This window comes from Pelobates fuscus, chromosome 6 (genome assembly GCF_036172605.1).
Source record: "Pelobates fuscus isolate aPelFus1 chromosome 6, aPelFus1.pri, whole genome shotgun sequence".
Classification (NCBI taxonomy): domain Eukaryota; kingdom Metazoa; phylum Chordata; class Amphibia; order Anura; family Pelobatidae; genus Pelobates; species Pelobates fuscus.
In genome coordinates, this window is record NC_086322.1 from 88,693,037 (window position 1) to 88,765,125 (window position 72,089).

Sequence of the window (72,089 nt, forward strand, 5' to 3'; positions counted from 1 at the left end):
ATACACACAGACATACAGACTGCTGAGTCCATACACACACACACACACAGACATACAGACTGCTGAGTACAGACACAGACTGCTGAGTCCATATACACACACAGACTGCTGAGTCCATACACAGACACACACACACAGACTGCTGAGTCCATACACAGACACACACACACACATACTGCTGATTCCATACACACACACACAGACTGCTGAGTCCATACACACACACACAGACATACAGACTGCTGAGTCCATACACACACACACAGACATACAGACTGCTGAGTACAGACACAGACTGCTGAGTCCATATACACACACAGACTGCTGAGTCCATACACAGACACACACACACAGACTGCTGAGTCCATACACAGACACACACACACACATACTGCTGATTCCATACACACACACAGACTGCTGAGTCCACACACACACACACACACACATACACAGACTGCTGAGTCCATACACCCACAGACTGCTGAGTCCATACACCCACAGACTGCTGAATCCATACACACGCACAGACTGCTGAGTCCATACACCCACAGACACACAGGCTGCTGAGTCCATACACAGGCAGAGACTGCTGAGTCCATAAACACACACACACACACACACACAGATTGTTGAGTCTTTACACACATACAGACTGCTGAGTTCATACACACACACAGACTGCTGAGTCCATATACACACACACAAACACACACACACAGACTGCTGAGTCCTTACACACACACAGACTGCTGAGTAGGACTGCCATCAGAAATTTTAGGGCCCCTGACACAGATCAAGATCTGGGCCCCCGGGGCCAGCACCAAGTCCGCCCACAAGGATGAAGTGTGTGTGTATAGTGGATGTAGAATGTGTGTCATGGATGCAGTGTGTATAGTGGATGTAGAATGTGTGTAGTGGATGCGGTATTTGTGTCATGGATGCAGTGTGTATAGTGGATGCAGTATGTGTGTCATGGATGCAGTGTGTATAGTGGATGCAGATTGTACATTTAGTGTAATGTATGTAATGTTTGTATGCATGCATTAGATGCAGAGTGTGTGTGTAGTGAATGTAGGTGTGTATAGTGAATGCAGAGTGTGTGTTTTTGTAGTGGATGTAGTGTGTATAGTGAATGTAGTGTGTATAGTGAATGTAGTGTGTTTGTAGTGAGTGCAAAGTGTGTTTAGTAAATGTAAAATGCAACTAGTGAGTGCAACGTGTGTATAGTGAATGCAGTGTGTGTGTGTTTGTGTGTAGTGCAAAGTGTGTTTAATGAATGTAGTGTGTGTGTGTGTGTGTAGTACCGAGCGTGTTTAGTAAATGTAGTGTGTAGTGAGTGAAATGTGTGTGTATAGTGAATGTAGTGTGTGTGTGTAGTGCAAAGTGTGCTTAGTGAATGTAGTGCAAAGTGTGTTTAGTGAATGTAGTGTGTGTGTAGGGCAGAGTGTGTTTAGTGAATGTAGTGTGAGTATGTGTAGTGCAGAATGTGTTTAGTGAATGTAGTGTGTGTAGTGCAAAATGTGTATAGTGAATGTAGTGTGTGTGTGTAGAGCAAAATGTGTATAGTGAATGTAGTGTGTAGCGCAAAGTGTGTTTAGTGAATGTAGTGTGTGTGTAGTGCACAGTGTGTTTAGTAAATGTAGTGTTTGTAGGGAGTGCAGAGTGTGTTTAGTGAATGTAGTGTATGTGTAGTGCAGAGTATGTTTAGTGAATGTAGTGTGTGTGTGTGTGTGTAGTGCAGAGTGTGTTTAGTGAATGTAGTGTGTGTGTAGTGCAGAGTGTGTTTAGTGAACCTAGTATGTGTGTGTGTGTAGTATTTTTTTTATTTGTGTGTGTATATTTCAATTTTATTCCCCCCTCCCTGGTTCTTACCATGCCAGGGAGGGGGGAGATCGCATTCCCTGTTGGTCCAGTGGCATGGTGGAGGGTGCCAGCCGCGGTACATTGAAGAGGGGGCCCAGCAACACACACTGTCTTCATTTCCAGCTCCCCTCTGACTAACTCTCGCGAGACAGGCCTGCGTGCTGTGCGCTCTGGCGGCCGCAGGAAAGTTAGACAGAGAGCAGCTGGAAAGGAGGACAGAGTGTGCTGCTTTGCCCCCCTCTGCAATGTACAGGTAGCAGGGCGCCCTCTGTGCACGTATATATAGCGAAAATCGCTAGATATATATATGTGCACATAATGAATGTGGGGCTCGGGCCCCCCAGGACCGCCGGGCCCATGACAACCGTTATGGTTGTCATGCCCTGATGGCGGCCCTGCTGCTGAGTCCAAACACACACACACACACACACACAGACTGCTGAGTCCAAACACACACACAGACTGCTGAGTCCATACACACATACACACACACACAGACTGATGAGTCCATACACATTCTGCTGAGTCCATACACACACACACACACACACAGACGGCTGAGTCCATACACACACACACACACAGACTGCTGAGTCCATACACACACACACACACACACACAGACTGCTGAGTCCATATACACACACACACGCACACACACAGACTGCTGAGTCCATATACACATACACACACACACACACACACAGACTGCTGAGTCCATACACACACACACACAGACTGCTGAGTCATACACACACACACACACACACACAGACTGCTGAGTCTATACACACACACACAGACTGCTGAGTCCATACACACACACACACACACACAGACTGCTGAGTCCATACACAGACACACACACACACACACACACACAGACGGCTGAGTCCATACACACACACACACAGACTGCTGAGTCCATACACACACACACACACACACAGACTGATGAGTCCATACACACACAGACTGCTGAGTCCATACACACACACACAGACTGATGAGTCCATACACACACAGACTGCTGAGTCCATACACACACACACACACACACACAGAGAGACTGCTGAGTCCATACACACACACACACGCACACACACAGACTGCTGAGTCCATATACACACGCACACACACAGACTGCTGAGTCCATACACACACACACACACACACAGACTGCTGAGCCCACACACACACACACACACAGACTGCTGAGTCCATACACACACACACAAGCTTCCTCACTAGCAGAGACACACACACACCTGAGCACATCAAGCCTACCTGTTGCTGGGGGTCAGACACTCAGACATCTTCTGGCCTTTGCAGAGCAGCAGCATGGGCTGCTGCTTAACGGCAGGGGCGGGGCTTATTTTCGGGAGGTGGGGCTTCATTTGGGGCGCGGCCTGTGCCGGGGAGCCTGTCAGTGCTCCCTCCGGCCACAGACAGCCCCCAGCACCGCTCCAGCTCCTCTCTCCTGCATACCCTCGGGCTGTCACACACTGTTACAGCCCGAGGGAATCGAATTTAAACACATGGACAGCAGGTTGCTGGCATTTGAGGGGGCCCAAGGGGGGGCACAGCATGATGTAGGGGGGGGGCATGCCCACCCCCAGCGACACCACTGTAGCCTGTTGCGGCTAAGGCTTTCTTCAGCGCGGCCAGTGACACACCTCCGAAACTCAAGAAGTATGAACGCAGTCACTGAGTGCTATATCCACATGATCCCACTTGCTTGCCCGCATGGCTTTCACGTTCCCCTGTGGGGGATCGCCCTACCTGCTCCTAAAGGAGCCATAATCACTAGCCGGGGAAGCTGGCCAGGCATGAGGCTCCTGGATCCTCCCTGGACAGTGATTATGGCTCCTTCAGGAGCAGGTAGGGCGTTCCCCTGCAGGGGAACCTGAAAACTATGCAGGCATTCAAGTGGTCACATGTGGGTATGGCGCCCTTTCTACCCATTTGCCGGCGAAACACCTCCCCTCCCTGAGTGCCAATTGGTGCAAATTGGTTCATGGCCTTTCTCCTGATTGGCCATCACGTGGTTGAGATGCAAAGTTTGAATCCACCGGACAAAATCAAGTGATTCTGTGGAGCTATTTTCGGGTATGTACAGAGTCTCAAGCCCAGACTTTGTACGATGATTTCTCGGGCTCTGCACATCCGATAGCTCCGCTATTTGCAGGGATCATAGCTGAGACCAGGCGCTATTGTATGGCATGTAGGGTTGTGTTACTGTACAGTGTGTATTTTTGTGGTTTTGGTGTGTTCGGCTTCCTGTGTCTTGAGATACCATTATCTCCGAGAGACAGCGACGCTTGGGCGGGCTTATGTTTTCATGTTGCTAGGGGTCTGTGCATAAAGACTGTGTATCTTGCCTGAAATAAACAGGGTTTTTTTCGCCCTTCACTAGGTCTCGAATAGTGTTTGGGTGATACCACGATTGCCCTTCTGCAAGCGGCTATAATCACTGGCTAGCAGCTCTAATCCCTCTAGGGCTGGGCACAACATGGAAGGAGCGACCACAGGCAGTAGTAACCCATCCTCAAGAGTATACCGCTACACCACTCTCAACAACATTCAGACGTCTATGAGGCAGGTGTTTGTTAATACCCCAAAAGAGGCGTTTTTTGACGGGGTTTGTCAGCAACGGGGCCGTGCCACCGGCTGCTTTTGGTCTTCAAGCTCCTGAAATATTGTGCAATCACCTTCGTTATTATTATTGTTAAGGGTTCCTAGGCTATTGTCGCCGTTCTGTACAATGGCATGGGCAGTTCCCTCTTTCTACTGACAATACCTCTCCCTATACAACCAAACATTCTGCAAGCACTCCCTGCTGCTCTATAGCATTGTCTTCCTACCTTTGAGTCATCAGAAATAATCTTATGTCCAAGATGCATTATCTTGCCCTTATCCACATTCAATGTCAGTTGCCACAACTTTGACCATTTTTCTAGTTTACCTATACCATTTGCCATTTTGCTTATCCCTCCTGGAACATTAACCCTGTTACATATCTTAGTAGTGTCAGCAAAAAGATATATCTTCTGCAATATCACTAATAAAAATATTAAAGAGAATGGGTCCAGGTACAGATCCCTGAGGTACCCAACTGGTGACAAGCCCATGCTCGAATATACTCCATTAACTACAACCCTCTGTTGCCTGTCACTCAGCCACTGCCTTGCCCATTCAACAATATTGGAATCCAAACTTCAAGATTTCAGTTTATGGACAAGCCTTCTATGTGCAACAGTGTCAAAATCCTTACTGAAATCTAGGTAAGCAATGTCTACTGCACCACCCTGATCTATTAATTTAGTAACCCAATACACGTTCTATTTCCTAGTTCCCTCTGTACGGCCTGACCACCTGGTTTCTGACGTGCTTACTCCACACTCCAGGTACGGTCTGCCTTACGTTGCTGCCTCATACCTCCCCTACGTTTTTGTTACATGTTTTCCCCAGGTACGTCCTGTCTCGCACTTCGCCCCCCACCTAGTCTAGATGTGGCTGGCTGTCAGAGTCTTAGGTGTCCAATAGAGGTTATCTCCCCCTGGCTTTCTTAGCCTTAGGTTAGTGGTCCCGCGACGCCAACACCCATCCTCATACTCGGAGGTACTACGCCCCTCGGGCCAAATCATATTTAGTTGCCTCGCATGTGGCATAGAGAGGGCCTACCCTGTCACTCCCATTCTGTCTTATGCTTTACTGGTCACCGAGAGGCTGACACCCCGCCACAACGTTCAGTGGCCACGAAATCCCCTAGCGTCAACGCATAGATAGAGTCTCTCAAGCCGCTTGGCATCTAGCAGGGCCTCACCTGTCACCAACTTAGTTTTAATTGTTTCGCCGCCTTGCGGCACTAGCAAGCTGGCCAGCTCACACTGGTCCTACACTTACTCTGGTCCTTTTTCTTGCTCTGATTTCTCGCTTCTTTCTTTTAGCATGGATCAAGTACCGGAAGGTGGCGAACACTTGTTACTGCCCGACACTCCGGCCAGGTCTGGTACTCCATCTCGCAGGGGAGATTCTGCCACGCCTGCCTCCTTCGGTTCCTGGTTGATTCTTCACCTCATGACAGATTTTCGGAAATGTCAGCTCCCGTTCCCTGCATACACTAGGAAGACCGAACTGTTCTCCATTTTAGATGCTGGACCTTTCTGATGTTTTCACTCCGACCATGTAAGTAAACTCCCATTTACCTGGCTTTCTACGGTCTTCTTAGACCCCGTGAACTTACCACTACTACCATAACCAACCTACAATAATGCCTCAGGAGGTCTCACCTAGTTAATTTGGGAGACTATTATGTACTTACACTTCCTCACACTCGAACTACACATACTCTGTTCATACCACAACCACTACAGAACCTAGACATATTTTTCATACTATGTCCATGTAAGTCATGCTCTTCCTGTTGTTGATTGTAATAAATTCTAGTCTGTATCTTTTTGGCCCTCTTTATTTACAGGCCTACTGCTACGTCGGTTCCGGCACACCTCAACCAACTTTTCCTCTTCTTACACATTGCTCTCCTTACACTCTTGCCTCTGCCTTTTTATGCCCCTACCACAAATGTGAAGGCTTGGCCTGCAGTTGTGGGATGGGCATGGTCCCCTATTTAAGCTCACTACTCACCTCCACCTGTCCCGTTCGTTTCTTAGTGTTGCTTGACCCCACCCTCCTCTCCCTTTTATACTTTTCTCTATTCATTACTGGGTAGGCCCTCTTTATTTACAGGTCTACTGCTACGTTCCCCGCACACCTCAACCGACTTTTCCTCTTCTTACACATTGCTACACAGTCATACTCTCCTTACACTCTTGCCTGGGCCTTTTTATGCCCCTACCACAAGTATAAAACGAACAAGGGAACGTTGGAAAGTATAATACTGAAACTTAAATAAAATAAATAAAAAAATTTAAAAAATATATACAAAATTAGGTTTCTAATAAACATGTTTTCCTGGTAGGATAATCAAAATCAAATACACATTCACCTTATCAGTGGCTGGAATGGCACACAGTAACATAGTATCAAATTGTAACAAGTATGCCATACCTTCAAAAACAAAAGAAACAAAGGATCTATTAAAGCATATGCCGACAAAGACAAATCTTTTAAAGATTTTCCCGTGTGGTTTTCAAAATGAACGTAGGAAGTTGGAAAGCAAAATACTGAAATTGACATTGAAAATAAAAAAATAAAAAGCGATTTAGGTTCTTATAAACTTGGTAAGATTCTTCGTTTTTTCCTGCTTTCATTATTTATACATTTTCTGATGCACATTTAAACAGCTACGAATCTCTCAAAAATGTTAGGATTCTGACTGAAACTGGGAATTGGGGTGGGTGGAGAGAGAAAATGATTATCTAGCTCCAAGGAGAAAAAAAAAAGCAATATACATATATAAATCATAGAAAATGGGATGAATGGTTCTGTTTTTAGGTATAATTATTTCCAAGTGCTTGTATTATTGTTAATGTACTTTATTATGCCTCACAGCAGGACCGGTTTGCTAATAAAGTGCAGGATATTAGCCAATAGAAATAAAGACCATAGTCCTGGATAATAAAGGGTGCGGGAGGAAGGGATTGACAAGCTCGTTTGGTTGAAGACATAGTGGCTCTGAAAAGAGCCTTTGGTTGGAGAAATGAAGAGATTGGTCAGGAGAATGGCATTAAGCGCGCTCTCCTCTAATCCTGCGAGCCAGCTGGATGTCTTTGGGCATGATGGTCACTCTCTTGGCGTGGATGGCACACAGGTTGGTATCCTCGAAGAGGCCAACCAGGTAAGCCTCGCTAGCCTCTTGCAAGGCCATGACAGCAGAGCTCTGGAAGCGCAGGTCGGTTTTGAAGTCCTGGGCGATCTCACGGACCAGGCGCTGGAAGGGCAGTTTGCGGATCAGCAGCTCAGTGGATTTCTGATAGCGACGGATTTCCCGAAGAGCTACCGTGCCAGGGCGGTAACGGTGAGGTTTCTTGACACCACCGGTAGCGGGAGCGCTTTTCCTGGCAGCCTTGGTGGCCAGCTGCTTCCTGGGAGCCTTCCCTCCGGTGGATTTACGGGCTGTCTGCTTAGTACGGGCCATTCTGTCAAACTGAGCGTCTCACCTACCACAAGGTTATCAGGAGCTATGGCTAGAGAGCCGCGAGCCCGAGTTCTTTATAGATGAAAGATGGATATGATTGGACACAATGTACCACGCCCCTAACTCTGATAGGAGAGAGACGCTGCCACTTGGAGACAAAAGTGTAGATTGAAATACTGAGCACAACGCATGCTCTTTCAATGTTACACTGCCATCTAGTGGCCATGTATAGGTACTGCGTTAATTGATTAATTACATAATTCGATCCAGAACTAAGAGATACTATGTGTAATACATACAATCAGTGTAAAAATTAAAAGATTATAATTATGTCTTTAGCTAAATAATTTATCGAGACATATTTACTTTTAATCTCTTTACCTGCATTCCGTGCTATTACAGGATTTGTCTATTATGTATGAAGCAAAGGGAAGGAAAATGAAACATTTTATCAGTAAATGCAGTCTGCACTGAATACTTGCCGGAGCTGCAAATTCGAATACGGTAGAAACCTTTCCCGCTGGCGTTTTTTTTTCTCTAGTTCAAAAATGACTATTCAGCAAATCACCGCAAAGCACAACCTCCTGCATCAGCCAATCAACGACAAGAGCCGCCCAGTGACGGTTTGATTTGTCTATCAGTTCCCCACTCGGTCGTCTCAAGAGACATATAAGAGAAGGCAGCCGTGTTGGGAGCATTCATTGTTCCACTTGTCTCAGCTCAGAATGTCTGGTCGCGGTAAAGGAGGGAAAGGGCTCGGTAAAGGTGGTGCCAAGCGGCACAGGAAGGTGCTCCGTGATAACATCCAGGGGATCACTAAACCGGCTATCCGCCGTTTGGCTCGCAGAGGAGGTGTCAAGCGAATCTCCGGCCTCATTTACGAGGAGACTCGAGGAGTGCTGAAAGTCTTCCTGGAGAACGTTATCCGCGATGCCGTCACATACACCGAGCACGCCAAGAGAAAGACGGTCACCGCCATGGACGTGGTGTACGCGCTGAAACGCCAGGGCCGCACTCTCTACGGTTTCGGAGGTTAAACGTTTCGGCTGATGTTCGATAATTCATTCAAACCAAAGGCTCTTTTCAGAGCCGCCCACTCCTTCCCTCATAAGGCTATAATTCCACCAGGATGGCTCGGCTGTCTCAATGCTCCCTACAACATATTGGAGAACGAGAAATTACAGAGTAGCCTTCCGGTAACACAAACTCCAATGTGTTTCCTATCCATATAATGTGGCCTTATGTTTCCCCGAATATCCTGCTTCGTTTTCTGTTTGAATGCAATGCTCTCATAAAACATGAAATAAGGGCATTGGAGGCTGAGAGGGTTAAAGTCTTCCTTGTTAGTAAGACTAGAATCCTCTCTGCACTAAACTGCAGTCAGTATGTGATCTAAAACGGCCGGAGAGAAAAGCTGCTGTGATCGAAGCAGCCATTCCCGCTTTTTATATGGAAAACATGCTGCATACTGACTTTATACACCTCGAAACAGACCTAAAACTAGACATTCTATACTGTGATAATTATAGATTGAGGAATCATTAGAATTCTCTAAGCATCACAGTCCATACAAATTATATGGCAGTCGTTTCCACCTGAGTATGAAAGGGTTAAACTATATGCATTTTATCATCACAAAATACTGCTTAATGAAACTGCAATCAGTATGTGGCCAGGAAATGGCGGGAGAGGAAAGTGGAAGAACAAAAAGCTGCTGTGACAGAGCCAGCAGGGGGACTATATCGTGCAGGATTTAAACTTCGCCATTTTGTAACCGACTTTCCCGCTTTAAAAACGCCATGCAGAGAACGCTGAATGTATAAATTTGGTAATAAATACATTATAAGAGGGAAACAGACCCACCAAACTCCTAATTTTAATTTATAAAGTATTCATTGAGATTGATATTGCTGGTTTGATCCATGATATGTATTAAACAAAAAGTAACCATTGCAATCTGTATACACGAGATGGCAGCATTGTATAATTTGTGAGAGAGGAGTGTGAATGGAAACACGTTTCATGTGTAAGCTAGATTGATACATTATAATAGTTTCAGGCTGTTGTATCTTTTAGTATACTTTATAACCAGCAGAATAAATGTTACACTAGGTTCTGCCATTGAGAGTGTTTTACAATTTATTTTAGCTTGAAGAAGATTTCAAAATTGAAATAGTGTAACGCGACAATCGATTACTTTTTACATTTCGCACATAGAGAATACTCTCGTAATATAGTCACAGCTCTCTCGTGGATTGTGTGGGTGGCTCTTAGAAGAGCCTTTGTGTTATTAGAGTTTGGGTGACGGGTCTTTACTTGGCGCTGGTGTACTTGGTCACTGCCTTGGTGCCCTCAGACACGGCGTGTTTGGCCAGCTCTCCGGGCAGTAAGAGCCGTACAGCGGTCTGGATCTCCCGGGAGGTGATGGTGGAGCGCTTGTTATAGTGAGCCAGACGGGAGGCTTCCCCTGCGATGCGCTCGAAGATATCATTGACAAAGGAGTTCATGATCCCCATGGCCTTGGAGGAGATACCGGTGTCGGGGTGGACCTGTTTCAGCACCTTGTACACGTAGATGGCATAGCTCTCCTTCCTGCTCTTTCTGCGCTTCTTCCCATCCTTCTTCTGGGTCTTGGTCACGGCTTTTTTAGAGCCCTTCTTGGGTGCGGGAGCGGACTTGGCTGGTTCAGGCATGATGATCAGAGAAATCTTACGAAATTTCCAACAGAATAAAGAACACGTTCCCCAGCTGCTCTATATATAGAAGCCCTGGCAGTAAAGCCTGACCTGTGTGCATTTTCTATTGGTTCGTTCAGTAAGAGCATTGAGCATGGAACGCGGTAACCTACAGCGATTGGTTACTTTCTGAGTCGGACGCTGATTGGTGGCTTTAAAATGCAACCAATTAGATTAGAGCTCGCGGTATCTGAGATGGTATAAATAGCCGTGCAGGGGGCGCCAAGGTCTAGACGATAATTCCCAGATTTTACTAGTAACATGACGTAAAGTCATGATTTTATTAAAGACACGGAGGCGAGTATTATGCATAACTCTTTCTTTATTTCCTCAGCAGCAAAGATAGAGGAATATAAATATTGTCAAAAATGAAAGAAAAACTGTATAGGCATAACGGGTAGCCAATCACATGGTAGAGGAAGTGGCTATATAAGTCCTGTGTCTCCCACAATCCCCCTCTTTCTTGCGAAAACCGAAGACCAGGTAAGAAGAAACGATGTCCTACTTGATCAGCACAGGAAACAGGAACAATGCGACAACATCAAGCTAAAAAAGACAGAGAAATATGGTAATTTCCAGACTCAAAACTGTAGACTTACCAAACAGCATCATAAGGAGTCACAAACAAGGAAACCGGATTCTGAAATACAAAGGATAAATAATTTAGTGAACATAAAAGATGTATCAAACCATCCAATCATATAAATAAACATACATAATCAATACCTAATCAATACATAATCAATACATACCTATTGAACAGGAAAAAATCCGTAGAGTCTCAAGCATCTCGTATCCCCATTCCACACCGGGAGGGCGGGAGGGAATAATACTCGCCTCCGTGTCTTTAATAAAATCATGACTTTACGTCATGTTACTAGTAAAATCTGGGAATTTTATTAAAGACACGGAGGCTCATATTATGCAAGTTCAAAGCTGTGCAACTATTCGAGATGCGATGTGTTCAATAGGTCTGAAATAGAAATCTCTAAAAGTCGATTCACTGGACCAATCTGCCGCCCGCATGATATCCTCCAGACGACATCCGACCGAGGAGGCTTTAGAAGCCATCGCTCCCCGTACAGAATGGGGCGTAAACACAGAGGTGTCTATACCCGCAGAGGATAATAATTCCCGTATCCAACGTGCCAGGGTAGGTGTAGAAACCGGTCGATAAGGCGACTTGAAAGATACGAACAAATCGTGTAGATCAGCAGAGCGAAGGGAACTCGTGACATCCAGATAAACTCTGAGGCAATCCACCGGGCAGAGCGCCGGACAGCCAGGAAACCTGGGATACGAAAAGGACTTGGATGCAGATTTAGTCCTCCTGGATATATCAAAAGTAACACCTTCAGGGGTGAATGCAATGGCGTCCCAATCCATGGCCCTGACGTCGGAGACCCTCTTGCAAGAGATCAAACAGAGTAACATCACCAACTTGGATGACAGGCGTTTCAAAGACAGCTCCTGATTAGGGTACCATGAGGAGAGGAACTGCAACATTATGTTAACGTCCCAAAAGGCAGAGAAGCGAGGCCGAGGAGGGCGCGCAAGGCGGATACCCTTGAGAAGACGACACACAAAAGGATGCCTGCCGACAGGGGAACCATCCAAACCCCTGTGTCCGGCCGAGATAGCCGAGCGGGAGAGGTTAATCGTGCGGTACGCCTTGCCCGAGTCAAACAGGGACGTGAGAAACTCGAGGATCAAAGGCAAAGGGGCAGATACGGGATCCACTGCCCGTTCCAAGCACCAACCAGACCACGATCTCCATGAAGTCCGATAGGCAGTTCGAGTGCCTGGGGCCCAAGCGTTATCGAGGAGTAGGAGAGTTGTCTGCGGAACGCCTGGGACAATCCAAGGTCCCCTGAAAGGAACCATGCTATCAGTGGTAGCTGGCGTTGCAATACTAGTTCGTGCGGGTTCCCATCCGGGTTCAGAAGGAGGTCCTGGAAGATTGGAATCAACCGAGGATAATCGATCGACAACTCCATCAAGCGGGGAAACCATGGTCGAGATCTCCAAAGCGGGGTGATTAACGCTACACAACAGTCGTGGCGAACCAATTTCGAGATCGTGCGAGCTATCATGTTGAATGGAGGGAATGCGTATAGCAGGCCCCCTGGCCAGTCTTGAAGGAAGGCATCGGTCGCCACCGCTGCCGGATCCGGCCTCCAGCTGAAGAACTTCGGCAGCTGAGTGTTCAGACGAGATGCGAACAGATCCATCTGGAACTTTCCCCACAACATGTCCAGGCTTCGGAACACCGAAGTGTGTAGACGCCAATCTCCAGAGTCTCTTAAGTGTCTGGAATTCCAATCCGCTCCCGAATTGTCTAGTCCCGGGATGTGTTCCGCTGTCACCGAGACGTTGTTGGAGAGGCAGTATTGCCAGAAGTCTTTCGCCAGAATTGCCAACATCTTGGACTTCGTACCCCCCAGGTGGTTTATGTAGCGGACCGCTGATACATTGTCCATCTTGAGGAGAACGCAGCAATTCGCCCGTCCTGGGGTAAGACTGCGGATCGCGAAAGCTCCAGCCAGGAGCTCTAGGCAGTTGATGTGCAATGATTTCTCCACGTCGGACCATCTGCCTCCTGTGGAAACGTCGCCACAACGAGCACCCCAGCCGTGTAAGCTGGCATCTGATTCGATCACCACGTCCGGGATGGAGCCGAAGATGGCTCTCCCATTCCACGCCTCCATGTGTGCTAACCACCACACCAACTCGTCTCTGGACTCTGCGTCCAAGCATATCCGAGACTCGTAGGAGTGACCTGACCGAAGGTGTGACCCTTTGAGTCGCTGGAGGGCCCGGTAGTGTAGTGGGCCCGGGAAGATTGCCTGAATAGAGGCCGCGAGAAGGCCAATTACTCTCGCCAGCTGTCTGATGGACAAGTCTGCGACGCGCAGAGCTCTTCGAATCTCCTTCTGAATGGTTTTCACTTTGGAACCTGGTAGGAACAGGAACTGTTGGACGGAGTCCACTCTGAACCCCAGGAACTCTATGGACTGGGCGGGATCTAGGACCGATTTGTCCCAGTTGATCAGGAAACCCAACTTCTGTAGCAGGGTGGTAGTCCATTCTAGGTGTAGAAGGAGATCCTCCTTCGATTGGGACAAAATCAGAATGTCGTCCAGGTAAACAATGAGGCGAACCCCTCGGGTACGGAGGAACGCCACCACAGGCTTCAGAAGCTTGGTGAAGCACCAAGGGGCCGAAGAGAGACCGAAAGGCAGGCAGGTGAAACGCCAACGCCGCCCGTGCCATGTGAAATGGAGATAATCTCTGAATTCTATAGCAATGGGGACCGTGAAGTAGGCGTCCTTCAGGTCTAGTTTGGCAAGCCAGTCCGACTGGCGCAGAAGGTCCCTGAGGCAGTGAATACCTTCCATCTGGAAGTGCTGGTAACGTAGGAAGGCGTTGAGGGGACGAAGGTTTATTACAGGGCGAACTCCGCCTCCTTTCTTGGGCACCAGGAACAGATTGCTCGTAAAGCCCTTGGCGGCGAACGGCAGTTCCTCTATAGCGCCCTTGGAGAGCATCTCTCCGACCTCCGCGGAGATCATCTCGTCTTGTTCCCGTGGAAGGGACAGTTCTCTGGGGGAGTAAAACTGGACAGGCATTGAAACAAAATCTAGGCGATACCCCTTTACACACTGCAGAACCCAAGCATCCGAGGTGAGCTGTGCCCACTCTCGGTAAAATAAGGCCAGTCTCCCTGCTACCTGAACGGGAGGGGAAGAAAGGGTACTCACCGTAAGGACGTCTGCTGGTGGCACCGCTGCGGGGGTATCTGGAGCCCCAAGCCCGACCTCTGGCTGGGAAGAAAGGAGGGGTTCTTTGGTCCTGAAATCCCCGGGAGGGAAAGAAGGAACCTCTGGTAGCGCGAAATGCGCCTCGGAAACCCCGGCCGGGTGGACGGTTCCTGCTACGCCCGGCCCCTCCAAAAACCTTAGGCGCGAACACACGCTTCATGCTCGCCTGTGCCTTGTCAATCGCCGTGAAGGTCTTGACATATGACCCCATGTCTTTAACGAAGGAGGTGCCAAACAGTAAACCCTCTTCAGTCGGGTCAGGCTCCGCCACAGTCATAGTGGCCAGTTTAGGGTCGATTTTTAGTAATATCGCCTTACGTCTCTCCGCAGATATCGCCGTATTGGCGTTTCCCAGCAAGCATATGGCCCGTTGGACCCAACCAATGGCCACGTCCACGTCCAAAACTGAATCCCCAGTTTTAGCAGTATCTAGAAGCTCATAGAGCTTCGAGAGGGGCCCTAGAGTGTCCAGGATCTTGTCCTGGCATCCCTTCAGGGAATTGTCGAGGCCCTTTTTGGGCTTCCAGCCCGACTTACCCAGGAACTGGGCAATCTGTGGGTCAATATCTGGTGTTTTACCCGCAGCGCCCGGGAGAGAAGGGCGAGGGCATTCGGCCCGCAGCTTATTGCGGCCTTCTTTGGAAAGGGGTGTGCGGATACGTTTGGCCACATACTGGGCAATATGATCCGGGGGAACCCATTCAGCGGACCGGGGGTGACGTAGGTCGTCTGGGTCGAACAGGGGGTTACCCTGAGGATCAAGAATAGTGTTGTCAACCCCGGAGGGGCCTAAGACTGGACCCCGGGTCTTGGCGGAGGGCTCTGAAGGGTTAGCGCCCGTAAGGGGCAAATCCTCGCCAGACACATCATCATCACCAAAGGAGTCATACTCCATATAGTCGGATTCCTCCTCCACACTCCGGTCGTTTCCATAATCTAGCCTTTTTAGCCCGGCCAGGGGCTCTTTTGCGCGTGGGGTGCGCGCCATCTGTGACCGCCTCAAGCGTGTCAGTCATGGCAGGTAAAACCTGCATCGAGGAGTGGGAGCCGACGTGTTTTGACTTGGCCTTCGCCTTACGGGCTCCAGGCACAGTCTGAGCAGGGGAGGGGGACCCCACGCCCGTAGGGGCGGGGGAGGCCAGAGTAGGCAAAACCAGGGAGTGCATCGATTGTGAAAATGAAGTAGTAACAGCTCCCATGGCCGAGGCAATAGCCTTCTGAATGGAGGAGGCCATAGTGGCTTCCAGCATGGCCTGAAATTCTTGGGAGGCCATAGCGCCCTCAGCGCTGTCTGAGCGGAAGTCCCCAGGGGGACCCGCAGGCCCATCCTCCCTATCCTGCATGCTGCAAAGTGGCAGTGGGCAATAAATACTGCTAAATGACACTAAGGTGGGTGAGAAGAGCAAAGGGTTGAGTAACCCACAGAAAACGAAACACACAGACCGTCTAGCGTTCCCAGGGGACCCGGCAAAGCAAAGGTGACCGCACGGCAGCACAGGGGAAGGATCGAGGTCCGCCCAAGATGGCCGCCGCACGTGAGGGAAGGCGCACGCGACTGGGCACCCGGCGGGGGAAGGGGCTCGTGCACCCGATCCGCCGAGCCCGCCCGCGAGCGGGGAGGGATGCGTGCGCAGCCGCGGTCGACAACAGAGCGGTTGCGGCAAAAGCACAGAGCCGGGAGTCGTGCGGGAGCACGAGGGGGATAGAAAAGGCAGGTTACAGAAATCCCCGGGTAGGGGGGGAAAAGCACCAAGGGGGTCCCAGGGGGAACGCTAGTGGTAACAGGTAATTAAACAATCATAAATAGTGTACAATGAAATATCATACAAATAAACGATCATCAAATTTGAGTCAGAGAGAAACAAAAAGTACTTATCTGTCTGAGGAAGCAGCAAAGAAAGAGGGGGATTGTGGGAGACACAGGACTTATAGAGCCACTTCCTCTACCATGTGATTGGCTACCCGTTATGCCTATACAGTTTTTCTTTCATTTTTGACAATATTTATATTCCTCTATCTTTGCTGCTGAGGAAATAAAGAAAGAGTTATGCATAATATGAGCCTCCGTGTCTTTAATAAAATTCGATTTCGTTTTGAAAATGTCAGGAAGAGGCAAACAGGGCGGCAAAGTCAGGGCTAAAGCCAAGACCCGATCATCCAGAGCAGGTCTGCAGTTCCCAGTCGGCCGTGTCCACAGGCTGCTCAGAAAGGGCAATTATGCCGAGCGGGTTGGAGCCGGAGCTCCGGTCTATCTGGCTGCAGTGCTGGAGTATCTGACCGCCGAGATCCTGGAACTGGCTGGGAATGCAGCCCGAGACAACAAGAAGACCCGCATCATCCCCCGCCATCTGCAGCTCGCTGTGCGCAACGACGAGGAGCTCAACAAACTGCTCGGAGGGGTCACCATAGCCCAGGGTGGGGTATTGCCCAATATCCAGGCTGTTTTACTGCCCAAGAAAACCGACAGCCACAAGCCAGCCAAGAGCAAGTAACTCCACTGTCCCTCAGCTCCCAAACTTACACAAAGGCTCTTTTAAGAGCCACCCACAATCCCCAGAAAGAGCTCACGCTGATATGACTGTATGGAGGTGATCACTGTCTTGCTACATTCTTATACGGTTATTCACTACAGTGACACGTCAAAGGGAATTTAGTATTTAAGGGTCTAATACCTCTTTTTTACAGTCTCTGTAATTCGGCTAACGAACTAAGTGATGCTTTTCAAATTTCCATTAAAACACACCTAGCGGACTTTCCCTTTCTAACCATTGCTATTACTACTTGTTATACACTGGGGAGTCTTTAGTGAAACACAAGAAATCGATCAAAAGCGGATTAATAGTTAAGTCACTATTGTGAACAATAGGAAAGTGCTGCATATCATTATAAGGTGGAAGGAAGTAAAGACTCCAATCCATCCCGATTTTCACACATCGGTAGATTCAATTAAACTTGAATTTCAGATTTGAGATCTTTTGGGGTTTTTTTGCCTCAATTTTATAATTCAGGTTTTAGTGAATGAGCATGCCTCTCTTTCTACTGGTAATGCAAAAGAGGGCGGCAAATTCCAATTTCAAGTGACTTCCAATCATGCCACAAAAAAAAAAATCTCAACTCCAAAGCCAGTCAGATTTCTCCTAGGTGGGATTTAGTCACACCATATGGCCATGTGGGGGTCCTCTCCTGCTTCAAAATAACCCAGTATGCCATACGGTGTAACTAAATTCCGTATTGCCAAGATAGGTCTAAGTAAGTAGTATTGTAAGATTTCATGCTGTATTTTGGGATGTGCTCTCCTTCACATGTACAAACCTTTTGGAAATGTATTACTGTTCTGCTTTAATTGTACTACGTTGTTTATTTTGTTTTCCATATTTCTAAACACTAAAAATATAGATGAACCAAAAACCCTCTCCCCTCCCCCTTTTTAAAAAAAAAATAAATATATATTTATTCTTGATGTGGTATCATTCAAGTAAGACACATAAAGTCATAGCTTTCCCATATTTTGTAAATTCTAGTAGGCTTAAATTTGTATACTTTCATATCACTAGAAATGAGGCAAATCTAATCAACATGAGGTTGAGGGTCAATCATCAAAGCCTGGGCCTCCTCCCTATTTTCTTCTCCCTTGCACAGTGGGTCAGCTAACTGCCTCCATCCACACATCAGGACATGCATGCACACATTCACACGGCAAGGGATTTTATATACCACTCGAGATAATATTCTCAAAGCCAAGCGACTTTTTCTAAAAATGGTTTTCACTGAGACCTCATTGTGGGGCTGGACTATTCACGGTCCACAGACCCAACCCATGGGCAGCCTAGATTTCCTTTAAAACAGCCTTCTGTCCTCTAGGTAAGCCCACTGGTGCAAAATGGTAGAGGAGGGGTAGTCTCAATTAGGGTCACTACAGGCCACCTTTCACACACCTGGCTTACACACAGGTTCCCTCGCCCACAGGCCATCATTCCCAGCTATTTAAATACCCTCCCTCTCACAGGAAAAGTACAACATTAACTTTCACAAGGTAAGTACAAAAGAAAAAATGCATTACTGTAAAACCAAAAATAAAAGCAGGTTGTGTCAAATAGACAGTGTGCCTGGGAAAACAAACAGCCCCAATGCAACCCATATGCCAGGCCGGGTGGTTTATAGAGGGTCTTGGCTCTTCTCCTCACCACCTCGTCTCAGACTGATTACGGCTTTGGGTGGATCTACATTCACCCTCGATAGTCGTAGAGGCGTCAATTGAAGGGTGCAAGTGACTCTCCAGCCGACAGTGTTGACACAGAATCTCCTTGAGGCACCCACCACCAGAGTACCTGCATCTTCGCCACTCCATCAGGACGGAGAATGGCAAATCATCAAATATTTTATTTATTTTTTAAATTCTTTATTTTTGTTGAGGCATGTGATTATGGGGGTACAGAAAAAAGAGAGGGAGACGTTCAAGAGTTGTACAGGATGGGGTCGTCATAACATATTGACAAAGTCTCCTATGATTATCAACCTCATTTTATATATATATAGTAACATGCTGTGGCTAAATACTGTTATCTCTTGCTTTAATACTGTAATCTCTCGCATTGATACTGTTTCCTCTCGCTTTAATATTGTTATCTCTCGCTTTAATACTGTTATCTCTCGCCTTAATACGGTTATCTCTCGCTTTAATACGGTTATCTCTCGCTTTAATACGGTTGTCTTCTCGACTTAATACTGTCAACGTATAGTAGCTTACATGCAAGGCTGTACTCGGTTGGGACAGGTTAATTATTAAACGTTAGGTTACATGCTAGACAGACATATTATATAATAAAGACCACTGACTACCAATTGTATTGTAGTCAAGGATAGCTATAACAAAATGAGGGTATGTTAGGCTAGGTGATATACAGTGCTCCGCATTAATGTTAGGTACACACAAATATATGTATATTAACAGCCGCATAGTTACTCTTTCAGGAGATGGAATTACCCTTGTGAGTACACTTTTGATGGGCAGTCAGTGGTCGCCTGCCAAGGGACCCCCCTAAATATATCTCGAAGCATTTAAATAAAAGGGGATATAAGGACTGCTATGGTAGTTATAGTCCCGATGTGTGTCATGTTCGTATGGTGGCAGTCCCTGTATGGGCGATCCAGACGAGTGTCTGTCTTAGGCGGGAAAAGAGTCCCTGTTGCCGTGCCGATCATCGTGTACAGTATGGTGGCTGTAGGTGGTTAATCCGCGTTCGTTGGCCCGCATGCAGTGTGGAAGGTAAGGCTAAGTTGTTGTCCCTCTGTAGTGAGGCTAGTGGGGTATGAGGATGTGCTCGCCTGTTCCTGCTTGGCGTCCTTCGGCAGTCCGTCCTTGAGAAGTCAGAAGGGAGGGTGCCTCAGTCAGCCCTCGGGCATGGATAGCTGGGCATGCAGTCTCCGCCATTTTAAAGGTGGACTCTGCGCTCTGTGGTCTCTTGTGAAGGTGCCGCTTCTAGCCGGTGCTGCCCGCAAGTTTATTCTGTGCAGGGGGAGCGGTGTGGGTCGCTTCTGAGCCTCACTGCCGGTTTTGGTGCCAGCATCCTTGGTCTCCGCCATCTTGCACGCTGCGCTTTGGTGCTGGATCCAGGCGGCCCTGCTGCTGCTCCCGGGATGGTCGGGGCATGCGGGGGTGGGGACCGGGATCACCCCCCCGGTGCATGGGGGGGGGAACGGGGCCACAGCTCCACGGGTCTGGCTCCTGTCTGAGCACCGATGAGCAGGATAGCGGGGCAGCGCCCCACTCACCGCCAGAGTAGGCCTCGTTGATGCCAGTGAGGATTCATCCCCCAGGGGACTGAAACCAGTCGGGCCAGCCTCACCCTGGGTCCGGTACTCTCCACCCGATGTGTTTCACTGATTTTTGTCAACTTTTTATGCCAAAATAAACTGATTGCTTGTTCTTTCGTTGTAAATTTCGGGAGCTGGTCTGACATGCGACCATCTCGCTCGGCGGCCTGGCCCTGCCCCCATCATCAAATATTTTAATATGAAAGTCCTCCATATCAACAGTGGAGTGGGCATCTGGGCCCACTGTTTCTTGTGCCCCTCAGGACCAGATATTTTTATGTCGATGTTGTGCTTCCAGTGATGGTACTGTGCGGTTAAGCCTCTGGACCTGTTGGGAGATCTTATCGTTTGTGTATGGGTCACAGTCAGTAGTCCCTCTCGTTCCTCCTCTCGGTATTTAACGTCGCTAATGAGTCGATTCAGGCTGCCTATTTCAGTTTGCTTTCTGCTAGGTCTGCTTTCCTAACCGCTTGTAGATCCTACAGGAGCTTTTCAATGTTCCCTTTAGCGGAGGGTGATGTGGCGGTATACCCTCTCGAGAATGGGTTACTACCGCCTGTGGTCGCCCCTTCCTAGTTGTGCCCAGTCCTAGAGTGATTATAGCTGCAAACCAGTGATTATAGTATTTTGCAGGAAGGCAAGCGTGGTATCACCCAAACACTAGTCGAGACTTAGGGAAGGGTAAACAAGAACTGTTTATTGTAGGAAAGATACAAAGTATTTATGCACAGGCATCGCTGTGTCTGGGAGATAATGGTATCTCCCGGACACAGGAAGCCGAACACACAAAAAACCCAAAACTCACCCAATACAGTAACACAACCCCATGCCATACATCACCAAATAGCTCCTGGTCCCAGCTATAATCCCTGCAAATAGCGGGGCGATCGGATGTACAGAGCCAGAGAAATCATCATATAAAGTCTGGGCTTAACACTCTGTACATTCTCACAAATAGTTCCACTTGGTTTAGGCCTGTAGAGTCAAACTACACGCCTAAACCATGCAGCAACCAATCAGCACTCACAGAGGGGAGGAGTTACAAGCTAAGCCCTTGAGGGCTCGCCGACCAATCGTGATAAATGGCGCAAACAAGTTTGAATGGCAGCTCCTTCTCCTATTGGTTGGCATGGATTTCCCAACCCAAGGTAAGCTTACCCCCAAGGGTACAATTCAGCTCCCATGGAGTTATGAAAAAAATATTGTGCAATAGCGGAATTGACTTCCGCATGGCTGATTCAGGGCAGTTGCCCGATGTGCATGACATAATGGAAGTCAAATTGAGACAGAAATGTTCCATCTAGTGATTTGCTGCCGCATTCACGGCTTGCCAACTACTCGCGATGTAGCCCCGCTTCCTAGTCGCATGTCTCTGCACCCTCATCAAGTGGCTCTGCTGCTCCTTCACAATGTCACTGTCCCATTGTCCACACTGTCACTGTCCCACACTGTCAGACTACTCCCTCTCCCACAATATAACTGCCCCAAGTTGTCACACTGCCCCCTCCATCACATTGTCACTGTCCCATTGCCCACAGTGTCACTGTCCCACTGCCCCACACTGTTAGACTACTCCCTCCCCCACAATGTCACTTACCCAAGCTGTCACACTGCCGCCTCCAAACACACACTGTCCCCTCCACCACAATGTCACAGGCCCCAAGCTGTCGCACTGCCAACTCCCAACATACACTGTCACGCTGCCCCCTCCACCACAATGTCACTGCCGCAAGCTGTCACACTGCCACTCCCAACACACACTGTCCCCTACACCACAATGTCACTGCCCCACTCCTACAATGTCATTGTCCCACACTGTCACACTGCCTCACACTGTCATTGCCCCACACTATCAGACTACTCCCTCCCCCACAATGGCACTGCCCCAAGTTGTCACACTACCCCCTCACACACACTGTCACACTACACCCTCCACATACTGTCACTGCCTCCCTCGGCCCCACACCCCACTACCTCAACCCTATAACCCCCAGCCCTCCACACAGCACCCCATGGCTACCACAGTAGAGCCACATCGCACCAACCCTCGCTGTTTACCCTTGTAAACAGCCCAGGCATTACAGGAACAACTGCCCCCAGCAAATCCGGATGGAGTGGAACTGACCCCCATCTAACCAGCCCTGAGCCGGAGCCCACTGTGAAGAGGGAAACCGTTACGGGGGTGGTCCAGGCGCAACCCAGGAAATTTGGCCAGTGCTTCATGAGATGGCCCCGGTACAAGCTGTGGAGGACAGCCATGCCGAGCATAGGCAAGTTGTCAAAATAAATGGCAAGGAGGCTCAGGGGCTAAGAGACACGAGGGGCACTCTGACCCTAGTACAGCCGCACCAGGTTAGCACCACGGCAAATACCGGCCGGACTGTGGCTGGTAGAGTCGCCGGCGGAGCCATCAATACACAGAGGTCGGCATCATGCAAGACTTACCGGCAGAGGTGTGAATACATACACACACACACACACACAGATTTCTGAATGCACACAGGCGTTGCTGAATGCACACAGGCTGATTTATACACGTACACACAGACTGCTGAGTCCATACACACAGACATACAGACTGCTGAGTCCATACACACACACACACACAGACATACAGACTGCTGAGTACAGACACAGACTGCTGAGTCCATATACACACACAGACTGCTGAGTCCATACACAGACACACACACACAGACTGCTGAGTCCATACACAGACACACACACACACATACTGCTGATTCCATACACACACACACAGACTGCTGAGTCCATAAACACACACACAGACATACAGACTGCTGAGTCCATACACACACACACAGACATACAGACTGCTGAGTACAGACACAGACTGCTGAGTCCATATACACACACAGACTGCTGAGTCCATACACAGACACACACACACAGACTGCTGAGTCCATACACAGACACACACACACACATACTGCTGATTCCATACACACACACAGACTGCTGAGTCCACACACACACACACACACACATACACAGACTGCTGAGTCCATACACCCACAGACTGCTGAGTCCATACACCCACAGACTGCTGAATCCATACACACGCACAGACTGCTGAGTCCATACACCCACAGACACACAGGCTGCTGAGTCCATACACAGGCAGAGACTGCTGAGTCCATAAACACACACACACACACACACACAGATTGTTGAGTCTTTACACACATACAGACTGCTGAGTTCATACACACACACAGACTGCTGAGTCCATATACACACACACAAACACACACACACAGACTGCTGAGTCCTTACACACACACAGACTGCTGAGTAGGACTGCCATCAGAAATTTTAGGGCCCCTGACACAGATCAAGATCTGGGCCCCCGGGGCCAGCACCAAGTCCGCCCACAAGGATGAAGTGTGTGTGTATAGTGGATGTAGAATGTGTGTCATGGATGCAGTGTGTATAGTGGATGTAGAATGTGTGTAGTGGATGCGGTATTTGTGTCATGGATGCAGTGTGTATAGTGGATGCAGTATGTGTGTCATGGATGCAGTGTGTATAGTGGATGCAGATTGTACATTTAGTGTAATGTATGTAATGTTTGTATGCATGCATTAGATGCAGAGTGTGTGTGTAGTGAATGTAGGTGTGTATAGTGAATGCAGAGTGTGTGTTTTTGTAGTGGATGTAGTGTGTATAGTGAATGTAGTGTGTATAGTGAATGTAGTGTGTTTGTAGTGAGTGCAAAGTGTGTTTAGTAAATGTAAAATGCAACTAGTGAGTGCAACGTGTGTATAGTGAATGCAGTGTGTGTGTGTTTGTGTGTAGTGCAAAGTGTGTTTAATGAATGTAGTGTGTGTGTGTGTGTAGTACCGAGCGTGTTTAGTAAATGTAGTGTGTAGTGAGTGAAATGTGTGTGTATAGTGAATGTAGTGTGTGTGTGTAGTGCAAAGTGTGCTTAGTGAATGTAGTGCAAAGTGTGTTTAGTGAATGTAGTGTGTGTGTAGGGCAGAGTGTGTTTAGTGAATGTAGTGTGAGTATGTGTAGTGCAGAATGTGTTTAGTGAATGTAGTGTGTGTAGTGCAAAATGTGTATAGTGAATGTAGTGTGTGTGTGTAGAGCAAAATGTGTATAGTGAATGTAGTGTGTAGCGCAAAGTGTGTTTAGTGAATGTAGTGTGTGTGTAGTGCACAGTGTGTTTAGTAAATGTAGTGTTTGTAGGGAGTGCAGAGTGTGTTTAGTGAATGTAGTGTATGTGTAGTGCAGAGTATGTTTAGTGAATGTAGTGTGTGTGTGTGTGTGTAGTGCAGAGTGTGTTTAGTGAATGTAGTGTGTGTGTAGTGCAGAGTGTGTTTAGTGAACCTAGTATGTGTGTGTGTGTAGTATTTTTTTTATTTGTGTGTGTATATTTCAATTTTATTCCCCCCTCCCTGGTTCTTACCATGCCAGGGAGGGGGGAGATCGCATTCCCTGTTGGTCCAGTGGCATGGTGGAGGGTGCCAGCCGCGGTACATTGAAGAGGGGGCCCAGCAACACACACTGTCTTCATTTCCAGCTCCCCTCTGACTAACTCTCGCGAGACAGGCCTGCGTGCTGTGCGCTCTGGCGGCCGCAGGAAAGTTAGACAGAGAGCAGCTGGAAAGGAGGACAGAGTGTGCTGCTTTGCCCCCCTCTGCAATGTACAGGTAGCAGGGCGCCCTCTGTGCACGTATATATAGCGAAAATCGCTAGATATATATATGTGCACATAATGAATGTGGGGCTCGGGCCCCCCAGGACCGCCGGGCCCATGACAACCGTTATGGTTGTCATGCCCTGATGGCGGCCCTGCTGCTGAGTCCAAACACACACACACACACACACACAGACTGCTGAGTCCAAACACACACACAGACTGCTGAGTCCATACACACATACACACACACACAGACTGATGAGTCCATACACATTCTGCTGAGTCCATACACACACACACACACACACAGACGGCTGAGTCCATACACACACACACACACAGACTGCTGAGTCCATACACACACACACACACACACACAGACTGCTGAGTCCATATACACACACACACGCACACACACAGACTGCTGAGTCCATATACACATACACACACACACACACACACAGACTGCTGAGTCCATACACACACACACACAGACTGCTGAGTCATACACACACACACACACACACACAGACTGCTGAGTCTATACACACACACACAGACTGCTGAGTCCATACACACACACACACACACACAGACTGCTGAGTCCATACACAGACACACACACACACACACACACACAGACGGCTGAGTCCATACACACACACACACAGACTGCTGAGTCCATACACACACACACACACACACAGACTGATGAGTCCATACACACACAGACTGCTGAGTCCATACACACACACACAGACTGATGAGTCCATACACACACAGACTGCTGAGTCCATACACACACACACACACACACACAGAGAGACTGCTGAGTCCATACACACACACACACGCACACACACAGACTGCTGAGTCCATATACACACGCACACACACAGACTGCTGAGTCCATACACACACACACACACACACAGACTGCTGAGCCCACACACACACACACACACAGACTGCTGAGTCCATACACACACACACAAGCTTCCTCACTAGCAGAGACACACACACACCTGAGCACATCAAGCCTACCTGTTGCTGGGGGTCAGACACTCAGACATCTTCTGGCCTTTGCAGAGCAGCAGCATGGGCTGCTGCTTAACGGCAGGGGCGGGGCTTATTTTCGGGAGGTGGGGCTTCATTTGGGGCGCGGCCTGTGCCGGGGAGCCTGTCAGTGCTCCCTCCGGCCACAGACAGCCCCCAGCACCGCTCCAGCTCCTCTCTCCTGCATACCCTCGGGCTGTCACACACTGTTACAGCCCGAGGGAATCGAATTTAAACACATGGACAGCAGGTTGCTGGCATTTGAGGGGGCCCAAGGGGGGGCACAGCATGATGTAGGGGGGGGGCATGCCCACCCCCAGCGACACCACTGTAGCCTGTTGCGGCTAAGGCTTTCTTCAGCGCGGCCAGTGACACACCTCCGAAACTCAAGAAGTATGAACGCAGTCACTGAGTGCTATATCCACATGATCCCACTTGCTTGCCCGCATGGCTTTCACGTTCCCCTGTGGGGGATCGCCCTACCTGCTCCTAAAGGAGCCATAATCACTAGCCGGGGAAGCTGGCCAGGCATGAGGCTCCTGGATCCTCCCTGGACAGTGATTATGGCTCCTTCAGGAGCAGGTAGGGCGTTCCCCTGCAGGGGAACCTGAAAACTATGCAGGCATTCAAGTGGTCACATGTGGGTATGGCGCCCTTTCTACCCATTTGCCGGCGAAACACCTCCCCTCCCTGAGTGCCAATTGGTGCAAATTGGTTCATGGCCTTTCTCCTGATTGGCCATCACGTGGTTGAGATGCAAAGTTTGAATCCACCGGACAAAATCAAGTGATTCTGTGGAGCTATTTTCGGGTATGTACAGAGTCTCAAGCCCAGACTTTGTACGATGATTTCTCGGGCTCTGCACATCCGATAGCTCCGCTATTTGCAGGGATCATAGCTGAGACCAGGCGCTATTGTATGGCATGTAGGGTTGTGTTACTGTACAGTGTGTATTTTTGTGGTTTTGGTGTGTTCGGCTTCCTGTGTCTTGAGATACCATTATCTCCGAGAGACAGCGACGCTTGGGCGGGCTTATGTTTTCATGTTGCTAGGGGTCTGTGCATAAAGACTGTGTATCTTGCCTGAAATAAACAGGGTTTTTTTCGCCCTTCACTAGGTCTCGAATAGTGTTTGGGTGATACCACGATTGCCCTTCTGCAAGCGGCTATAATCACTGGCTAGCAGCTCTAATCCCTCTAGGGCTGGGCACAACATGGAAGGAGCGACCACAGGCAGTAGTAACCCATCCTCAAGAGTATACCGCTACACCACTCTCAACAACATTCAGACGTCTATGAGGCAGGTGTTTGTTAATACCCCAAAAGAGGCGTTTTTTGACGGGGTTTGTCAGCAACGGGGCCGTGCCACCGGCTGCTTTTGGTCTTCAAGCTCCTGAAATATTGTGCAATCACCTTCGTTATTATTATTGTTAAGGGTTCCTAGGCTATTGTCGCCGTTCTGTACAATGGCATGGGCAGTTCCCTCTTTCTACTGACAATACCTCTCCCTATACAACCAAACATTCTGCAAGCACTCCCTGCTGCTCTATAGCATTGTCTTCCTACCTTTGAGTCATCAGAAATAATCTTATGTCCAAGATGCATTATCTTGCCCTTATCCACATTCAATGTCAGTTGCCACAACTTTGACCATTTTTCTAGTTTACCTATACCATTTGCCATTTTGCTTATCCCTCCTGGAACATTAACCCTGTTACATATCTTAGTAGTGTCAGCAAAAAGATATATCTTCTGCAATATCACTAATAAAAATATTAAAGAGAATGGGTCCAGGTACAGATCCCTGAGGTACCCAACTGGTGACAAGCCCATGCTCGAATATACTCCATTAACTACAACCCTCTGTTGCCTGTCACTCAGCCACTGCCTTGCCCATTCAACAATATTGGAATCCAAACTTCAAGATTTCAGTTTATGGACAAGCCTTCTATGTGCAACAGTGTCAAAATCCTTACTGAAATCTAGGTAAGCAATGTCTACTGCACCACCCTGATCTATTAATTTAGTAACCCAATACACGTTCTATTTCCTAGTTCCCTCTGTACGGCCTGACCACCTGGTTTCTGACGTGCTTACTCCACACTCCAGGTACGGTCTGCCTTACGTTGCTGCCTCATACCTCCCCTACGTTTTTGTTACATGTTTTCCCCAGGTACGTCCTGTCTCGCACTTCGCCCCCCACCTAGTCTAGATGTGGCTGGCTGTCAGAGTCTTAGGTGTCCAATAGAGGTTATCTCCCCCTGGCTTTCTTAGCCTTAGGTTAGTGGTCCCGCGACGCCAACACCCATCCTCATACTCGGAGGTACTACGCCCCTCGGGCCAAATCATATTTAGTTGCCTCGCATGTGGCATAGAGAGGGCCTACCCTGTCACTCCCATTCTGTCTTATGCTTTACTGGTCACCGAGAGGCTGACACCCCGCCACAACGTTCAGTGGCCACGAAATCCCCTAGCGTCAACGCATAGATAGAGTCTCTCAAGCCGCTTGGCATCTAGCAGGGCCTCACCTGTCACCAACTTAGTTTTAATTGTTTCGCCGCCTTGCGGCACTAGCAAGCTGGCCAGCTCACACTGGTCCTACACTTACTCTGGTCCTTTTTCTTGCTCTGATTTCTCGCTTCTTTCTTTTAGCATGGATCAAGTACCGGAAGGTGGCGAACACTTGTTACTGCCCGACACTCCGGCCAGGTCTGGTACTCCATCTCGCAGGGGAGATTCTGCCACGCCTGCCTCCTTCGGTTCCTGGTTGATTCTTCACCTCATGACAGATTTTCGGAAATGTCAGCTCCCGTTCCCTGCATACACTAGGAAGACCGAACTGTTCTCCATTTTAGATGCTGGACCTTTCTGATGTTTTCACTCCGACCATGTAAGTAAACTCCCATTTACCTGGCTTTCTACGGTCTTCTTAGACCCCGTGAACTTACCACTACTACCATAACCAACCTACAATAATGCCTCAGGAGGTCTCACCTAGTTAATTTGGGAGACTATTATGTACTTACACTTCCTCACACTCGAACTACACATACTCTGTTCATACCACAACCACTACAGAACCTAGACATATTTTTCATACTATGTCCATGTAAGTCATGCTCTTCCTGTTGTTGATTGTAATAAATTCTAGTCTGTATCTTTTTGGCCCTCTTTATTTACAGGCCTACTGCTACGTCGGTTCCGGCACACCTCAACCAACTTTTCCTCTTCTTACACATTGCTCTCCTTACACTCTTGCCTCTGCCTTTTTATGCCCCTACCACAAATGTGAAGGCTTGGCCTGCAGTTGTGGGATGGGCATGGTCCCCTATTTAAGCTCACTACTCACCTCCACCTGTCCCGTTCGTTTCTTAGTGTTGCTTGACCCCACCCTCCTCTCCCTTTTATACTTTTCTCTATTCATTACTGGGTAGGCCCTCTTTATTTACAGGTCTACTGCTACGTTCCCCGCACACCTCAACCGACTTTTCCTCTTCTTACACATTGCTACACAGTCATACTCTCCTTACACTCTTGCCTGGGCCTTTTTATGCCCCTACCACAAGTATAAAACGAACAAGGGAACGTTGGAAAGTATAATACTGAAACTTAAATAAAATAAATAAAAAAATTTAAAAAATATATACAAAATTAGGTTTCTAATAAACATGTTTTCCTGGTAGGATAATCAAAATCAAATACACATTCACCTTATCAGTGGCTGGAATGGCACACAGTAACATAGTATCAAATTGTAACAAGTATGCCATACCTTCAAAAACAAAAGAAACAAAGGATCTATTAAAGCATATGCCGACAAAGACAAATCTTTTAAAGATTTTCCCGTGTGGTTTTCAAAATGAACGTAGGAAGTTGGAAAGCAAAATACTGAAATTGACATTGAAAATAAAAAAATAAAAAGCGATTTAGGTTCTTATAAACTTGGTAAGATTCTTCGTTTTTTCCTGCTTTCATTATTTATACATTTTCTGATGCACATTTAAACAGCTACGAATCTCTCAAAAATGTTAGGATTCTGACTGAAACTGGGAATTGGGGTGGGTGGAGAGAGAAAATGATTATCTAGCTCCAAGGAGAAAAAAAAAAGCAATATACATATATAAATCATAGAAAATGGGATGAATGGTTCTGTTTTTAGGTATAATTATTTCCAAGTGCTTGTATTATTGTTAATGTACTTTATTATGCCTCACAGCAGGACCGGTTTGCTAATAAAGTGCAGGATATTAGCCAATAGAAATAAAGACCATAGTCCTGGATAATAAAGGGTGCGGGAGGAAGGGATTGACAAGCTCGTTTGGTTGAAGACATAGTGGCTCTGAAAAGAGCCTTTGGTTGGAGAAATGAAGAGATTGGTCAGGAGAATGGCATTAAGCGCGCTCTCCTCTAATCCTGCGAGCCAGCTGGATGTCTTTGGGCATGATGGTCACTCTCTTGGCGTGGATGGCACACAGGTTGGTATCCTCGAAGAGGCCAACCAGGTAAGCCTCGCTAGCCTCTTGCAAGGCCATGACAGCAGAGCTCTGGAAGCGCAGGTCGGTTTTGAAGTCCTGGGCGATCTCACGGACCAGGCGCTGGAAGGGCAGTTTGCGGATCAGCAGCTCAGTGGATTTCTGATAGCGACGGATTTCCCGAAGAGCTACCGTGCCAGGGCGGTAACGGTGAGGTTTCTTGACACCACCGGTAGCGGGAGCGCTTTTCCTGGCAGCCTTGGTGGCCAGCTGCTTCCTGGGAGCCTTCCCTCCGGTGGATTTACGGGCTGTCTGCTTAGTACGGGCCATTCTGTCAAACTGAGCGTCTCACCTACCACAAGGTTATCAGGAGCTATGGCTAGAGAGCCGCGAGCCCGAGTTCTTTATAGATGAAAGATGGATATGATTGGACACAATGTACCACGCCCCTAACTCTGATAGGAGAGAGACGCTGCCACTTGGAGACAAAAGTGTAGATTGAAATACTGAGCACAACGCATGCTCTTTCAATGTTACACTGCCATCTAGTGGCCATGTATAGGTACTGCGTTAATTGATTAATTACATAATTCGATCCAGAACTAAGAGATACTATGTGTAATACATACAATCAGTGTAAAAATTAAAAGATTATAATTATGTCTTTAGCTAAATAATTTATCGAGACATATTTACTTTTAATCTCTTTACCTGCATTCCGTGCTATTACAGGATTTGTCTATTATGTATGAAGCAAAGGGAAGGAAAATGAAACATTTTATCAGTAAATGCAGTCTGCACTGAATACTTGCCGGAGCTGCAAATTCGAATACGGTAGAAACCTTTCCCGCTGGCGTTTTTTTTTCTCTAGTTCAAAAATGACTATTCAGCAAATCACCGCAAAGCACAACCTCCTGCATCAGCCAATCAACGACAAGAGCCGCCCAGTGACGGTTTGATTTGTCTATCAGTTCCCCACTCGGTCGTCTCAAGAGACATATAAGAGAAGGCAGCCGTGTTGGGAGCATTCATTGTTCCACTTGTCTCAGCTCAGAATGTCTGGTCGCGGTAAAGGAGGGAAAGGGCTCGGTAAAGGTGGTGCCAAGCGGCACAGGAAGGTGCTCCGTGATAACATCCAGGGGATCACTAAACCGGCTATCCGCCGTTTGGCTCGCAGAGGAGGTGTCAAGCGAATCTCCGGCCTCATTTACGAGGAGACTCGAGGAGTGCTGAAAGTCTTCCTGGAGAACGTTATCCGCGATGCCGTCACATACACCGAGCACGCCAAGAGAAAGACGGTCACCGCCATGGACGTGGTGTACGCGCTGAAACGCCAGGGCCGCACTCTCTACGGTTTCGGAGGTTAAACGTTTCGGCTGATGTTCGATAATTCATTCAAACCAAAGGCTCTTTTCAGAGCCGCCCACTCCTTCCCTCATAAGGCTATAATTCCACCAGGATGGCTCGGCTGTCTCAATGCTCCCTACAACATATTGGAGAACGAGAAATTACAGAGTAGCCTTCCGGTAACACAAACTCCAATGTGTTTCCTATCCATATAATGTGGCCTTATGTTTCCCCGAATATCCTGCTTCGTTTTCTGTTTGAATGCAATGCTCTCATAAAACATGAAATAAGGGCATTGGAGGCTGAGAGGGTTAAAGTCTTCCTTGTTAGTAAGACTAGAATCCTCTCTGCACTAAACTGCAGTCAGTATGTGATCTAAAACGGCCGGAGAGAAAAGCTGCTGTGATCGAAGCAGCCATTCCCGCTTTTTATATGGAAAACATGCTGCATACTGACTTTATACACCTCGAAACAGACCTAAAACTAGACATTCTATACTGTGATAATTATAGATTGAGGAATCATTAGAATTCTCTAAGCATCACAGTCCATACAAATTATATGGCAGTCGTTTCCACCTGAGTATGAAAGGGTTAAACTATATGCATTTTATCATCACAAAATACTGCTTAATGAAACTGCAATCAGTATGTGGCCAGGAAATGGCGGGAGAGGAAAGTGGAAGAACAAAAAGCTGCTGTGACAGAGCCAGCAGGGGGACTATATCGTGCAGGATTTAAACTTCGCCATTTTGTAACCGACTTTCCCGCTTTAAAAACGCCATGCAGAGAACGCTGAATGTATAAATTTGGTAATAAATACATTATAAGAGGGAAACAGACCCACCAAACTCCTAATTTTAATTTATAAAGTATTCATTGAGATTGATATTGCTGGTTTGATCCATGATATGTATTAAACAAAAAGTAACCATTGCAATCTGTATACACGAGATGGCAGCATTGTATAATTTGTGAGAGAGGAGTGTGAATGGAAACACGTTTCATGTGTAAGCTAGATTGATACATTATAATAGTTTCAGGCTGTTGTATCTTTTAGTATACTTTATAACCAGCAGAATAAATGTTACACTAGGTTCTGCCATTGAGAGTGTTTTACAATTTATTTTAGCTTGAAGAAGATTTCAAAATTGAAATAGTGTAACGCGACAATCGATTACTTTTTACATTTCGCACATAGAGAATACTCTCGTAATATAGTCACAGCTCTCTCGTGGATTGTGTGGGTGGCTCTTAGAAGAGCCTTTGTGTTATTAGAGTTTGGGTGACGGGTCTTTACTTGGCGCTGGTGTACTTGGTCACTGCCTTGGTGCCCTCAGACACGGCGTGTTTGGCCAGCTCTCCGGGCAGTAAGAGCCGTACAGCGGTCTGGATCTCCCGGGAGGTGATGGTGGAGCGCTTGTTATAGTGAGCCAGACGGGAGGCTTCCCCTGCGATGCGCTCGAAGATATCATTGACAAAGGAGTTCATGATCCCCATGGCCTTGGAGGAGATACCGGTGTCGGGGTGGACCTGTTTCAGCACCTTGTACACGTAGATGGCATAGCTCTCCTTCCTGCTCTTTCTGCGCTTCTTCCCATCCTTCTTCTGGGTCTTGGTCACGGCTTTTTTAGAGCCCTTCTTGGGTGCGGGAGCGGACTTGGCTGGTTCAGGCATGATGATCAGAGAAATCTTACGAAATTTCCAACAGAATAAAGAACACGTTCCCCAGCTGCTCTATATATAGAAGCCCTGGCAGTAAAGCCTGACCTGTGTGCATTTTCTATTGGTTCGTTCAGTAAGAGCATTGAGCATGGAACGCGGTAACCTACAGCGATTGGTTACTTTCTGAGTCGGACGCTGATTGGTGGCTTTAAAATGCAACCAATTAGATTAGAGCTCGCGGTATCTGAGATGGTATAAATAGCCGTGCAGGGGGCGCCAAGGTCTAGACGATAATTCCCAGATTTTACTAGTAACATGACGTAAAGTCATGATTTTATTAAAGACACGGAGGCGAGTATTATGCATAACTCTTTCTTTATTTCCTCAGCAGCAAAGATAGAGGAATATAAATATTGTCAAAAATGAAAGAAAAACTGTATAGGCATAACGGGTAGCCAATCACATGGTAGAGGAAGTGGCTATATAAGTCCTGTGTCTCCCACAATCCCCCTCTTTCTTGCGAAAACCGAAGACCAGGTAAGAAGAAACGATGTCCTACTTGATCAGCACAGGAAACAGGAACAATGCGACAACATCAAGCTAAAAAAGACAGAGAAATATGGTAATTTCCAGACTCAAAACTGTAGACTTACCAAACAGCATCATAAGGAGTCACAAACAAGGAAACCGGATTCTGAAATACAAAGGATAAATAATTTAGTGAACATAAAAGATGTATCAAACCATCCAATCATATAAATAAACATACATAATCAATACCTAATCAATACATAATCAATACATACCTATTGAACAGGAAAAAATCCGTAGAGTCTCAAGCATCTCGTATCCCCATTCCACACCGGGAGGGCGGGAGGGAATAATACTCGCCTCCGTGTCTTTAATAAAATCATGACTTTACGTCATGTTACTAGTAAAATCTGGGAATTTTATTAAAGACACGGAGGCTCATATTATGCAAGTTCAAAGCTGTGCAACTATTCGAGATGCGATGTGTTCAATAGGTCTGAAATAGAAATCTCTAAAAGTCGATTCACTGGACCAATCTGCCGCCCGCATGATATCCTCCAGACGACATCCGACCGAGGAGGCTTTAGAAGCCATCGCTCCCCGTACAGAATGGGGCGTAAACACAGAGGTGTCTATACCCGCAGAGGATAATAATTCCCGTATCCAACGTGCCAGGGTAGGTGTAGAAACCGGTCGATAAGGCGACTTGAAAGATACGAACAAATCGTGTAGATCAGCAGAGCGAAGGGAACTCGTGACATCCAGATAAACTCTGAGGCAATCCACCGGGCAGAGCGCCGGACAGCCAGGAAACCTGGGATACGAAAAGGACTTGGATGCAGATTTAGTCCTCCTGGATATATCAAAAGTAACACCTTCAGGGGTGAATGCAATGGCGTCCCAATCCATGGCCCTGACGTCGGAGACCCTCTTGCAAGAGATCAAACAGAGTAACATCACCAACTTGGATGACAGGCGTTTCAAAGACAGCTCCTGATTAGGGTACCATGAGGAGAGGAACTGCAACATTATGTTAACGTCCCAAAAGGCAGAGAAGCGAGGCCGAGGAGGGCGCGCAAGGCGGATACCCTTGAGAAGACGACACACAAAAGGATGCCTGCCGACAGGGGAACCATCCAAACCCCTGTGTCCGGCCGAGATAGCCGAGCGGGAGAGGTTAATCGTGCGGTACGCCTTGCCCGAGTCAAACAGGGACGTGAGAAACTCGAGGATCAAAGGCAAAGGGGCAGATACGGGATCCACTGCCCGTTCCAAGCACCAACCAGACCACGATCTCCATGAAGTCCGATAGGCAGTTCGAGTGCCTGGGGCCCAAGCGTTATCGAGGAGTAGGAGAGTTGTCTGCGGAACGCCTGGGACAATCCAAGGTCCCCTGAAAGGAACCATGCTATCAGTGGTAGCTGGCGTTGCAATACTAGTTCGTGCGGGTTCCCATCCGGGTTCAGAAGGAGGTCCTGGAAGATTGGAATCAACCGAGGATAATCGATCGACAACTCCATCAAGCGGGGAAACCATGGTCGAGATCTCCAAAGCGGGGTGATTAACGCTACACAACAGTCGTGGCGAACCAATTTCGAGATCGTGCGAGCTATCATGTTGAATGGAGGGAATGCGTATAGCAGGCCCCCTGGCCAGTCTTGAAGGAAGGCATCGGTCGCCACCGCTGCCGGATCCGGCCTCCAGCTGAAGAACTTCGGCAGCTGAGTGTTCAGACGAGATGCGAACAGATCCATCTGGAACTTTCCCCACAACATGTCCAGGCTTCGGAACACCGAAGTGTGTAGACGCCAATCTCCAGAGTCTCTTAAGTGTCTGGAATTCCAATCCGCTCCCGAATTGTCTAGTCCCGGGATGTGTTCCGCTGTCACCGAGACGTTGTTGGAGAGGCAGTATTGCCAGAAGTCTTTCGCCAGAATTGCCAACATCTTGGACTTCGTACCCCCCAGGTGGTTTATGTAGCGGACCGCTGATACATTGTCCATCTTGAGGAGAACGCAGCAATTCGCCCGTCCTGGGGTAAGACTGCGGATCGCGAAAGCTCCAGCCAGGAGCTCTAGGCAGTTGATGTGCAATGATTTCTCCACGTCGGACCATCTGCCTCCTGTGGAAACGTCGCCACAACGAGCACCCCAGCCGTGTAAGCTGGCATCTGATTCGATCACCACGTCCGGGATGGAGCCGAAGATGGCTCTCCCATTCCACGCCTCCATGTGTGCTAACCACCACACCAACTCGTCTCTGGACTCTGCGTCCAAGCATATCCGAGACTCGTAGGAGTGACCTGACCGAAGGTGTGACCCTTTGAGTCGCTGGAGGGCCCGGTAGTGTAGTGGGCCCGGGAAGATTGCCTGAATAGAGGCCGCGAGAAGGCCAATTACTCTCGCCAGCTGTCTGATGGACAAGTCTGCGACGCGCAGAGCTCTTCGAATCTCCTTCTGAATGGTTTTCACTTTGGAACCTGGTAGGAACAGGAACTGTTGGACGGAGTCCACTCTGAACCCCAGGAACTCTATGGACTGGGCGGGATCTAGGACCGATTTGTCCCAGTTGATCAGGAAACCCAACTTCTGTAGCAGGGTGGTAGTCCATTCTAGGTGTAGAAGGAGATCCTCCTTCGATTGGGACAAAATCAGAATGTCGTCCAGGTAAACAATGAGGCGAACCCCTCGGGTACGGAGGAACGCCACCACAGGCTTCAGAAGCTTGGTGAAGCACCAAGGGGCCGAAGAGAGACCGAAAGGCAGGCAGGTGAAACGCCAACGCCGCCCGTGCCATGTGAAATGGAGATAATCTCTGAATTCTATAGCAATGGGGACCGTGAAGTAGGCGTCCTTCAGGTCTAGTTTGGCAAGCCAGTCCGACTGGCGCAGAAGGTCCCTGAGGCAGTGAATACCTTCCATCTGGAAGTGCTGGTAACGTAGGAAGGCGTTGAGGGGACGAAGGTTTATTACAGGGCGAACTCCGCCTCCTTTCTTGGGCACCAGGAACAGATTGCTCGTAAAGCCCTTGGCGGCGAACGGCAGTTCCTCTATAGCGCCCTTGGAGAGCATCTCTCCGACCTCCGCGGAGATCATCTCGTCTTGTTCCCGTGGAAGGGACAGTTCTCTGGGGGAGTAAAACTGGACAGGCATTGAAACAAAATCTAGGCGATACCCCTTTACACACTGCAGAACCCAAGCATCCGAGGTGAGCTGTGCCCACTCTCGGTAAAATAAGGCCAGTCTCCCTGCTACCTGAACGGGAGGGGAAGAAAGGGTACTCACCGTAAGGACGTCTGCTGGTGGCACCGCTGCGGGGGTATCTGGAGCCCCAAGCCCGACCTCTGGCTGGGAAGAAAGGAGGGGTTCTTTGGTCCTGAAATCCCCGGGAGGGAAAGAAGGAACCTCTGGTAGCGCGAAATGCGCCTCGGAAACCCCGGCCGGGTGGACGGTTCCTGCTACGCCCGGCCCCTCCAAAAACCTTAGGCGCGAACACACGCTTCATGCTCGCCTGTGCCTTGTCAATCGCCGTGAAGGTCTTGACATATGACCCCATGTCTTTAACGAAGGAGGTGCCAAACAGTAAACCCTCTTCAGTCGGGTCAGGCTCCGCCACAGTCATAGTGGCCAGTTTAGGGTCGATTTTTAGTAATATCGCCTTACGTCTCTCCGCAGATATCGCCGTATTGGCGTTTCCCAGCAAGCATATGGCCCGTTGGACCCAACCAATGGCCACGTCCACGTCCAAAACTGAATCCCCAGTTTTAGCAGTATCTAGAAGCTCATAGAGCTTCGAGAGGGGCCCTAGAGTGTCCAGGATCTTGTCCTGGCATCCCTTCAGGGAATTGTCGAGGCCCTTTTTGGGCTTCCAGCCCGACTTACCCAGGAACTGGGCAATCTGTGGGTCAATATCTGGTGTTTTACCCGCAGCGCCCGGGAGAGAAGGGCGAGGGCATTCGGCCCGCAGCTTATTGCGGCCTTCTTTGGAAAGGGGTGTGCGGATACGTTTGGCCACATACTGGGCAATATGATCCGGGGGAACCCATTCAGCGGACCGGGGGTGACGTAGGTCATCTGGGTCGAACAGGGGGTTACCCTGAGGATCAAGAATAGTGTTGTCAACCCCGGAGGGGCCTAAGACTGGACCCCGGGTCTTGGCGGAGGGCTCTGAAGGGTTAGCGCCCGTAAGGGGCAAATCCTCGCCAGACACATCATCATCACCAAAGGAGTCATACTCCATATAGTCGGATTCCTCCTCCACACTCCGGTCGTTTCCATAATCTAGCCTTTTTAGCCCGGCCAGGGGCTCTTTTGCGCGTGGGGTGCGCGCCATCTGTGACCGCCTCAAGCGTGTCAGTCATGGCAGGTAAAACCTGCATCGAGGAGTGGGAGCCGACGTGTTTTGACTTGGCCTTCGCCTTACGGGCTCCAGGCACAGTCTGAGCAGGGGAGGGGGACCCCACGCCCGTAGGGGCGGGGGAGGCCAGAGTAGGCAAAACCAGGGAGTGCATCGATTGTGAAAATGAAGTAGTAACAGCTCCCATGGCCGAGGCAATAGCCTTCTGAATGGAGGAGGCCATAGTGGCTTCCAGCATGGCCTGAAATTCTTGGGAGGCCATAGCGCCCTCAGCGCTGTCTGAGCGGAAGTCCCCAGGGGGACCCGCAGGCCCATCCTCCCTATCCTGCATGCTGCAAAGTGGCAGTGGGCAATAAATACTGCTAAATGACACTAAGGTGGGTGAGAAGAGCAAAGGGTTGAGTAACCCACAGAAAACGAAACACACAGACCGTCTAGCGTTCCCAGGGGACCCGGCAAAGCAAAGGTGACCGCACGGCAGCACAGGGGAAGGATCGAGGTCCGCCCAAGATGGCCGCCGCACGTGAGGGAAGGCGCACGCGACTGGGCACCCGGCGGGGGAAGGGGCTCGTGCACCCGATCCGCCGAGCCCGCCCGCGAGCGGGGAGGGATGCGTGCGCAGCCGCGGTCGACAACAGAGCGGTTGCGGCAAAAGCACAGAGCCGGGAGTCGTGCGGGAGCACGAGGGGGATAGAAAAGGCAGGTTACAGAAATCCCCGGGTAGGGGGGGAAAAGCACCAAGGGGGTCCCAGGGGGAACGCTAGTGGTAACAGGTAATTAAACAATCATAAATAGTGTACAATGAAATATCATACAAATAAACGATCATCAAATTTGAGTCAGAGAGAAACAAAAAGTACTTATCTGTCTGAGGAAGCAGCAAAGAAAGAGGGGGATTGTGGGAGACACAGGACTTATAGAGCCACTTCCTCTACCATGTGATTGGCTACCCGTTATGCCTATACAGTTTTTCTTTCATTTTTGACAATATTTATATTCCTCTATCTTTGCTGCTGAGGAAATAAAGAAAGAGTTATGCATAATATGAGCCTCCGTGTCTTTAATAAAATTCGATTTCGTTTTGAAAATGTCAGGAAGAGGCAAACAGGGCGGCAAAGTCAGGGCTAAAGCCAAGACCCGATCATCCAGAGCAGGTCTGCAGTTCCCAGTCGGCCGTGTCCACAGGCTGCTCAGAAAGGGCAATTATGCCGAGCGGGTTGGAGCCGGAGCTCCGGTCTATCTGGCTGCAGTGCTGGAGTATCTGACCGCCGAGATCCTGGAACTGGCTGGGAATGCAGCCCGAGACAACAAGAAGACCCGCATCATCCCCCGCCATCTGCAGCTCGCTGTGCGCAACGACGAGGAGCTCAACAAACTGCTCGGAGGGGTCACCATAGCCCAGGGTGGGGTATTGCCCAATATCCAGGCTGTTTTACTGCCCAAGAAAACCGACAGCCACAAGCCAGCCAAGAGCAAGTAACTCCACTGTCCCTCAGCTCCCAAACTTACACAAAGGCTCTTTTAAGAGCCACCCACAATCCCCAGAAAGAGCTCACGCTGATATGACTGTATGGAGGTGATCACTGTCTTGCTACATTCTTATACGGTTATTCACTACAGTGACACGTCAAAGGGAATTTAGTATTTAAGGGTCTAATACCTCTTTTTTACAGTCTCTGTAATTCGGCTAACGAACTAAGTGATGCTTTTCAAATTTCCATTAAAACACACCTAGCGGACTTTCCCTTTCTAACCATTGCTATTACTACTTGTTATACACTGGGGAGTCTTTAGTGAAACACAAGAAATCGATCAAAAGCGGATTAATAGTTAAGTCACTATTGTGAACAATAGGAAAGTGCTGCATATCATTATAAGGTGGAAGGAAGTAAAGACTCCAATCCATCCCGATTTTCACACATCGGTAGATTCAATTAAACTTGAATTTCAGATTTGAGATCTTTTGGGGTTTTTTTGCCTCAATTTTATAATTCAGGTTTTAGTGAATGAGCATGCCTCTCTTTCTACTGGTAATGCAAAAGAGGGCGGCAAATTCCAATTTCAAGTGACTTCCAATCATGCCACAAAAAAAAAAATCTCAACTCCAAAGCCAGTCAGATTTCTCCTAGGTGGGATTTAGTCACACCATATGGCCATGTGGGGGTCCTCTCCTGCTTCAAAATAACCCAGTATGCCATACGGTGTAACTAAATTCCGTATTGCCAAGATAGGTCTAAGTAAGTAGTATTGTAAGATTTCATGCTGTATTTTGGGATGTGCTCTCCTTCACATGTACAAACCTTTTGGAAATGTATTACTGTTCTGCTTTAATTGTACTACGTTGTTTATTTTGTTTTCCATATTTCTAAACACTAAAAATATAGATGAACCAAAAACCCTCTCCCCTCCCCCTTTTTAAAAAAAAAATAAATATATATTTATTCTTGATGTGGTATCATTCAAGTAAGACACATAAAGTCATAGCTTTCCCATATTTTGTAAATTCTAGTAGGCTTAAATTTGTATACTTTCATATCACTAGAAATGAGGCAAATCTAATCAACATGAGGTTGAGGGTCAATCATCAAAGCCTGAGCCTCCTCCCTATTTTCTTCTCCCTTGCACAGTGGGTCAGCTAACTGCCTCCATCCACACATCAGGACATGCATGCACACATTCACACGGCAAGGGATTTTATATACCACTCGAGATAATATTCTCAAAGCCAAGCGACTTTTTCTAAAAATGGTTTTCACTGAGACCTCATTGTGGGGCTGGACTATTCACGGTCCACAGACCCAACCCATGGGCAGCCTAGATTTCCTTTAAAACAGCCTTCTGTCCTCTAGGTAAGCCCACTGGTGCAAAATGGTAGAGGAGGGGTAGTCTCAATTAGGGTCACTACAGGCCACCTTTCACACACCTGGCTTACACACAGGTTCCCTCGCCCACAGGCCATCATTCCCAGCTATTTAAATACCCTCCCTCTCACAGGAAAAGTACAACATTAACTTTCACAAGGTAAGTACAAAAGAAAAAATGCATTACTGTAAAACCAAAAATAAAAGCAGGTTGTGTCAAATAGACAGTGTGCCTGGGAAAACAAACAGCCCCAATGCAACCCATATGCCAGGCCGGGTGGTTTATAGAGGGTCTTGGCTCTTCTCCTCACCACCTCGTCTCAGACTGATTACGGCTTTGGGTGGATCTACATTCACCCTCGATAGTCGTAGAGGCGTCAATTGAAGGGTGCAAGTGACTCTCCAGCCGACAGTGTTGACACAGAATCTCCTTGAGGCACCCACCACCAGAGTACCTGCATCTTCGCCACTCCATCAGGACGGAGAATGGCAAATCATCAAATATTTTATTTATTTTTTAAATTCTTTATTTTTGTTGAGGCATGTGATTATGGGGGTACAGAAAAAAGAGAGGGAGACGTTCAAGAGTTGTACAGGATGGGGTCGTCATAACATATTGACAAAGTCTCCTATGATTATCAACCTCATTTTATATATATATAGTAACATGCTGTGGCTAAATACTGTTATCTCTTGCTTTAATACTGTAATCTCTCGCATTGATACTGTTTCCTCTCGCTTTAATATTGTTATCTCTCGCTTTAATACTGTTATCTCTCGCCTTAATACGGTTATCTCTCGCTTTAATACGGTTATCTCTCGCTTTAATACGGTTGTCTTCTCGACTTAATACTGTCAACGTATAGTAGCTTACATGCAAGGCTGTACTCGGTTGGGACAGGTTAATTATTAAACGTTAGGTTACATGCTAGACAGACATATTATATAATAAAGACCACTGACTACCAATTGTATTGTAGTCAAGGATAGCTATAACAAAATGAGGGTATGTTAGGCTAGGTGATATACAGTGCTCCGCATTAATGTTAGGTACACACAAATATATGTATATTAACAGCCGCATAGTTACTCTTTCAGGAGATGGAATTACCCTTGTGAGTACACTTTTGATGGGCAGTCAGTGGTCGCCTGCCAAGGGACCCCCCTAAATATATCTCGAAGCATTTAAATAAAAGGGGATATAAGGACTGCTATGGTAGTTATAGTCCCGATGTGTGTCATGTTCGTATGGTGGCAGTCCCTGTATGGGCGATCCAGACGAGTGTCTGTCTTAGGCGGGAAAAGAGTCCCTGTTGCCGTGCCGATCATCGTGTACAGTATGGTGGCTGTAGGTGGTTAATCCGCGTTCGTTGGCCCGCATGCAGTGTGGAAGGTAAGGCTAAGTTGTTGTCCCTCTGTAGTGAGGCTAGTGGGGTATGAGGATGTGCTCGCCTGTTCCTGCTTGGCGTCCTTCGGCAGTCCGTCCTTGAGAAGTCAGAAGGGAGGGTGCCTCAGTCAGCCCTCGGGCATGGATAGCTGGGCATGCAGTCTCCGCCATTTTAAAGGTGGACTCTGCGCTCTGTGGTCTCTTGTGAAGGTGCCGCTTCTAGCCGGTGCTGCCCGCAAGTTTATTCTGTGCAGGGGGAGCGGTGTGGGTCGCTTCTGAGCCTCACTGCCGGTTTTGGTGCCAGCATCCTTGGTCTCCGCCATCTTGCACGCTGCGCTTTGGTGCTGGATCCAGGCGGCCCTGCTGCTGCTCCCGGGATGGTCGGGGCATGCGGGGGTGGGGACCGGGATCACCCCCCCGGTGCATGGGGGGGGGAACGGGGCCACAGCTCCACGGGTCTGGCTCCTGTCTGAGCACCGATGAGCAGGATAGCGGGGCAGCGCCCCACTCACCGCCAGAGTAGGCCTCGTTGATGCCAGTGAGGATTCATCCCCCAGGGGACTGAAACCAGTCGGGCCAGCCTCACCCTGGGTCCGGTACTCTCCACCCGATGTGTTTCACTGATTTTTGTCAACTTTTTATGCCAAAATAAACTGATTGCTTGTTCTTTCGTTGTAAATTTCGGGAGCTGGTCTGACATGCGACCATCTCGCTCGGCGGCCTGGCCCTGCCCCCATCATCAAATATTTTAATATGAAAGTCCTCCATATCAACAGTGGAGTGGGCATCTGGGCCCACTGTTTCTTGTGCCCCTCAGGACCAGATATTTTTATGTCGATGTTGTGCTTCCAGTGATGGTACTGTGCGGTTAAGCCTCTGGACCTGTTGGGAGATCTTATCGTTTGTGTATGGGTCACAGTCAGTAGTCCCTCTCGTTCCTCCTCTCGGTATTTAACGTCGCTAATGAGTCGATTCAGGCTGCCTATTTCAGTTTGCTTTCTGCTAGGTCTGCTTTCCTAACCGCTTGTAGATCCTACAGGAGCTTTTCAATGTTCCCTTTAGCGGAGGGTGATGTGGCGGTATACCCTCTCGAGAATGGGTTACTACCGCCTGTGGTCGCCCCTTCCTAGTTGTGCCCAGTCCTAGAGTGATTATAGCTGCAAACCAGTGATTATAGTATTTTGCAGGAAGGCAAGCGTGGTATCACCCAAACACTAGTCGAGACTTAGGGAAGGGTAAACAAGAACTGTTTATTGTAGGAAAGATACAAAGTATTTATGCACAGGCATCGCTGTGTCTGGGAGATAATGGTATCTCCCGGACACAGGAAGCCGAACACACAAAAAACCCAAAACTCACCCAATACAGTAACACAACCCCATGCCATACATCACCAAATAGCTCCTGGTCCCAGCTATAATCCCTGCAAATAGCGGGGCGATCGGATGTACAGAGCCAGAGAAATCATCATATAAAGTCTGGGCTTAACACTCTGTACATTCTCACAAATAGTTCCACTTGGTTTAGGCCTGTAGAGTCAAACTACACGCCTAAACCATGCAGCAACCAATCAGCACTCACAGAGGGGAGGAGTTACAAGCTAAGCCCTTGAGGGCTCGCCGACCAATCGTGATAAATGGCGCAAACAAGTTTGAATGGCAGCTCCTTCTCCTATTGGTTGGCATGGATTTCCCAACCCAAGGTAAGCTTACCCCCAAGGGTACAATTCAGCTCCCATGGAGTTATGAAAAAAATATTGTGCAATAGCGGAATTGACTTCCGCATGGCTGATTCAGGGCAGTTGCCCGATGTGCATGACATCATGGAAGTCAAATTGAGACAGAAATGTTCCATCTAGTGATTTGCTGCCGCATTCACGGCTTGCCAACTACTTGCGATGTAGACCCGCTTCCTAGTCGCATGTCTCTGCACCCTCATCAAGTGGCTCTGCTGCTCCTTCACAATGTCACTGTCCCATTGTCCACACTGTCACTGTCCCACACTGTCAGACTACTCCCTCTCCCACAATATAACTGCCCCAAGTTGTCACACTGCCCCCTCCATCACATTGTCACTGTCCCATTGCCCACAGTGTCACTGTCCCACTGCCCCACACTGTTAGACTACTCCCTCCCCCACAATGTCACTTACCCAAGCTGTCACACTGCCGCCTCCAAACACACACTGTCCCCTCCACCACAATGTCACAGGCCCCAAGCTGTCGCACTGCCAACTCCCAACATACACTGTCACGCTGCCCCCTCCACCACAATGTCACTGCCGCAAGCTGTCACACTGCCACTCCCAACACACACTGTCCCCTACACCACAATGTCACTGCCCCACTCCTACAATGTCATTGTCCCACACTGTCACACTGCCTCACACTGTCATTGCCCCACACTATCAGACTACTCCCTCCCCCACAATGGCACTGCCCCAAGTTGTCACACTACCCCCTCACACACACTGTCACACTACACCCTCCACATACTGTCACTGCCTCCCTCGGCCCCACACCCCACTACCTCAACCCTATAACCCCCAGCCCTCCACACAGCACCCCATGGCTACCACAGTAGAGCCACATCGCACCAACCCTCGCTGTTTACCCTTGTAAACAGCCCAGGCATTACAGGAACAACTGCCCCCAGCAAATCCGGATGGAGTGGAACTGACCCCCATCTAACCAGCCCTGAGCCGGAGCCCACTGTGAAGAGGGAAACCGTTACGGGGGTGGTCCAGGCGCAACCCAGTAAATTTGGCCAGTGCTTCATGAGATGGCCCCGGTACAAGCTGTGGAGGACAGCCATGCCGAGCATAGGCAAGTTGTCAAAATAAATGGCAAGGAGGCTCAGGGGCTAAGAGACACGAGGGGCACTCTGACCCTAGTACAGCCGAACCAGGTTAGCACCACGGCAAATACCGGCCAGACTGTGGCTGGTAGAGTCGCCGGCGGAGCCATCAATACACAGAGGTCGGCATCATGCAAGACTTACCGGCAGAGGTGTGAATACATACACACACACACACACACACAGATTTCTGAATGCACACAGGCGTTGCTGAATGCACACAGGCTGATTTATACACGTACACACAGACTGCTGAGTCCATACACACAGACATACAGACATACAGACTGCTGAGTCCATACACACACACACAGACATACAGACTGCTGAGTACAGACACAGACTGCTGAGTCCATATACACACACAGACTGCTGAGTCCATACACAGACACACACACACAGACTGCTGAGTCCATACACAGACACACACACACACATACTGCTGATTCCATACACACACACAGACTGCTGAGTCCATACACACACACACAGACATACAGACTGCTGAGTCCATACACACACACACAGACATACAGACTGCTGAGTACAGACACAGACTGCTGAGTCCATATACACACACAGACTGCTGAGTCCATACACAGACACACACACACACACAGACTGCTGAGTCCATACACAGACACACACACACACATACTGCTGAGTCCACACACACACACACACATACACAGACTGCTGAGTCCATACACCCACAGACTGCTGAATCCATACACACGCACAGACTGCTGAGTCCATACACCCACAGACACACAGGCTGCTGAGTCCATACACAGGCAGAGACTGCTGAGTCCATAAACACACACACACACACACACACACACAGATTGTTGAGTCTTTACACACATACAGACTGCTGAGTTCATACACACACACAGACTGCTGAGTCCATATACACACACACAAACACACACACACAGACTGCTGAGTCCTTACACACAGACTGCTGAGTAGGACTGCCATCAGAAATTTTAGGGCCCCTGACACAGATCAAGATCTGGGCCCCCGGGGCCAGCACCAAGTCCGCCCACAAGGATGAAGTGTGTGTGTATAGTGGATGTAGAATGTGTGTCATGGATGCAGTGTGTATAGTGGATGTAGAATGTGTGTAGTGGATGCGGTATTTGTGTCATGGATGCAGTGTGTATAGTGGATGCAGTATGTGTGTCATGGATGCAGTGTGTATAGTGGATGCAGATTGTACATTTAGTGTAATGTATGTAATGTTTGTATGCATGCATTAGATGCAGAGTGTGTGTGTAGTGAATGTAGGTGTGTATAGTGAATGCAGAGTGTGTGTTTTTGTAGTGGATGTAGTGTGTATAGTGAATGTAGTGTGTATAGTGAATGTAGTGTGTTTGTAGTGAGTGCAAAGTGTGTTTAGTAAATGTAAAATGCAACTAGTGAGTGCAACGTGTGTATAGTGAATGCAGTGTGTGTGTGTTTGTGTGTAGTGCAAAGTGTGTTTAATGAATGTAGTGTGTGTGTGTGTGTGTGTGTGTAGTACCGAGCGTGTTTAGTAAATGTAGTGTGTAGTGAGTGAAATGTGTGTGTATAGTGTTTTTGATATGTTTAATGAATACCATTCAATATATTGGTTGACTGTACAAAACAAAAATTATTAAATAAAGATGATTAAAAAAAAAAAAAAAAAAAAAGAAATACTGAGCACAACGCATGCTCTTTCAATGTTACACTGCCATCTAGTGGCCATGTATAGGTACTGCGTTAATTGATTAATTACATAATTCGATCCAGAACTATGTGTAATACATACAATCAGTGTAAAAATTAAAAGATTATAATTATGTCTTTAGCTAAATAATTTATCGAGACATATTTACTTTTAATCTCTTTACCTGCATTCCGTGCTATTACAGGATTTGTCTATTATGTATGAAGCAAAGGGAAGAAAAATGAAACATTTTATCAGTAAATGCAGTCTGCACTGAATACTTGCCGGAGCTGTAAATTCGAATACGGTAGAAACCTTTCCCGCTGGCGTTTTTTTTTTCTCTAGTTCAAAAATGACTATTCAGCAAATCACCGCAAAGCACAACCTCCTGCATCAGCCAATCAACGACAAGAGCCGCCCAGTGACGGTTTGATTTGTCTATCAGTTCCCCACTCGGTCGTCTCAAGAGACATATAAGAGAAGGCAGCCGTGTTGGGAGCATTCATTGTTCCACTTGTCTCAGCTCAGAATGTCTGGTCGCGGTAAAGGAGGGAAAGGGCTCGGTAAAGGTGGTGCCAAGCGGCACAGGAAGGTGCATCCAGGGGATCACTAAACCGGCTATCCGCCGTTTGGCTCGCAGAGGAGGTGTCAAGCGAATCTCCGGCCTCATTTACGAGGAGACTCGAGGAGTGCTGAAAGTCTTCCTGGAGAACGTTATCCGCGATGCCGTCACCTACACCGAGCACGCCAAGAGGAAGACGGTCACCGCCATGGACGTGGTGTACGCGCTGAAACGCCAGGGCCGCACTCTCTACGGTTTCGGAGGTTAAACGTTTCGGCTGATGTTCGATAATTCATTCAAACCAAAGGCTCTTTTCAGAGCCGCCCACTCCTTCCCTCATAAGGCTATAATTCCACCAGGATGGCTCGGCTGTCTCAATGCTCCCTACAACATATTGGAGAACGAGAAATTACAGAGTAGCCTTCCGGTAACACAAACTCCAATGTGTTTCCTATCCATATAATGTGGCCTTATGTTTCCCCGAATATCCTGCTTCCTTTTCTGTTTGAATGCAATGCTCTCATAAAACATGAAATAAGGCATTGGAGGCTGAGAGGGTTAAAGTCTTCCTTGTTAGTAAGACTAGAATCCTCTCTGCACTAAACTGCAGTCAGTATGTGATCTAAAACGGCCGGAGAGAAAAGCTGCTGTGATCGAAGCAGCCATTCCCGCTTTTTATATGGAAAACATGCTGCATACTGACTTTATACACCTCGAAACAGACCTAAAACTAGACATTCTATACTGTGATAATTATAGTTTGAGGAATCATTAGAATTCTCTAAGCATCACAGTCCATACAAATTATATGGCAGTCGTTTCCACCTGAGTATGAAAGGGTTAAACTATATGCATTTTATCATCACAAAATACTGCTTAATGAAACTGCAATCCGTATGTGGCCAGGAAATGGCGGGAGAGGAAAGTGGAAGAACAAAAAGCTGCTGTGACAGAGCCAGCAGGGGGACTATATCGTGCAGGATTTAAACTTCGCCATTTTGTAACCGACTTTCCCGCTTTAAAAACGCCATGCAGAGAACGCTGAATGTATAAATTTGGTAATAAATACATTATAAGAGGGAAACAGACCCACCAAACTCCTAATTTTAATTTATAAAGTATTCATTGAGATTGATATTGCTGGTTTGATCCATGATATGTATTAAACAAAAAGTAACCATTGCAATCTGTATACACGAGATGGCAGCATTGTATAATTTGTGAGAGAGGAGTGTGAATGGAAACACGTTTCATGTGTAAGCTAGATTGATACATTATAATAGTTTCAGGCTGTTGTATCTTTTAGTATACTTTATAACCAGCAGAATAAATGTTACACTATAGGTTCTGCCATTGAGAGTGTTTTACAATTTATTTTAGCTTGAAGAAGATTTCAAAATTGAAATAGTGTAACGCGACAATCGATTACTTTTTACATTTCGCACATAGAGAATACTCTCGTAATATAGTCACAGCTCTCTCGTGGATTGTGTGGGTGGCTCTTAGAAGAGCCTTTGTGTTATTAGAGTTTGGGTGACGGGTCTTTACTTGGCGCTGGTGTACTTGGTCACTGCCTTGGTGCCCTCAGACACGGCGTGTTTGGCCAGCTCTCCGGGCAGTAAGAGCCGTACAGCGGTCTGGATCTCCCGGGAGGTGATGGTGGAGCGCTTGTTATAGTGAGCCAGACGGGAGGCTTCCCCTGCGATGCGCTCGAAGATATCATTGACAAAGGAGTTCATGATCCCCATGGCCTTGGAGGAGATACCGGTGTCGGGGTGGACCTGTTTCAGCACCTTGTACACGTAGATGGCATAGCTCTCCTTCCTGCTCTTTCTGCGCTTCTTCCCATCCTTCTTCTGGGTCTTGGTCACGGCTTTTTTAGAGCCCTTCTTGGGTGCGGGAGCGGACTTGGCTGGTTCAGGCATGATGATCAGAGAAATCTTACGAAATTTCCAACAGAATAAGGAACACGTTCCCCAGCTGCTCTATATATAGAAGCCCTGGCAGTAAAGCCTGACCTGTGTGCATTTTCTATTGGTTCGTTCAGTAAGAGCATTGAGCATGGAACGCGGTAACCTACAGCGATTGGTTACTTTCTGAGTCGGACACTGATTGGTGGCTTTAAAATGCAACCAATTAGATTAGAGCTCGCGGTATCTGAGCTGGTATAAATAGCCGTGCAGGGGGCGCCAAGGTCTAGACGATAATTCGATTTCGTTTTGAAAATGTCAGGAAGAGGCAAACAGGGCGGCAAAGTCAGGGCTAAAGCCAAGACCCGATCATCCAGAGCAGGTCTGCAGTTCCCAGTCGGCCGTGTCCACAGGCTGCTCAGAAAGGGCAATTTTATGGCAAGACAGGAGGCTTCATATTTGCTTTATCTTTCTTTACTGAACCTCCCAGCAGCAAAGGAACAGTTAAAAGTAATGTAAAAAGTTCAACCAATCAGATCGTATAACAGTATTATATGATGTCATCAAACTCCTCCCATACCCTCTTTCTTTGCTGCTTGCCTCCCAGGTGAGTCTACTCCAATTATATTGCTGTATCATTTAACCTTTAATAAGATATTTCAACTAAAAAAATTATTACAATGGTCATATACCTTTAACACTTTATTCACTTATCACTTTAACAACACTTTCTGTGGAAACATTTATGCTCTATTTATTTTAATTTCATTCTATTCAATCTTGGACTACTTTGTCAATTTCCTATTAAACTTTATTTAGGTTTCCCCTTTAAATCGCAGGAGGTTTTTCCTCCTGCGACTCATTACTGCTTTTTACTATTCTCAGTTTCGCGCCCTCGCGTTACCCCGCCCGTTCGCATCAGCACTTAGCAAGTGCATTGTTTCCCGCCCTTTTGCTGGCGGCGGCCATTTTATTCGCATTCCAGTCACCAGAGCAGCGATCAACTCGCCTGACTTTGGATCTGGTAAGTACTATTTTCCTCTTCTGTTATAGCACCTTAAAGTGCTAATACCTGAATTTCTTTTAGTGATTTTTCCCCCCCTTTTATTTCCTTCTCAGGATTTTTTCCAACACCTGCTGTATTATCATTGTTGTTACTAAATAAAGGAAGGCTTTGTGGGTGACCCCCACCATTTTATTATATGCCACTTCATTATATTGAGTGTCTTTAATATCAATTCTTAAGGTGTTTTTAACACCAATATTACTGTTCAGGGTGACCCCCTTATACAAATGCACTATAATTAAAGTGATACAACACTTTAATATCAATTCTTAAGGTGTTTTAACACCAATATTACTGTCTACAAATACACTATAATTACAGTGATACAACACTTTAATATCAATTCTTAAGGTGTTTTACACCAATATTACTGTTAAGGGTGATCCCCTTATACAAATGCACTATAATTAAAGTGATACAACACTTTAATATCAATTCTTAAGGTGTTTTAACACCAATATTACTGTTAAGGGTGACTGAAAGGCAACTTCTATCCTAAGTGACTCGGTCCCACTTAGTCGTTCTCTGGTCTCCGTTGTTAGCTGAATTCAGGGAAGGACGATGGAGCAAATAATGACACGCACACAGTTTGCTGTCCAACGTACTTCAAATGTATTAGGGATAGACAGTTATATTTATACAGTATCGGATATGAACTTTGACTTACATAAAATGCAATAAATGTGCTTACAAAAGATAAATGTTTATGCTAAATGTGGCATTAGCTGATCTTGCAGAACCACAACCTCGTGTGGTCAAGCACGTCTGTTTATTCATGATACTTCTTCTCGGAAGCATCAGGTCAACTTGCGGATGCGTCTGTTGTTGCAAAGCAGAAGTTATAAATCAAAAATAACCTGTGGTTAGTCTGGTTTTTTAGCTCTTGTGTAAATCTTTATAAATGTTAGAAAAATAAATCTTTATAAATGTTAGAAAAATATAGTATATTAAATGGATGAGATTTAACCATTTATTGACTCTCTCTATCCCTTCATTTCCCCTCTTTGAACAACACTTGTTCACACCCTTTTAGGGTTTAGGGTTAATTTAGCCAGGGTAACTGATCATGGTATATTCAGAATTGCTAGCCAATTCTGCAGGACTTTCATTAGTTCTTCGGCCACTATTCCCACGGCAATTACCCTGGCTAATATAGATCACATGTAGACATTCTCAGGAACATTACTCTCATGCATGTAGAATTGTAAGAATTCTGCATAAACTGGTGGTGGAGGTATTGGACGTGATGGTGGTGTGGCTTTGTAGATGCAGCATATCACTCTTGTGAGTACATAAAAGAGGAGAGATATAGATGCACCCATAACTAAGATCAGACCTAAGGTTTTTATTGTATTAAGGATGGAGGAGAAATTAAACCAATCCCCCCAGTAGTTAGCTATCCCAGAGTTGCTTTTCATTTCCTTTGCTAAATCTTCCAATTTCTGTATAGCTAAAGTTACTTTTCCATTGGGGCCAGTATTCTGGGGTATATAGGTGCAACATACCCCTGAGGCAATGTATTTACAAACTCCCCCCTTTTCTGCTAGAATCATGTCCAGGGCCATTCTATTTTGGAAAGTCATTTGTGAAGTGGCTTGTAATTGTTCAGCAAGGCCTTGTAGGGCATCTCTAGTATAATTGATAAACCTTTGCTGGTTATAATATATGTAATTGATCCAATCAACATTTTTATTGGCGGTAATCATAGGGAATAGGGATTCAAATCCGGCTGCCACTTCATCTCTTGCCTTAAATTCCTTAGGAACACCCCGGGGGATACCTATAGTATCTAAATAAATGTGTGGATCAAGGCTACCAATGGGCACTGCCCTCTTCCTGCGATTGGAGACAGGTATTGCTTTGGATACGGAAAGAGAATCACTAAAGATGTGTAATGGCATAATGATTTTAGCTGGGGTGCATTCACCTCTCCATGGAGTGGGGAGCCTATATCTAATCTTCATATCCCCACAGATCCAATATACATCTCCAACTGATGAAGTTTGGTTTAGTAAGGTGATGTTACTATAATGGAGACAAAAACCATTGGAAAAATTACCAAATTGTTTTCCTTTGTTATCAGTATTATTACCTCTAAAGCATGTATAATTACCAGGGTAAATGGAGACGGCATCGTGTAATTTAACTTTAGACTCGCCTAAAGGATGAATTACTTTCCAGGTCTCACAACCATCTGTAGAATCATTTGTACCAGTGAATAGACTAAGAAAACAGTTCCAATATTCATCAGGGACAAAGAGTGGGACTGTTCCTAAATGAGGCCTGGAACTGCCGCACACATAACAATTGGACCTGTTATTGGAATGAGCATTATATCTCATCCATTCCAACCAGAGATTAGTGTCGGTGTATCCTGTTTCTAGGGCAACAGTATCCTCAAAAGTTGCATCTGCTATGGCCATCATATCTCCAAGGGTGTGTATATGTGGTTTGAGGGGGTTGACAAGTGTCTGATGTGAAGTAAGCTTTTCCCATTCTGCTGAGTTCCACATATCCTTAAATTGGAACTGTCCTTTAGTGGCAGGAGAAACCATATCCATATAGGTAGATAATATGTATAGACCTTCATCATTTTTATTGGGGTTTTCTAGGTTAAGTATCAAGGGCATTCGTTTACCCAATTTCTTCCTATAACAGGAATATATGTTAGGCTTAGGATCAGTTCTAGTTAGGGTCAAACGTTCCTTAAGTGGTACACCTGATTTGTCTACTCTGGTCATAGCACTATATGGTCTATATCCCCAATCTGTACCAGTGTTCCAGCCTACCGAGCCCCAGTGATCACAATTGTTTCCCCAGTAGTTATCAGTAATGCAAATGTATTGTTGACTTGGTGGAGTATATAGAATGCATTCATTAGTACGTTCCTTAGGACTACAGGGTACTATGTCACAGTAATCAAATGTGAATGTTGCTACTGATGTACTGGATGAGTTAAACCAAAACTGGAAAATGTCATCTGCTCCCTTAATAATGGTTACCTGAGGTTTGTTATCAGAAGAGAGACTACGGGGCTTACGTTTGAGGATACTTAATTTCCTTGGTAGGCTATAAGATGAATTGTAAGGAATGTTAGGGTTAGGGTTATCATTTTGAGTATGAGTGTAGTTGGTATTGTTGGTAAACCCTATCTGAGAATATTTCTGTGTATGTTTACAAAAAGGCAGTATAGGATTAGCGGAAGGATATAAACAGTCACTAATCAAATAAATCGGGAGAAAAATGCATAGTAAACATATCAGTATCAGGAGCATTAATCTGGCATCGCCGGTCATCAGTGTCGGCATTCTTGTCTTTGTCTGTATTGTTGCCTTTATCGATCTCTTTGTCTTTGCCTTTGTCTTTGTCTTTGTCTTTGCCTTTGTCTTTGCCTTTATCTTTGCCTTTGTCTTTGTCTTTGCCTTTGTCTTTGTCTTTGTCTTTGCCTTTCACTCGTGATGCATGGATCCAGAGGTCCTGGGAATCTGTGAGGACAGCCGTCCGAGTCACAGCGATGACGGTAGTTGGTGGGCCAAAAGGATATCCACCCTTCTTTTTTCGGTTGAGTTGTCGAATGTATACGGTATCTCCAGGCTTGAAAGAATGTGTAGGTTCCTGTGAAGGCAAAGGAAACTGCGAAGAAACATCGCCATATATACCATTCAATTTGATCAACAATTCATGCACATACTGTTCTTGTATTAAGTGTAAATCACCAGGCATAATTACCAAAGGTTCCCTGGCCCAAGGAGTGGGAAATGGGCGTCCCATAAGAACTTCAAATGGAGATAATTTAGTCACTTTATGGGGAGTCATTCTTATCTCAGCCAAAATGGCTGGAAGATATTTTGTCCAATTAACCCAAGTGCCAGCAGTCGCCTTCATCAACTTATCTTTTATAGTCCTGTTCATTCGCTCTACAACCCCTGAACTCTGTGGGTGATAGGGAATGTGAAACTTCCACGTTATCTGTAGCCACTTGGCTAGTTCTTGTGTAACTTTGCTTGCAAATGCAGGACCATTATCTGAATTGATTTGAAGCGGGCACCCATATCGTGGGATAATATCTGTGGTTAGGATCTTCACTACAGTCTTAGCATCTTCTTTGTTAGTTACAAATGCTTCGGGCCAACGACTAAATTGGTCTACAATGACCAACAAATACTGTTGCCTAGTTCCTGTCTTTGGAACATGTGTAAAATCAATCTGTAGATGTGTAAAAGGTGCAGTAGGTGGAGGGAGGTGATCGTGTTGTGATTTGTTAGGAATGTTGGGATTGGATCTCATACATGGTTCACAGGATTGTATGAACTGTTGTACCTGTGTGCGGAGATTGTTGATGTAAAATGTATCTTGGACAGTTTTAAAAGTATGAAGCATACTTTTGTGTCCGGGACCATGAGCCTGGCTGATAAAAACAGCTGAACTTGCTTCTGGTATTCCTACTTTCCCCTCTTTAGAGTAAAGATCAAACTGATCTTTAATCAATCCTTCCCTGGACCAGTAATCAAGATCAGAAGGGGAAGCAAAAGATTGTAACTGGGAGAGGAGAGTTTGATCGGGACAAGTAGGTGGCAATAAAAGAAAACAGTCCAAATGCCCTGTAGGGTCCATTGTTAGACTTGCAGCTTCCTTAGCTACTCTGTCTGCAAAGGCGTTACCTTGGGACACAACATCTCTACCTTGTGTATGTGCTTTGCAGTGTATGATTGCTATCTGTAAAGGTAATTGGATAGCTGTGAGGAGTTCAGTGATGAGTTTGCTATGTGCAATGTGTTTGCCATCTGCTCCTACAAAACCCCGTCTTTGCCATATAACTCCAAAATCGTGCACTACCCCATGAGCATAACGAGAGTCAGTGTAGATGTTAACTTTGCAATTTTTGAATAGGTGACATGCACGTGTGAGAGCTATCAGCTCAGCAGCTTGAGCTGATGCTACGGGGGAAGAACCCGATTCTACAATGATATCAGGTAATTGGACTACAGCATAACCTGTGAGGTATGAGCCATCAGAGGGTCTGGAACAGGACCCATCAACAAACACAGAAACAGCATCAGAATCAGAAAGAGGGGTAGACAGTAGATCAAGGCGGGGTGAGGTTTGCAGGTGAATTGCAGAAAGACAGTCATGTTCAAGGGCTGCAGGGGGAACTGAGTTTGGAGAGGAAGAAGACAGGGAGGAAAGAATAGCATGCAAAACAGCCATGAGACCTGACCCTTGTGGTGTATATTCTATGGTAAGGTTCTGTGAGTTGAGAAGTATGATTTCATAGCCACTAAGACGTTGTGCTGTCATGTGTTGGGTTGTTAAATGCTTAACTAGGTGTTGGACTTGGTGTGATGTATGTAGGATTGTAGTGTGGCCCAGAGTGATAGTAGCAGCAGTTTCAACAGCCATGGCACATGCCGCCAATGCCCTGAGACAGGCCGGCATTCCTTGCACGGGGATGGGCATGACTTTAGAAAAAAATGCTATGGGGCGTAAACCACCTCCATGCTCTTGAGCACACACAGCAGCCATAGTTTTACAGTTGTCCTTAGCATACACATGAAATGGTTTGGTATACACAGGGAGACCCAAAGCCGGAGCTTGAACAATGGACACCTTCAAAACCATAAAGGCATTTTTCATGTCTGGGGACCAACGAACAAGGTCAGGGCTATCTGAGGAGGTGGATTTTCTGAGCATTGAGTCATAATGGGAACATTCAGGAATCCATTGACGGCAGTAATTAATTATGCCAAGGAAGGTGAGCAACTCCTTCTTTGTGACGGGCATAGGGATTCTCTGAATTGTCTCTATCCTCTTAGGACTCAATTGTCTGGTTCCAGCTGCCAGAACAAATCCCAGGTAAACAACTTGAGGCAAACACAACTGCATTTTATGCCTTGCAACCTTGTGACCTTCAGCTGCCAGATGCTTGAGCAAACTGATAGAGTCACTAACACATGCAACACGGCTTGGGCTACAGATTAGTAAATCATCAACATATTGTAACAGGACTGAACCATGACTGGGGTGCCATGCCTTGAGAGTATGCTGGAGTACCAGAGAATAAACAGCTGGTGAATCCACATAGCCTTGGGGAAGTCTTGTCCATGTCAGTTGGCGTCCTTCAAAAGTGAAGGCTAGCAACAACTGAGTCTCAGGGTGTACAGGTATAGAGAAAAATGCATTGCTGAGGTCTATAACTGTGAAGCATGTGGCGTCATGTGGAATGGCAGTGATGAGGGAGACCACATCTGGGACAATGGGGGCTATTGGGACTATTAGTGTATTCAGGGCTCTGAAATCTTGTACAAAACGGTATCCTTCACCTTTAGGGACCGGATTAATGGGGGTGTTGTATGGTGAGACAGCTACAGTGAGGATTCCTTGGGTCAAAAAGGACTCTATCATTGGGCGGACAGCATGGACCTTTTGGTCAGACAATGGGTATTGTTTGAGGTAGATTGGGTTGGTAAACCTAAGTTTAGCCTTGTATGGTGTGCAGTTAACAAAACCCACGTCTAACTTAGAGGAGGCCCAAACTGTGGAGGGGATGGATGACAGGTCTATCTGTTCTTCTTGTTGTGCTAACATGGTAAGATCTAAACCCCCTGGAGGTGTGCATAAAATCTTGGCACCCAGGATACCCAAGAGATCCCTCCCCAAAAGGCTTACAGGACAGTTAGGGATTAGGCGGAAAGAGTGGAGGGTTAGGGAAAAATTAAGAGGACAGTAGACAGAAAGCAGGGGGGTACAGAATGTTGGAACAGACACTCCATTAATTCCCACAGAAGGTTCTGCTTTTGACCTGGGTCCTTCGTAGTAGGCAGTGCATATGCTGGAGCAAGTTGCTCCAGTATCCACAAGAAAAGGGATTGGGGTACCTTCAATGTGTAACACATAAAAGGGTTGAGCCATACTATTACTGGACAGTTGGAGAAAAACAGGAGTGTCTCCTTCCGGGCATCCCTATTGTGGCCATGGAATGTGATGGGCATGCTGGGGTTGGGACGGAGGAGGTGGAGGAGGAGGGGGAAAGGGAAATGAGGGGGTGGAGGTGCTGGGAATGTCATCGGAGCAGCAGAGTCTTGGGTAGTAGTTTGTGCATTATGGTTTTGGGACATATTTGAATTTGACAGGGCTTTAGGGGGAAAAGGGCAGGCACTTCGCCAATGACCCCTTATACAAATGCACTATAATTCAAGTGATACAACACTTTAATATCAATTCTTAAGGTGTTTTAACACCAATATTACTGTTCAGGGTGACCCCCTTATACAAATGCACTATAATTAAAGTGATACAACACTTTAATATAAATTCTTAAGGTGTTTTAACACCAATATTACTGTTAAGGGTGACCCCCTTATACAAATGCACTATAATTAAAGTGATACAACACTTTAATATCAATTCTTAAGGTGTTTTAACACCAATATTACTGTTAAGGGTGACCCCCTTATACAAATGCACTATAATTAAAGTGATACAACACTTTAATATCAATTCTTAAGGTGTTTTAACACCAATATTACTGTTAAGGGTGACCCCCTTATACAAATACACTATAATTAAGTGATACAACACTTTATTACTACTCAGTGGTGAACCCCACTGTCTATGGTTATAATTAAGTGGTTAACCCCACTGTTTACTATCATAGTGGTACAACCCACTTGTGTATATTTTAGTGGACAACCCCACTAAATATTGAGTGCCGCCTACGTATTAAACTACACAAATATTTTGGGTGACACCCATCTATACTCTGAAATAATTTTGGGTGAACCACATTCAACTCCATTCTTTCAAATTAATATACTTAACTGTTTGGCAACCGCTCTAAGACATACCATGTCTGACAATAATGAGCCCGCTATATCCCAGGTACTCAGAGCCTGGTTGGTTTCAACCATTGCAGATTCCATCCCCAAGGCATTAGCAGCCTTTCATGAGAAGACTTCGGCCGAAGTCACCCCTACTGCACGTCAACTCTCTGATTCCGAGGACTCTCAACCCTCGGATCAGGAGGTTACACGCAAACGCCCCTGGAAAGGGGAGAGTAGGTCTGCGGGCAAGGGCAAGGCTCCTGCCAAGTCCCAAAAATTGATTGCCACTCGCCCCGTTCAAGCTAACTTTAACCCCTTAGAGGGTCTACATCCCACACGTTAGACGGGGTTGACAATTATTTCCTTGGATATTCTGGTGAGGACCCCTCGGCGAATGCGCTAGGGGATACCCCATCGGAATTTGTCAAGGAAACCTTTCTCACACATAAAGATCTAGATGCCATACTACCTAATCAAAAGGACCCGATTCAGACATCCTTCTGGATGCTTCGGGTGATCCTTCATTTGACCCCAGGGTCATCAGACACCCACGGTCGGCAGAATGGGCTCCACCAGAGCACATTTCCAACTTTTGTAAAATGTGGTTATGCAAACCACTGGACAAAGAAATTAGGGCAAAACTCAGAGCCGAGTGCCCTCGACCGACCATTCCAAACAAGGTAGCTCTCACGCCAGATTTGACCCAAACACAGTTAGAGAGTGGGCCCAGAGAGCTTTATGCTTACTAGGCAACGCTAATGTGGCCATGTCCACTGAGAGACGCTAGGCGGCACTGTACAAACTGGATGCAAAATTAGCCGATCTGAGCTCCCGAGAACTGGGACCAGAGGCAATGGATTACTGTTTGGGGACTCGTTCATGAAAGACCTTTACAAACATGTAGTGGTGTTCACCACCCTAAATAAGGCTCAATCCTCCTTGCGCAGGGTTTTTCGTTCTCAGTCAGGCCGTTTTTCTGGGAGAGCTGGACGTTATAGAGGCTGAACGAACAGCAGAATCGCCTTCACAGGCTACAGGCCTCGCCCCTCTGAAAACTATTGGCAATCGGGACAACCCCGACCCTACCACAGGCAACTATTCACTAATAGAGGGTCTATCCGGGGACGTGGATCTGCCTTCCTACGCGGAAGAGCTGCTCCAGGTAATAAATCTCCCTTCTTTCAATGTACCTATAGCAGGTTGATTAACCAGTTTTTCCAACAGTGTTCAAATAGATTTCCTTTCCACCCCTTCCAGGACACCCCACCTACACCACTGCAGATGTCTGCAGCAGACAACCTGACACTACAAACCGAACTGCGCAAGCTAGTAAAAAAAGAGCCAATAGAGAAATCCCCTTTCCCGCATACTTTTCTAAGCAACATTTTTTTTTGGCCACAAAAAACTGGAGATCTACGCCCAATAATCAACTTAAAAAAAAAAAAAACCTGAATCACTTTGTCAGGTATCGCCACTTCAAGATGGAGGGCATCCATCTACTCAGGGACCTTCTTTGCGTGGGAGATTGGTTCTCCAGCTTCGATCTCAAAGACGCATACCTCACAGTTCCTATTGCTCGCAACCATCGAGCTTTCCTTCAATTCCTCTGGCAAGAGGAAATCTGGCAATTCACATGCCTCCCGTTCGGACTATGCTCCGCACCATGATGTTTCACGAAACTGATGAAACCAGAGATGGCGCTACTCCGATCACAAGGGATTTGATCCATCATATATTTGGATGACATCCTGATAATGGCACAAGACATTCGCAAATTGTTATCAACCCATCAGATTCGCTTACGCGATCTGGCCCATACTATAGGCCTACTGTCCGCCTCTATCCAAGCCATTTACCCAGGACCTTTACACTACCGAGCCATGCAACGGCTCAAGACATACTACCTACACCGTTCCACCTCCTACGATCAGTACATCCAACTGACAGACGAAGTTCGTATAGAACTTCACTGGTGGCTTCACAATATGGAAGCCTGGAATGGCAAAGCCATCTTCGGATCACAACCAGATTTCATTCTGGAATCCGATGCCAGTCTCCTGGGATGGGGCACCACATGCGCCCAAGGGTCCACAGGGGGACTTTGGTCCCCATCCGAACAAGCACTGCACATCAATTGTTTGGAATTGATTACAGGATCTTTCGCAATTCGCAGTTTCACGAAAGACTGTTTCAACTGTAGTACTGCGCATGGACAATGTCTCTGCAGTACGCTATGTGAATCGGTTAGGAGGCTCCCGATCCAAGCTACTATCCGATCTGACCAAAGATCTTTACCAATTCTGTCTAGAACGGAACTTATCTATCAGAGCAGAATATCTTCCGGGCACGGACAACCTAGTCGCGGATTGGTTCTCTCGCCATTGGAGGGATGTAAGCGACTGGCAATTAGACCCCCGCGTGTTCCACCAAATTCATTGCCTTCGCGGGCCCCTTACACTGGACCTGTTTGCATCCCGTCTGAACCGCCAGACGGAAGCCTTTATCAGCTGTCTCCCAGACCCCAGTCATGGGCAGTCGACGCCTTTCTACATCCTTGGCCGGAGACAGGAGCCTATGCGTTCCCACCTTTCTCCATGATCCAACGCACCCTCTACCGGGTCAAAGCCCTAATAGTGACGATAGTCATTGTCACTCCACTAAGGAGAACCCAGACTGGGTCAGCTGGTGTTTTTCAGCACCTCTGACGATCATCCTAAATTTTCTGTCTACCCTGTTTGATCAAGGTAAATCCTATCGATCAATTAATGTCTATAGATCCACTATCTCTGCGGCCCATAATCCCATTGACAATGCGTCAATAGGGAAACATCCTTCAGTCTGTAGACTTTTACGAGGGATCAGGTTAGCCAGACCCCCTCTTCCTAAATACTCCTGTTTCTGGGATATCACTCAAGTCTTTTCCCTTTTAGAATTCTGGACCGCTAATGAAAATTAGCGAACAAAACTAATTCTTCCTCCGTATTCTACCTTACTTTCCTAATAGAGAGTCACTCTGCGTGGCACTCTGCGTAAGGCATTATTTAGATGCCACCACCACTCTACGCCCCCCTACGGGACCCCTCCTCGTGTCTTATGTAAAACCACACAAACCGGTATCCGCACCCACCGTCGCACGGTGGATCAGATGGATACTAGCGCAAGCAGGCACATCCTCAGCCTTTCGCGCGGGAAGCTTCCTCTCAGACATTTTGTCATCTGCAGATTGGTCCAGAGAGTCCACATTCCGTACATTTTATTTCAAACCTATGACACATGCTGCATCTTCTATCATATAGGAGCGTTAAAACAGCAAATATGAAGCCTCCTGTCTTGCCATAAAATTAGGGATTATTCTAGCTTTAGTGACTGAATAATCTAAATTTTATTAACGACAGGAGGCGAATATTTTCCCCCCCTTCTTTATTTTCACTTTTTAACACGCGCCCAGGTAAGTTACTATGCATTCCAGTCTACTGGTTACACACACTTTATACACCATCTGCCATAGGTTCACGCCATAACACTTCTAATCTAGTGTTTGAAATATTCAATATTATATTCAAAGAGTAACTACAATTTGTTCTTAACATACATGCCATAAATTGCATTCACCTAGTATGAGAACCTATACTCTCACGTCTTTTCTCTATTCCCTTAGTGTGAAAAATACCTACCTTTGTATATACGGCTCCTTCAAGCACGCTGAAGATTCCACATGTTGACTACTTCAGGACTCCAACTTACAGTTTACACGGTTGACACAGACATATCATCGACCACAGCAAGAAAGAGGATATGGGAGGAGTTTGATGACATCATATAATACTGTTATACGATCTGATTGGTTGAACTTTTTACATTACTTTTAACTGTTCCTTTGCTGCTGGGAGGTTCAGTAAAGAAAGATAAAGCAAATATTCGCCTCCTGTCGTTAATAAAATTTAGATTATTCAGTCACTAAAGCTAGAATAATCCCTAATTATGCCGAGCGGGTTGGAGCCGGAGCTCCGGTCTATCTGGCTGCAGTGCTGGAGTATCTGACCGCCGAGATCCTGGAACTGGCTGGGAATGCAGCCCGAGACAACAAGAAGACCCGCATCATCCCCCGCCATCTGCAGCTCGCTGTGCGCAACGACGAGGAGCTCAACAAACTGCTCGGAGGGGTCACCATAGCCCAGGGTGGGGTATTGCCCAATATCCAGGCTGTTTTACTGCCCAAGAAAACCGACAGCCACAAGCCAGCCAAGAGCAAGTAACTCCACTGTCCCTCAGCTCCCAAACTTACACAAAGGCTCTTTTAAGAGCCACCCACAATCCCCAGAAAGAGCTCACGCTGATATGACTGTATGGAGGTGATCACTGTCTTGCTACATTCTTATACGGTTATTCACTACAGTGACACGTCAAAGGGAATTTAGTATTTAAGGGTCTAATACCTCTTTTTTACAGTCTCTGTAATTCGGCTAACGAACTAAGTGATGCTTTTCAAATTTCCATTAAAACACACCTAGCGGACTTTCCCTTTCTAACCATTGCTATTACTACTTGTTATACACTGGGGAGTCTTTAGTGAAACACAAGAAATCGATCAAAAGCGGATTAATAGTTAAGTCACTATTGTGAACAATAGGAAAGTGCTGCATATCATTATAAGGTGGAAGGAAGTAAAGACTCCAATCCATCCCGATTTTCACACATCGGTAGATTCAATTAAACTTGAATTTCAGATTTGAGATCTTTTGGGGTTTTTTTGCCTCAATTTTATAATTCAGGTTTTAGTGAATGAGCAGGCCTCTCTTTCTACTGGTAATGCAAAAGAGGGCGGCAAATTCCAATTTCAAGTGACTTCCAATCATGCCACAAAAAAAAAAATCTCAACTCCAAAGCCAGTCAGATTTCTCCTAGGTGGGATTTAGTCACACCATATGGCCATGTGGGGGTCCTCTCCTGCTTCAAAATAACCCAGTATGCCATACGGTGTAACTAAATTCCGTATTGCCAAGATAGGTCTAAGTAAGTAGTATTGTAAGATTTCATGCTGTATTTTGGGATGTGCTCTCCTTCACATGTACAAACCTTTTGGAAATGTATTACTGTTCTGCTTTAATTGTACTACGTTGTTTATTTTGTTTTCCATATTTCTAAACACTAAAAATATAGATGAACCAAAAACCCTCTCCCCTCCCCCTTTTTAAAAAAAAAATAAATATATATTTATTCTTGATGTGGTATCATTCAAGTAAGACACATAAAGTCATAGCTTTCCCATATTTTGTAAATTCTAGTAGGCTTAAATTTGTATACTTTCATATCACTAGAAATGAGGCAAATCTAATCAACATGAGGTTGAGGGTCAATCATCAAAGCCTGGGCCTCCTCCCTATTTTCTTCTCCCTTGCACAGTGGGTCAGCTAACTGCCTCCATCCACACATCAGGACATGCATGCACACATTCACACGGCAAGGGATTTTATATACCACTCGAGATAATATTCTCAAAGCCAAGCGACTTTTTCTAAAAATGGTTTTCACTGAGACCTCATTGTGGGGCTGGACTATTCACGGTCCACAGACCCAACCCATGGGCAGCCTAGATTTCCTTTAAAACAGCCTTCTGTCCTCTAGGTAAGCCCACTGGTGCAAAATGGTAGAGGAGGGGTAGTCTCAATTAGGGTCACTACAGGCCACCTTTCACACACCTGGCTTACACACAGGTTCCCTCGCCCACAGGCCATCATTCCCAGCTATTTAAATACCCTCCCTCTCACAGGAAAAGTACAACATTAACTTTCACAAGGTAAGTACAAAAGAAAAAATGCATTACTGTAAAACCAAAAATAAAAGCAGGTTGTGTCAAATAGACAGTGTGTCTGGGAAAACAAACAGCCCCAATGCAACCCATATGCCAGGCTGGGTGGTTTATAGAGGGTCTTGGCTCTTCTCCTCACCACCTCGTCTCAGACTGATTACGGCTTTGGGTGGATCTACATTCACCCTCGATAGTCGTAGAGGCGTCAATTGAAGGGTGCAAGTGACCCTCCGGGTCCTCTCCAGCCGACAGTGTTGACACAGAATCTCCTTGAGGCACCCACCACCAGAGTACCTGCATCTTCGCCACTCCATCAGGACGGAGAATGGCAAATCCTCAAATATTTTATTTATTTTTTAAATTCTTTATTTTTGTTGAGGCATGTGATTATGGGGGTACAGAAAAAAGAGAGGGAGACGTTCAAGAGTTGTACAGGATGGGGTCGTCATAACATATTGACAAAGTCTCCTATGATTATCAACCTCATTTTATATATATATATATAGTAACATGCTGTGGCTAAATACTGTTATCTCTTGCTTTAATACTGTAATCTCTCGCATTGATACTGTTTCCTCTCGCTTTAATATTGTTATCTCTCGCTTTAATACTGTTATCTCTCGCCTTAATACGGTTATCTCTCGCTTTAATACGGTTATCTCTCGCTCTAATACGGTTGTCTTCTCGACTTAATACTGTCAACGTATAGTAGCTTACATGCAAGGCTGTACTCGGTTGGGACAGGTTAATTATTAAACGTTAGGTTACATGCTAGACAGACATATTATATAATAAAGACCACTGACTACCAATTGTATTGTAGTCAAGGATAGCTATAACAAAATGAGGGTATGTTAGGCTAGGTGATATACAGTGCTCTGCATTAATGTTAGGTACACACAAATATATGTATATTAACAGCCGCATAGTTACTCTTTCAGGAGATGGAATTACCCTTGTGAGTACACTTTTGATGGGCAGTCAGTGGTCGCCTGCCAAGGGACCCCCCTAAATATATCTCGAAGCATTTAAATAAAAGGGGATATAAGGACTGCTATGGTAGTTATAGTCCCGATGTGTGTCATGTTCGTATGGTGGCAGTCCCTGTATGGGCGATCCAGACGAGTGTCTGTCTTAGGCGGGAAAAGAGTCCCTGTTGCCGTGCCGATCATCGTGTACAGTATGGTGGCTGTAGGTGGTTAATCCGCGTTCGTTGGCCCGCATGCAGTGTGGAAGGTAAGGTTAAGTTGTTGTCCCTCTGTAGTGAGGCTAGTGGGGTATGAGGATGTGCTCGCCTGTTCCTGCTTGGCGTCCTTCGGCAGTCCGTCCTTGAGAAGTCAGAAGGGAGGGTGCCTCAGTCAGCCCTCGGGCATGGATAGCTGGGCATGCAGTCTCCGCCATTTTAAAGGTGGACTCTGCGCTCTGTGGTCTCTTGTGAAGGTGCCGCTTCTAGCCGGTGCTGCCCGCAAGTTTATTCTGTGCAGGGGGAGCGGTGTGGGTCGCTTCTGAGCCTCACTGCCGGTTTTGGTGCCAGCATCCTTGGTCTCCGCCATCTTGCACGCTGCGCTTTGGTGCTGGATCCAGGCGGCCCTGCTGCTGCTCCCGGGATGGTCGGGGCATGCGGGGGTGGGGACCGGGATCACCCCCCCGGTCCATAGGGGGGGGGAACGGGGCCACAGCTCCACGGGTCTGGCTCCTGTCTGAGCACCGATGAGCAGGATAGCGGGGCAGCGACCGTCTGCCCCACTCACCGCCGGAGTAGGCCTCGTTGATGCCAGTGAGGATTCATCCCCCAGGGGACTGAAACCGGTCGGGCCAGCCTCACCCTGGGTCCGGTACTCTCCACCCGATGTGTTTCACTGATTTTTGTCAACTTTTTATGCCAAAATAAACTGATTGCTTGTTCTTTCGTTGTAAATTTCGGGAGCTGGTCTGACATGCGACCATCTCGCTCGGCGGCCTGGCCCCGCCCCCATCATCAAATATTTTAATATGAAAGTCCTCCATATCAACAGTGGAGTGGGCATCTGGGCCCACTGTTTCTTGTGCCCCTCAGGACCAGATATTTTTATGTCGATGTTGTGCTTCCAGTGATGGTACTGTGCGGTTAAGCCTCTGGACCTGTTGGGAGATCTTATCGTTTGTGTATGGGTCACAGTCAGTAGTCCCTCTCGTTCCTCCTCTCGGTATTTAACGTCGCTAATGAGTCGATTCAGGCTGCCTATTTCAGTTTGCTTTCTGCTAGGTCTGCTTTCCTAACCGCTTGTAGATCCTACAGGAGCTTTTCAATGTTCCCTTTAGCGGAGGGTGATGTGGCGGTATACCCTCTCGAGAATGGGTTACTACCGCCTGTGGTCGCCCCTTCCTAGTTGTGCCCAGTCCTAGAGTGATTATAGCTGCAAACCAGTGATTATAGTAGTTTGCAGGAAGGCAAGCGTGGTATCACCCAAACACTAGTCGAGACTTAGGGAAGGGTAAACAAGAACTGTTTATTGTAGGAAAGATACACAGTATTTATGCACAGGCATCGCTGTGTCTGGGAGATAATGGTATCTCCCGGACACAGGAAGCCGAACACACAGAAAACCCAAAACTCACCCAATACAGTAACACAACCCCATGCCATACATCACCAAATAGCTCCTGGTCCCAGCTATAATCCCTGCAAATAGCGGGGCGATCGGATGTACAGAGCCAGAGAAATCATCATATAAAGTCTGGGCTTAACACTCTGTACATTCTCACAAATAGTTCCACTTGGTTTAGGCCTGTAGAGTCAAACTACACGCCTAAACCATGCAGCAACCAATCAGCACTCACAGAGGGGAGGAGTTACAAGCTAAGCCCATGAGGGCTCGCCGACCAATCGTGATAAATGGCGCAAACAAGTTTGAATGGCAGCTCTTTCTCCTATTGGTTGGCATGGATTTCCCAACCCAAGGTAAGCTTACCCCCAAGGGTACAATTCAGCTCCCATGGAGTTATGAAAAAAATATTGTGCAATAGCGGAATTGACTTCCGCATGGCTGATTCAGGGCAGTTGCCCGATGTGCATGACATAATGGAAGTCAAATTGAGACAGAAATGTTCCATCTAGTGATTTGCTGCCGCATTCACGGCTTGCCAACTACTCGCGATGTAGCCCCGCTTCCTAGTCGCATGTCTCTGCACCCTCATCAAGTGGCTCTGCTGCTCCTTCACAATGTCACTGTCCCATTGCCCACAGTGTCACTGTCCCACTGCCCCACACTGTTAGACTACTCCCTCCCCCACAATGTCACTTACCCAAGCTGTCACACTGCCGCCTCCAAACACACACTGTCCCCTCCACCACAATGTCACAGGCCCCAAGCTGTCGCACTGCCAACTCCCAACATACACTGTCACGCTGCCCCCTCCACCACAATGTCACTGCCGCAAGCTGTCACACTGCCACTCCCAACACACACTGTCCCCTACACCACAATGTCACTGCCCCACTCCTACAATGTCATTGTCCCACACTGTCACACTGCCTCACACTGTCATTGCCCCACACTATCAGACTACTCCCTCCCCCACAATGGCACTGCCCCAAGTTGTCACACTACCCCCTCACACACACTGTCACACTACACCCTCCACATACTGTCACTGCCTCCCTCGGCCCCACACCCCACTACCTCAACCCTATAACCCCCAGCCCTCCACACAGCACCCCATGGCTACCACAGTAGAGCCACATCGCACCAACCCTCGCTGTTTACCCTTGTAAACAGCCCAGGCATTACAGGAACAACTGCCCCCAGCAAATCCGGATGGAGTGGAACTGACCCCCATCTAACCAGCCCTGAGCCGGAGCCCACTGTGAAGAGGGAAACCGTTACGGGGGTGGTCCAGGCGCAACCCAGGAAATTTGGCCAGTGCTTCATGAGATGGCCCCGGTACAAGCTGTGGAGGACAGCCATGCCGAGCATAGGCAAGTTGTCAAAATAAATGGCAAGGAGGCTCAGGGGCTAAGAGACACGAGGGCCACTCTGACCCTAGTACAGCCGCACCAGGTTAGCACCACGGCAAATACCGGCCGGACTGTGGCTGGTAGAGTCGCCGGCGGAGCCATCAATACACAGAGGTCGGCATCATGCAAGACTTACCGGCAGAGGTGTGAATACATACACACACACACACACACAGATTTCTGAATGCACACAGGCGTTGCTGAATGCACACAGGCTGATTTATACACGTACACACAGACTGCTGAGTCCATACACACAGACATACAGACTGCTGAGTCCATACACACACACAGACACACACACAGACTGCTGAGTCCATACACACACACACACACACACACACACACAGACTGCTGAGTCCATACACACACACACAGACATACAGACTGCTGAGTCCATACACACACACACAGACATACAGACTGCTGAGTACAGACACAGACTGCTGAGTCCATATACACACACAGACTGCTGAGTCCATACACAGACACACACACACAGACTGCTGAGTCCATACACAGACACACACACACACACATACTGCTGATTCCATACACACACACAGACTGCTGAGTCCACACACACACACACACACCCACAGACTGCTGAGTCCATACACCCACAGACTGCTGAGTCCATACACCCACAGACTGCTGAATCCATACACACGCACAGACTGCTGAGTCCATACACCCACAGACACACAGGCTGCTGAGTCCATACACACGCAGAGACTGCTGAGTCCATAAACACACACACACACACACACACACACACACAGATTGCTGAGTCCTTACACACATACAGACTGCTGAGTTCATACACACACACAGACTGATGAGTCCATATACACACACACAAACACACACACACAGACTGCTGAGTCCTTACACACACACAGACTGCTGAGTAGGACTGCCATCAGAAATTTTAGGGCCCCTGACACAGATCAAGATCTGGGCCCTCTGGGCCAGCACCGAGTCCGCCCACAAGGATGAAGTGTGTGTGTGTGTGTATAGTGGATGTAGAATGTGTGTCATGGATGCAGTGTGCATAGTGGATGTAGAATGTGTGTAGTGGATGCGGTATTTGTGTCATGGATGCAGTGTGTATAGTGGATGCAGTATGTGTGTCATGGATGCAGTGTGTATAGTGGATGCAGATTGTACATTTTGTGTAATGTATGTAATGTTTGTATGCATGCATTAGATGGAGAGTGTGTGTGTAGTGAATGTAGGTGTGTATAGTGAATGCAGAGTGTGTGTTTTTGTAGTGGATGTAGTGTGTATAGTGAATGTAGTGTGTATAGTGAATGTAGTGTGTTTGTAGTGAGTGCAAAGTGTGTATAGTGAATGCAGTGTGTGTGTGTTTGTGTGTAGTGCAAAGTGTGTTTAATGAATGTAGTGTGTGTGTGTGTGTGTAGTACCGAGCGTGTTTAGTAAATGTAGTGTGTAGTGAGTGAAATGTGTGTGTATAGTGAATGTAGTGTGTGTGTAGTGCAAAGTGTGCTTAGTGAATGTAGTGCAAAGTGTGTTTAGTGAATGTAGTGTGTGTGTAGTGCAGAGTGTGTTTAGTGAATGTAGTGTGAGTATGTGTAGTGCAGAATGTGTTTAGTGAATGTAGTGTGTGTAGTGCAAAATGTGTATAGTGAATGTAGTGTGTGTGTGTAGAGCAAAATGTGTATAGTGAATGTAGTGTGTAGCGCAAAGTGTGTTTAGTGAATGTAGTGTGTGTGTGGTGCACAGTGTGTTTAGTAAATGTAGTGTTTGTAGTGAGTGCAGAGTGTGTTTAGTGAATGTAGTGTATGTGTAGTGCAGAGTATGTTTAGTGAATGTAGTGTGTGTGTGTGTAGTGCAGAGTGTGTTTAGTGAATGTAGTGTGTGTGTAGTGCAGAGTGTGTTTAGTGAACCTAGTATGTGTGTGTGTGTAGTATTTTTTTTATTTGTGTGTGTATATTTCAATTTTATTCCCCCCTCCCTGGTTCTTACCATGCCAGGGAGGGGGGAGATCGCATTCCCTGTTGGTCCAGTGGCATGGTGGAGGGAGCCAGCCGCGGTACATTGAAGAGGGGGCCCAGCAACACACACTGTCTTCCTTTCCAGCTCCCCTCTGACTAACTCTCGCGAGACAGGCCTGCGTGCTGTGCGGAGCGTTGCCACAGTAATCCGTGGCAACGCTCTGGCGGCCGCAGGAAAGTTAGACAGAGAGCAGCTGGAAAGGAGGACAGAGTGTGCTGCTTTGCCCCCCTCTGCAATGTACAGGTAGCAGGGCGCCCTCTGTGCACATATATATAGCGAAAATCGCTATATATATATATGTGCACATAATAAATGTGGGGCTCGGGCCCCCCAGGCCCATGACAACCGTTATGGTTGTCATGCCCTGATGGCGGCCCTGCTGCTGAGTCCATACACACACACACACACACACACACAGACTGCTGAGTCCATACACACACGCAGACTGCTGAGTCCATACACACACACAGACTGCTGAGTCCATACACACATACACACACACACAGACTGATGAGTCCATACACAGACTGCTGAGTCCATACACACACACACACAGACTGCTGAGTCCATACACACACACACACACACAGACTGCTGAGTCCATACACACACACACACACAGACTGCTGAGTCCATACACACACACACAGACTGCTGAGTCCATACACACACACACACAGACTGCTGAGTCCATACACAGACACACACACACACACACACACACACACACAGACGGCTGAGTCCATGCACACACACACACAGACTGCTGAGTCCATACACACACACACACAGACTGATGAGTCCATACACACACAGAGTGCTGAGTCCATACATACACACACACACACACACACACAGATTGCTGAGTCCATACACACACACACACGCACACACACAGACTGCTGAGTCTATATACACACGCACACACACAGACTGCTGAGTCCATACACACACACACACACACAGACTGCCGAGTCCATACACAGACACACACACACACACATACTGCTGATTCCATACACACACACAGACTGCTGAGTCCACACACACACACACACACATACACAGACTGCTGAGTCCATACACCCACAGACTGCTGAGTCCACAAGCTTCCTCACTAGCAGAGACACACACACACCTGAGCACATCAAGCCTACCTGTTGCTGGGGGTCAGACACTCAGACATCTTCTGGCCTTTGCAGAGCAGCAGCATGGGCTGCTGCTTAACGGCAGGGGCGGGGCTTATTTTCGGGAGGTGGGGCTTCATTTGGGGCGCAGCCTGTGCCGGGGAGCCTGTCAGTGCTCCCTCCGGCCACAGACAGCCCCCAGCACCGCTCCAGCTCCTCTCTCCTGCATACCCTTGGGCTGTCACACACTGTTCCAGCCCGAGGGAATCGAATTTAAACACATGGACAGCAGGTTGCTGGCATTTGAGGGGGCCCAAGGGGGGGCACAGCATGATGTAGGGGGGGGCCATGCCCACCCCCAGCGACACCACTGTAGCCTGTTGCGGCTAAGGCTTTCTTCAGCGCGGCCAGTGACACACCTCCGAAACCCCCACATGCTATATATTCCTAGATAGCTCTTGTTGGAGCGCCCAATCTGTGGAATTACCACTCTGATCCATGTAGGTTTGGGAAAATTCCACACCGTCAAAATCTAGGCAGTCCGAGCCGAAAACAG

The 72,089-nt window shown here is 47.2% G+C and overlaps 3 protein-coding genes across 3 annotated transcripts; 2 read left to right on the forward strand and 1 right to left on the reverse strand.

Annotated features, from left to right (window-relative positions):
* Positions 1 to 7,555: 7,555 nt before the first annotated feature.
* LOC134566084 (uncharacterized) lies at positions 7,556 to 30,859 on the reverse strand. Its single transcript, XM_063425794.1, has 4 exons — positions 30,457 to 30,859; positions 29,768 to 29,829; positions 10,283 to 10,515; positions 7,556 to 7,967 (listed from the first exon to the last, which is right to left on the reverse strand). The coding sequence occupies exons 1-4, from the start codon at positions 30,857 to 30,859 to the stop codon at positions 7,556 to 7,558; spliced, it is 1,110 nt and encodes a 369-aa protein (XP_063281864.1).
* Positions 30,860 to 31,584: 725 nt separating this feature from the next.
* Positions 31,585 to 31,896, forward strand: LOC134566085 (histone H4). Its single transcript, XM_063425795.1, has one exon. The coding sequence runs from the start codon at positions 31,585 to 31,587 to the stop codon at positions 31,894 to 31,896; it is 312 nt and encodes a 103-aa protein (XP_063281865.1).
* A 7,618-nt stretch (positions 31,897 to 39,514) lies between these two features.
* On the forward strand, positions 39,515 to 39,907 carry LOC134566086 (histone H2A type 2-B). The gene has a single exon (XM_063425796.1). It carries the CDS (start codon positions 39,515 to 39,517, stop codon positions 39,905 to 39,907), a length of 393 nt encoding a protein of 130 aa, XP_063281866.1.
* The last annotated feature ends 32,182 nt before the right edge of the window (positions 39,908 to 72,089 follow it).

Excerpts from the sequence above, each read along its gene's own strand:
- LOC134566084 (XM_063425794.1), bottom strand. The coding sequence starts at position 30,859 with ATGGCCCGTACTAAGCAGACAGCCCGTAAATCCACCGGAGGGAAGGCT. Across the intron at positions 29,830-30,456 it reads TCGCAGGATTAGAGGAGAGC|GTATGGCATACTTGTTACAA; the intron begins GCGCTTAATGCC and ends TTGTTTTTGAAG. Across the intron at positions 7,968-10,282 it reads ACCAAGTACACCAGCGCCAA|AATGGCCCGTACTAAGCAGA; the intron begins GTAAAGACCCGT and ends TCAGTTTGACAG.
- LOC134566086 (XM_063425796.1), top strand. The coding sequence starts at position 39,515 with ATGTCAGGAAGAGGCAAACAGGGCGGCAAAGTCAGGGCTAAAGCCAAG.
- LOC134566085 (XM_063425795.1), top strand. The coding sequence starts at position 31,585 with ATGTCTGGTCGCGGTAAAGGAGGGAAAGGGCTCGGTAAAGGTGGTGCC.